Here is a 72,089-nt window from a genome sequence, read left to right on the forward strand (position 1 = left end):
GCCAGAAGAAGACAGAAAGTATCCCTGGCTGACCATAAGGAAACCAAGCCTTGCCAGAGAAAACGTACGTGTCAAGGAGACCGCCCGAAAGGTGAGTGCATGTGTGGAGGAATCCGGTGGCCACGGGTGTTTGTGGTGACAGCTGGTGTAAAGGAAAAAGTACTGATTTTCCAGTGGAAAAGGCGACGTCAGGATGAGTTACGTCAGAAGTCGGAAAAGCACGCTTTGTAGTGGAGAAGCCTAACAGGAACAGCCATGTATTTCTGTTTTTGCTTAATGCTTGACAGTAAAATCAGAAAAAATTGGTTTGGGAAGGAAAAGACAATTAGTATAACTGGGAACTAACACCTTAAAAGTCTGAAATAAATGGTAACCTCTGCAAAGGAAGGATCGGGTGGTGCACGGCAAGTTACAGATAGCAATACAGATGTTGGGTCCTTCTGAATTAAACATCTGTGTCGTATTTGGCTGTGATTACAGTGACCCAGGCTCGATGCCACCGGTGGAGCGCAGGACTGCGGGAGACCCACCCCCTGATGACAGCCAAGAAACGCAGCGGCTGGTAAATGACAAACATGGGTGAATAAAGGAGCTAACTTTGCTTTAGCATCGGTCTTCACTCAGGTATCACCGAGAGATCTGTGAGGATGCTGTATTACACTTTGGATAAAGTTTTACAGCCTACTCTGCCATTTCAAGTCAATTAACATTAATGAGAATTTTACATGGATTTTAGGGGGTGGCTCTTGCTTACCAGAGCGTAGGCTATGTTTATCTATCAAGACTATTATTTTACAGACTTTCAGATCCTCATTAGATATTAAAACCAGGAACCTGGAGGGAAAAAGCTCTTCATCACATTTATCCTAAGTCAGTGTTTGTGATGAGTAGGTTATGGTGCTCTCCTAATCGTTGCTAACTTTCATTACATTTGAGGTTTTTTTCTTACTAGAACAGAGTTGACCAGATGGGATTTACACTAGACTAGACATAAGAAAGAAATGTTTTACAGTGAGGGCGGTGAGGCACTGGAAGGGGTTGCCCAGAGAGGCGGTGGAGGCCCCATCCCCAGAACCATCCCAGGCCAGGCTGGACGGGGCTCTGAGCACCCTGGGCTGGTTAAAGCTGTCCCTGGCACTGCAGGGGCTGGGCTGGGGGGGCTCTGAAGGGCCCCTCCCACCCAAAGCACTCCATAATTCTATGATTCTATGATTTTGTTAGCGAGAACCTACACTTAATACCAAAAAATGGCACTGCAGCTGAAGGTGGAAGAGCTTAGAAACAAAAGCCGTGGAGGTTAGACTGTCAATATTTTGAACCTTCTTACAAATCTACAGACAGTTTCATTTCAAAAGGGCAGCAACAACAAATCTTCCAGAAAATTTGCTTTCATGTTTTCATGCCCATCGTCATTTCTTTGCTGTTTGTTTGTTTTAAAATGCTCTGCTCCACTGGTGGCCATGGGATGCTATGTTCCAGCACAGTGTTTCCAGACATGGAAGGATGTTTATAAATCTGTGGGGAAAGATTTAGCTATCTTTTAAAAATAACCTATTTATGTATCTGGGTGTAAAAGACTGATGTTCAGATCAGAGCCTCGTCCCATCAGCCTTCCCTCTGCTCTGGGTTACTGTGGTCATGTTTACAGGGTAGACCTGGAACTGTTTTTTTTTTATGGTTGCCCCTGTAGCTCTAAGACATGACCATGAACTTCACAGCCTTCGTAACAAGTAAACTCTTCACGTTGCCAATATCGCATAGAATAGTTGCAAGAGTTTGAAATAGGTCTGGATAAAATAGCTAAACAGAAAGAGGTTTTTAATAATTTTTTTTTTAGGTGAGATATTAAAATCAGTGCAGTGTAAGAGTTCTTACTTTGAACACAATCCATTGCACTTGTCATACAGATTGATCTTTCTTTTTTTTTTTTTTTTTGGCCATTCAACAGTGTATTTGCCTGATTCCACTTTACTGCACTTGCATAAAGAAGAAGTCATTCTGTGTAAGAGAAAAACTAGAGCATAACTGCTCCAGATGCCAGCCTGGGGACTCTGCAGAAAGCAGAAATTCTGAAAAGGAGCAGGACAAAGCTCACAAGCCAGTGCTCACCCCACGGGGAAAGGCTGCTGTACATTCACAGCACTGCTCCAGCGCTCCCTGACTGCATCCCCAGAGAAGTGCCATCCTTTCTGTCCTAGAGCAGGGAGCTGAAGTGGGAATGGATATCTAGCAGATCTGGCATTTGCACACAGGGAGATCTGGCAAGGGCCGTGCAATAAAAACAAACCTACAGGCACCTGGTTTGGGAAACAGGTCTTCTTCCAATTTAACTTTTGTGAGAGTGCTTGTAAGGTCATACAAGGACAGAAAGAAATTGGTCAGTTCATGATGTAGCACATCATTATCATCTATTATCATCCTCCTAAAAAAACGTGGACACCTACAAGTGTATTTTAGGATTTTTTTGTGTGGAAATGCAACTCATGTGGGGAACTAGCTCCTGAGTGCAGCCCAGGTTCATAGTGGAGACTCAAGTTCAGCCCAGCTTCATACTGGAGACTCAGCCCCGTCCTTTACATTTGCACAGTGCCAAGCACATCAAGGCTTGGCTGTGCCTGGCTCGCGATGGCCACGGTCGTCGCACGGTGAGATGTGTGTTCAGCAGATGATTGCTTTTGCAGGATGCAGTAGAAATGGCCAGTGCACGACGTATTTAGCAGGAAGCATTACTTTCGAGGACGGTAAAATCATGTCACACCTAAGGAAGAGGGACCGACAAGCCAGCCTGACCTGGGGGGTGGAGCACTCAAGGCGCTAAATATCAGGGCAGTTTCCCCGGTTGGGTCTGGCAGGGGAGCAGAGGATCAAGGCTCACTTCAAGCCATCTTTTGAGGTCTGCTGTGTTTGCTGGTTAAAGAAGCAGCAGAGAGCCCAAGCCCCTGGGCAGACATTTATTTGTGAACCCCGGGTCCCATCTGCTGGTGGGCGCGGGGAGCGCTGCCGGGCCGGGGCCGCAAACATCGCACCCGGCGGCAAGCAGAAGTTTAAGGAACATGATTTTATTGTCCAGCTGATACCATCGCATTGGTCATGCTCGTAAAATTGAAACTCCGCAGAAAAAGGAAAGCGGCGACTGAAAAGATCTCACCCCAGCTAGACATAAATGGATGGGCAAATTATTCGGCATCTTAAATTTGGGTAGATGCCACAGTTAAGAGATTTCGAGCCCGATTTTTGTCAAGTAACATCATACAAAGACACGTACAGTGATGTTATAGGCGAGTCAATGCATGCGAAATGATTTCCCCAAGAAATTCAGGGTGTCTAACAGCAGTTCGAAGGTTCCCGAGCCCGTCCCCAGTTTTGTCACCTTGAGACCTCCCACCCCAAGGAGCGTTCGCAGAGCTCAGCAGTGTCTGTACCTCACCTGGCCAGCGGCTACAGACGTAGCTGAGCAAACTCCACACTCCATGATGGACTGACACCCGCGATAGAGAGAGAAAAAAATACTTTTAAAGCTTTATATAAAAAGGAACGTTTTTATTTTGTAATCAGAAGTCAAGAGATGTTGAGTTAAAAAGGTAATTTTAATAGTTACATTGGAATGGGGTGAGGACTCTGGCTATTAACAGCTGTTTGCCAATAAAACATTCTTTGGCATTTTCTTTGAGGAAATCTCAAAAGATCTTTTCACGTTAACGGTTTCCAGAATGGGTGTTAAGCTTCCTATTATTGTAAGCAAAGCATGGGAAGCCTGATACCCTGCGTGGGAGCGAGATGCCAGGCCAAGCACGGGCAGAGGCTGAGGAACGGTTGAGAAGTGACCAAGCACTTCTGCCAGTTGGAAGAAAGAAGGATTTCCTGAGAAAAAGGAGTTTTCGAAAGGAATTTGAAGATGATTTGGGGTGGCAAGAGCATGAATAAATGATGGCCTGATTATTTTAGTATGTGGAGGAAAAAGAAAAGGGGAAAAAATGTTTTAGTGATTCTGAAGAGACCAACGGTAACGAAAGAGGAGCTGAGGAGAGGGAAGAGATGCAGCGCTCCAGAACATGCAGCTGCTAATGCCCTCCCTAATTCTAGGGAAAAGAAAGAAAGAGGGAAGAGAGGGTGTTTGAGAAGGTCTGAGCTGGAAGTGTGGTGCTTGTCTGAAGGGTTTCCAAATCCTCAGGTGAAAGGTGCTTTAGCTGTTGTATAACCTTGTCTCTAAAAAATAATACTACATTCCCAGGACCAAATATATGACCCCTTGTAAAAAAAATCTGTCAGATTTTGATATCATCAGAATTTATTTCCTCAATTTAATTTTCATCAGTATGAAAAGATAACACATATACTCCAGTTCTTCAGCCTGTTGGGTGGTATCAGTGGGAATCTATATTTGCACATATATTCCTTGCATTTATATATGTTCCTCCAGAAGGACTAATTGCTTTTTACTTGACTTGAGCATGAAGGCTCCTCTAATACTCCTAGTGTTTGGAGAACATCAGGCAGCTGTGAAGTAACTGAATGCACCAAAAAGAAGTGATTGCTGATGATCCTAATCAGTCAGCTCTCTATTGCTGTTTGAGATCTTGCTCCATCAAAGGAACAAATCATGAATGCGCAAATTAAGTGTGATTTAAGGACACAAATATTAACAGCATAGGACTGCACATGAAATTTTAGTGGCTTTGATTCTTAATTTTCAAAATTCCTGTCAATCATTGTCATTGCTGTCATTATTTTGGATGTGCAAAAATGAGGTTTCCAAACCAGACAGCTGAATAAATCAAATAAGGCAAATAGAGATCTATGAAAGCGAGACACTAATAATCTCTGTCTGTAAAAGAAGTTTACCTGGTTGCTGTTTGCCAAGAGGTTTTTGTACTCTGATAATTCAAGGAAAATACTAAAATTTTAAATATTTGTGCCTTATCTTCTAGTTTAAATACCAAACCAAGAGGAGTGACAGTCTCTTCTCCCAAGTAACAAATGATAGGATGAGAGGAAATGGCCTCAAGTTGCACCAGGGGAGGTTTAGATTGGATATTAGGAAAAATTTCTTCATGGAAGGAGTGGTCAAGCATTGGAACAGGCTGCCCGGGGAACTGGTGGAGTCCCCATCCCTGGAGGTATTTAAAGGACGTGTAGGTGTGGTGCTTAGGGCCATGGTTTAGTGGTGGACTTGGCAGTGTTAGGTTAATGGTTGGACTTGATGATCTTAAAGGTCTTTTCCAACCTAAACGATTCTATGATTCTATAATTCTATGACTTGTTTGATGCCTGTGATCAATATTTGTTTTCATGTGCTGCAGCAAGGTAATAGACAATAAGTTTTTTTGCCATTCTCTCACTCCAGAGATGCTGCGGGTGAGGCTCTCCTCAGTAGTGTAGAGTAAAAATGTGGTGTAGAGAAAAGGAGTGTAGTGTAAAATCTGGGCTATGGGTCAAAAATGCCATTCGGTCATCAAGGTCACTGCTGCGAGTAAACAGCAGTATGGAGGTGCTGGCACAATTCAAGTAGCAGCAGCCTAACATGCATCTTAGGGACAGCAATGTCTAAAAAGTATCATGTGCGTGATGGTGACCAAATTTGCAGCCTCCTGGCCGCATTTCACTTGGGAGAACTGTGTCAACGCAACTATTATATAAATACAGTTCATACTCGCTTGGATTTAGCGCGGTTATGTTGAAGAGTGCTCCCGGGAAGGAGGGTGCCCATACGAGTGCGATAGACACCTCCTTCCTCGACAGTAGCGCTGTAAAATGGCCTCACTGTTCTTCAGCCCAGCAAGAAATTTTGCAGATAGTCTAATGATAAGCTACGCAAAAATAGGCTCGTTCTCAGACTAATTCAGACATCACAATAAGCTGAAATTCTGAAGCTTTATCTGAATCTGATCACTGGATTCAGAGAGTGCTCAGGAGCGTTTCCACTGGTACCTTCACACTATAGATCAGCTCATCCCCTTCCTTGTAGCGAGTTATTTACTGTAGATCGAGAACATTTGACAATATGCAGATTTTCCTTCTGCTGTTGCTTATTATTGTTATTTTTTTAATTCAAAAATCTTTTAATTCAAAATTTTTTTTCAATTCAAAAGATCCCCAGCTCTCAGAAACAAGACGTTGCATGCCTGTTATTCAGGGCACGAGGTGCTGAGAGGAACACACACTGTGGCAGGGATTACTTTTCCTGCCTGGAATATAGTTTTGTAGCCTGCTTTCATTCGTCCCTAGCTTTACTGACATAAAAGATCTATACTATATCATCGCATATATAAAATGATATGCCTCAGCTATCTTGAGAGAACAGCTTGGCTGCAGAATTGGAGCTATTGCTAGGGAACCGGTCCAGCAAAAACTGTTTCACGGATGCTGAGCAGCAAATGAATGGCTAGCGCGGCTCCTGCTGCCTGCCAGCCCCGTCACAGTGATGGGTACATGAAAACTGGTTATTGCTGCCATCAGTGTCCCTCTGTGGAATTTTTTTGGTGTGTGCTGTTCCCTTGCCATCGATGAGATCATTTGACTTTTCAGGGGTTAACACGTTGCCTTGTGTACACTGCTATTTTTAAAAGCAATTAAAAAGCTGAGTGATATCATGCAGCAGGCTCCTGTGAGTCTCTAATGAAGGTGGTTACCTTCAGCTAGCTGTAGCATTTCTGATTCCACTGGGATATGCAATTCTAGTTCAAATAAGCGTATGTATTTGTCGTGGTTCAGCCCCAGCCCGCAGCTCAGCACCACGCAGCCGCTCGCTCGCTGCCCCTACCCCGATGGGATGGGGGAGAGAATCAGAGGAGTGAGAGTGAGAAACACTCCTGGGTTGAGATAAGAACAGTTTAATCATTGAAATAAAGTAAAATAGTAATGATAATAATAATAATATAATAATGATAATAATAATAATAATAATATACAAAGCAAGTGATGCCCAATGCAATTGCTCACCACCCGCCGACCGATGCCCAGCCAGTTCCCGAGCAGCGATCGCTGCTCCCCGGCCAACCCCCCCAGTTTCTATACTGCCCATGACGCCGTATGGTATGGAATAGCCCTTGGGGCAGTTTGGATCAACTGTTCTGGCTGTGCCCCCTCCCAGCTTCTTGTGCCCCTGGCAGAGCATGGGAAGCTGAAAAGTCCTTGACTGGCATAAGCAGCGCTGAGCAACAACTAAACCATCAGCGTGTTATCAGCATTATTCTCCTACTAAATCCAAAGCACAGCACTGTGCCTGCTACTAGGAAGAAAATTAACTCTATTCCAGCCAAAACCAGAACAGTATTGAACTATATTTGATGGTAAAAAAATACTACGAAGCAAATAGCTCTTCCTGAGAACTACCTCAATTCACCAGAGCAGCGTGGCTGAAAGCGGTTTCCATTTTGTCCTGTCTTGCAGCCCTGATGCTGATCTGCAAGGGCTGCAGCTTCTGTACCACCCCCCTCCTTCCCAGCCCTATTTCTCCTGGGTTTTATCACTGCCCAGTGTTGAGGATTAGCAAATCAAACATGCGGCTAACACTGCTGCTCCCATTTCACTTTCAGCACCAGAAGGACACGGAGCTGTTGGGGCTGGTCCGGAGGAGGCCACAGAAATGCCCCGAGGGCCGGAGCCCCTCTGCTGCGGGGCCAGGCTGGGGGGGCTGGGGGTGCTCAGCCTGGAGAGGAGGGGGCTGCGGGGAGGCCTGAGTGCGGCCTGGCAGTGCTGACAGGGGCTGCAGGAAGGGGGGGGCAAGCTTTTTAGCAAGGCCTGTTGCGACAGGACAGGGAGTGATGGGTTTAAACTACAGAAGAACAGATTTAGACTGGCTATAAGGAAGAAATGTTTTACAGTGAGGGCGGTGAGGCACTGGAAGGGGTTGCCCAGAGAGGCAGTGGAGGCCCCATCCCCAGAACCATCCCAGGCCAGGCTGGACGGGGCTCTGAGCACCCTGGGCTGGTTAAAGCTGTCCCTGGCACTGCAGGGGCTGGGCTGGGGGGGCTCTGAAGGGCCCTTCCCACCCAAAGCATTCTGTCATCCTGTGATTCTAAGATAACGCAGTACGGTGGGCAACAGCAGGGCTTTGCCACGACTTGCAGCCAATATCCAAGGTTCAAGACGCATTACAACTTGCCACAGCCAAACCTCTGCCAAAACCACGCCTGAATGGGCCTTCCCAGACCACGATGAGCTTTGTTAGACAAAACACATCATGATTCCTTTGTGTGGACATCTGTGTTCATCGTGCAAATAAAATAGTGTGGGAAAGCCTATGGAGGTATGGCTTTCATGGGTGGTCCTTCTCTCTCTGTCTTGTCGCAGCCCTGCTTTAGTCCCCCTTGAACTGCTTCAAGACATTAAGCTGCCAGACTTTTTTTCCACTTTGAGTGAGTTTTCGGATGTGTTATCGCCCTGCAGAAGAGCAGGAACGCAGCGGCGGCAGCAGCAGCAGGGGTGAGGTGGTGGCAGACGGAGGTTGCCAGCGGCCGGCCGTTGGGTCGCTTGCTCTGCAGTGTCCCGTGTTCCCCACCCATGCCTGTCGCTGCCCTAAGAAGCTGAGACTGAGATCAAGCTTTCAGGAGCACATCTACAAGCAATGCAAAAAGCTCCGACAGTTTCTGGATTTAATTAAATAGATCTCATGAGGATCCCACAGGAAGCCCAACGCTTCAAGAACACTTACAAAGAAGGAGGAAAAACTTGCATTAAAGTTCTGCTACTTGGATCAGGGAAAATAAAGTGCATTTTCCAAGGAACATCTGCTCTCAGGTCACTGTTTCTGACTTGGACCAGCACCTTCTGTGGTCTTCTGCGTGTGGGCAAAAAGAGCTCCTTTGGATGGGGTTCCTGGGTATATAACTTTAGAGAAGAAAAAAAGAGGTGGAAAACTTACTTAAATATTAAGAGTTTTCAGATCTGCAGAAGGACTTATGCGCCTGTTTCTTTTTCCAGTTTTCTCAGCCGGCCTCAGTAAAGACTCCCACCTCCCCCCAAAGCTTCCCTCACCTCTGCCTTTAGTTTGTCACCGCTGCAAGAGCATCATCCAAAGCTACATATATTTGTACCATTTTTTTTCTATTGTAAATTTCTATTGTTTCTATGTAATTTTTCTATTTTTACACAAATAGCAAACCCATAAGATGTGTTTGTGTTACCTGGCCAGCGTCCCGCCCTTTTTTGGAGGCCACGGTAGTAGGTATATCTGAGGAGCCCATCCCGTACGTCCCAGCCCAGACGCCAGAGCTGCTGTACCACCCGCAGACACGGTGTGCCCCAGCTGAGGGGCCGAAGACAAGTTTTCTCTTGACCGACTGGAAGTGCATCGATTAGGTGACACCCTAAGGAGTTTTTCTCGTAAATTCTGCAGCAAAGCAACGAAGGTGACTTTACCACAGAAAGAATAAAGAATGAGTGCACTGATGCTCAACAAAAACTCCATAAATGAGCCCCTGGTTTGGCACTGCAGCCTCCTTAGGCCTTTCATGCAGAACTAGCAGAGTCTAATCCAATTTAAAATGCATCCAAATTCCCAGCAGCAACCGTCAGGGAAGCGGGACAAAGCTGACATCCAGACGGCCAGCTCAGAGAGGGGACCTGGAGCTGAGACAGGGCTGAGACACCTGAGGGTCGGTGTCTGTCTGCAGGCACCTCGCTTCAACCAGGGCAAACTTCCAACGGCAGCAACATCCCTAAATCTTGTCCTAACTTCAGCCGTCGGCTCCAATCCCATTGCCTCTGCCTGACTGGGGCTTGTGGCCACCATGACTTCAGTTTCCCAGTTATAAAAATAACATGAATGAGAACGCTTCTGTAGTTGCTGGGCAAATCTAGTGCAAAACTGTTTAAGGGAAGAAAGAAAAAAAAGAAAAAGAGCGAGAGAACTATTTTAAGAACTATTTTAAGTGCTGCGGCTGACTCTGTATTTCTCAAGACCAAAGCAGCCCACAGGCCATCTGTCTCCTGGAGAACTGGTCTCTGAGACTGGGCACAGAACGATCCTCAAGCACACCATGACTTAGAAATCAGCTCCAAGATGGCGAGGACTGTTTTATTTGCTGGCTCGGAACACCCAGTCCATGGGCTGGTAATCCTCTCTTCATCCTCCTGATGAGAGCAAGCAGAAAGAGAGGTCACCAGGATTTGCCCCAAATAGCTCGGGTTTGCAGTGTGGTCTGGAGCCAAAGTTTGGATAAGCATAAAAAGCTTTGGATAAGCCATGTCAGAGTAAAGGTCAGATGAGATCACTAGACTGCTGATCATTCATGAGCAAGGCATTATTTTCGGTTTCCACAAGGGACCCTGGTTTTTGAGCAGGCAGAAGATGGCTTTTTCAGGGACTGCCTCTCTCTAAAGTGAACGGGAGGTGTCAAATCAAAGTTTTCTTTTTTTTCCCCCTACCTGTCATCATCCCCCGAAGAGTCCCATCGAGGCCAGCTCTGAAAGCCTTATTGGCTCGCACAGTTCCCAAAATATCACAGCTGAAATTGCCAGCAATTGGTGAAACCTGCTTGACTGCAAAACCGCCCTCATTTCAAGGGCACCGCACCCTGCATGCACACAGATTTTTTTCACACACACATATCCGTTTTGGGGCTGGGGTTTTGACCCCGCGGCTGTGCTGGGATTCAGAAGGAAGACCTAGTAAATCTAGAAAAAAATCGACAGAGCAGAGCTGAAGATGCTTTAGCAGAAGTTCCTCCCTATCTTTAACCTTGCGGAGAGCTGACCAAACCAACCTGGGGACAAACCATTCGTTTTCATCTGCGCACAAACATCACCAAATGCAAAGCAGCCTGGCAGATCTCTCCTCTCCACAAGCTCCTCCTGCACTTGATTACAGGAATAATCTAAATAATCTAAAAAAAAAAAAAGGTAATAAACCCACTGCCAATGCCCCACGGGTAACTTCCCGGTGAACATTTTTCCTGGCTCAGTTAACTGCCCCACTCATGGATTTGCTTCATGCTGGTAACTGATTTGTTCTTTCCAGAGTCATATTCATTGAAATTGAAGATTTAACAAAACCAGACATGTTTATCCAATATGAGGAGTCATGGCTGGCTGGGAGAATGTGGAAACTGAAGTGATGGAGACTGCCAAATACTCATAAGCACCGTCGACGGTACAGTGCAAAAGAAATGTCCAAAAAGATGGCTCCTGAAAATAAAGCTTAACCCTTAGAATGACTAAACGAGGGGAGAGATGAAGACAGGGATTGTCACCAACCACTCGTACCTGCCCCCGTACAGCTGGTGGTGGCAGCTTTCACAGATGCAGTGAAACAGAGGTGAGGCCAAAAAAAGCACCGAGGCCGTTTGATACGCGTGCTTATTTCTCTCCTGTGACAGCGGATGGCTTTACAAGTGTGTCTTAACCCCCGGCTCTGCAGCCCCAGCAAGGCTCAGTGCTCACAACGGAGTGATTTCAATGGATCCTGCTTTAAAGGCAGCTTCTGGGTTTCTGGCATGCCTGCCTGCTGGAGCGGCAGGAGTTTTTCTCCAGAGCTGGCTTATGTAGCCCTTAGCCATTAAGTCTTCATACACTCAGCATCAAATAAAACTGAGCGAAACCTGTCATGCTGATAAAGACTGAAACTAGTAATCATCATAGAGTTGGGAGACGCAATTTAGTGTTTATTATGCTATTAGAAATTTAATTCCATTGACACATATATGAGAACTTGCAATTAATAAATACACACTTTGGGATATTTTCTTTTCATATATAAAAGTCCTCCAAAAGCTGCAAAGGGCGGATAAGAACAAGTTGCTAAAGGGAGACAAAGAACATCCTCAAGATGGCAAAAGCTCTGTGAAGGCTGGGAGAGCACAGGAGCAAAACCATGCACCAAAAATTTGTCTTTGAGCAAGATCAGGCTCTGACCTGGCTGAAGAGGTGCCAGCCAGTCCATCCGAGACCCAGGCCAGTTCTGCAGACACTGACCTTTCTGCACTGAAAATCAGAAACTGTGGGCGACCGGTATTGCTCAAAATAAGATTACAGACGTCTCCAAAGAAGGCGGTAGGAATCAGTGACTGCATTTGAACACCAGCCTTAATTTTTTGGCCAAGTCTCTGCTGATGTTCAGACACCTCCCCCCTTAAGTGTTTAAAGCAAAAAATGAAAAACATTTTGGTGAGGATGAAGGGCAGGAAGTCTTCAGAAAAAGGAAACAACTGAAAGTAAGAAATTCCCCTTCACCTTTCAAATATCATCTCATAATTACAAACCTTTCGAGCTCGCAGCTAAAAGGGTAGTTTTTGAAAGAAATATTGCCTGCGGGGCTAAATCAGGTTGCTAGAAAATGTCTAACCAATTTTAGTAATAGCGTACTTCACAGATTACTGGCGCTAAGTGCGGAGCGAAGGAGTGTTGGCTGGCTACAAAATGCTCAGCATCTCCTCCCACTCTCACTCCTCTGCTTTAGTTTTGTTCCAGAAAAGTGCATTATCCGACTCCCTTGGAAACCTGTCCCTATGGCAACGTATAGGACTGTCTTGATGCAGACATGCTGGTACTTTGACAGCCCCTTTTTTTTTGTGACACTTCTTACGGTAACATCCTGAGATTGTCAGAAAGATGATGTGAGATCGCCTGCGTCCAAGATACCATTTGGATGATTTTCTCCCGAGAACTTGTTTTTGCAGTCTTTCACTCTTCTAGCTCTTGAACGCTCAGTCTGTATATCACGACTGCAATTTTAGCTGAAACGTGTTGCAAAATCTACGTATTTGCCTTTATCAGCAAAAATCCATAACCTCAAATGAGATGTTTTTGACAAGACCTACTTTCCATAAAGCCACGCTGCCAAGCATCACGCGCTGCTTCTGTGGCTCCTTCTGAACTGAATTGCACATTGGCTTTTCCTTTGTTTTGTTCCGATGCTAACAAAGTTTGCTTGTACCTACGCCACCAACGTGATGAATTTCTAGCTACACTCTTTATACACGCTGTTACTTGGATTAACACCGTTATCATTTTTTTCCACTCTGTTGTGAGTAAATATGCTACATCTAAGCACGTCATAAATTTACCGATTAAAAATACCTGGCTGCTGGCTTTGCATGATAAGAGGGAGCATACGTGTACGCAGGGTGATAACCTTGAGCTCCATGAATTGCAGTTGGGACTTCTGATTTCAAAAGCATAAAACTCCTGCCCAAGGGCAGTCACCAGCCACAGCCACCAGCTCCAGGCTACATCCTAAACATCCATAGGGTCCAGAAAGGTTGAGACCCTTTGGAGTGATGCTCACAATGAAATCTGTCGCAGTCGGGCTTTCGTTGCACACAAAGACACGATAGCACAAGGTACAAGGGTGTTCTTTGCTTTAATCCCTACTGGACAGAGGCACACGACTAACGTTTCACATAAAAAAAAGGTTAAAAAAAGAAACTGTGGTCTGTGACACCAAGATGTACGTAAAACTTCTTTCATTAAATAGCACAGCCGGTATTGAGGTAATCTTCTTTGCTCTAGATTTTAAAGCTCACAAGCTTCCAGAATTGCTTATTCCTTACCAAGAACAAGAGACAGCTCGGAACCTTGCTCTCACTGTGGGAAAATTCAGGTGTGGGTGAACAGTGACAAAAATTAAATCGTACATTTGCACGTACATTTGTATGCTCTTTGAGAAGGTGCAGGGGCACTTTGCTCACATGAGCCCTCCTGGTAGGTCCCAGCAGCTCTCGCTGCCTTTGAGAAGACTGGGAAAATAAGGAAATGCTGCCTGTACTGCCAAAAGCAAGAGGATATAAAGAAATCATGGAAATTATGATCTGGGGCTATCTGTAAGCCCTACAAGTTACCGTTACAATTGAGAGTTTCTCCCACTTGCAAATCAGAAATTATGAATCTCTTGCTTTGGAGATCCTTTCCTGAAGGTGAGAGGCTAGCATTAAACTCAAACCCAGTACTTCCCCAGCTGATCCACTACGTAGATCCAACCAACACAACAGACGCAAAAGCAGTCCTACCGTTTTTAGATGCAGCAGAAGGCATTTCATCACCAGTTTCTGCTCCGTTTGTCCCAACTGTCTGTCAACTTAAGGAAGACAGAAAGAGTATGCCACTGTGCCGGGAATGAATAGACTTCAGAACAACTAAACTAAAGACAATCACTTCCTATTTTACATATGACTGGGAATAGCTCTACACAGTTGTGGCAATGGAAACTTTAAAATATTTTCTGTATTTTTAATGGAGATTAAAAAATATTCCTTCTATTTTGTTCCATTTTTTCTGTGCTTGTCTTCCTGTTAATGTTTATGCCAAGAACCGTTGTGAAACCCCTCTGATACCATCAATCCCTAATGTAGTGTTTACCATTTCTAGATATATACATGCATGCACACTTCAGCTTCGTAATTAGGCAGGAAAAATGTCAGACCTGTAAAAAGCAAAATACAGCCCATTACGTGCTGGGTGGCGGAATCGAACGGCGGCGGTGGGAGGCTGGGAGCTGCCCGAAGATCTGAGTCCTGGCTGTAGTCAGGAATGACAGATGGTGTTTGTCAAGAGGATAGAGCCTTACCTTCTTATTTTGTCATGGAAATATCACAGTAAGAAAACTATCAACATTCACTATTTTATCTAACAGATTTAAGAAATACATCCCACAGAAAAAAAAGCCAGAATTCCTGCTGGAAAACAGATTGCCGGATGCAACTGGAAATCCCAGTTAAAAGATGCAGTTTTGTTTATCGAGAGACATTGGCAGCCATTGCATGTATTTTATTTTCTCATTAAGGAAATGCACGGAGCATATACAGAGATTACATTCAATACAGACTTATCATTACAGAACAATCAGAAAATAAAGATACAATCAATACATATTTCCCGAAAGGAGAACAGATTGAAGGAACTGACTCAAGCAGAGAATGAAATGAAAAATACTTAAACTGCCTTAAGTGATTTTTACACAGATGAGATATTTAAGTCTAAATTAACATTCCCAGCCAAGATCTGTTGCATTGTTGCAATCTTTATATTCAACAGCTTTATCAGACTTGGGCCTAGCAACTAAGCATAGACCAGAACCGCCTTGTCTGAGAGCCCATTCGAACAAAACCCCAGAAGAATAGTCCCGGTCTGAAGCCACAGTCTACATGAGATGATGAAAGGATCCACACAGCGGAAAGAGCACAATAAAACAAGGAGACAGCCTGGTCCATGTGACAGGCAACAGCTACAAGGCAGGCTAGGGTCATACTCTACATGGAGGTTTCACTGATTTCACCTGAAGAAGCTCTCTAGAGTTTGCAACCTTAATAAAATTTTTGTGAATGTGCAGAATTCTATGACATACTGCCTGGAATTGTTTTTTCAAAGAATTATACTAAAAAAAAGTCACAACACAAAGCTAGTGGAAAAACCACTTTGCCGCGTATTTTGTGAGTTCCATAAACTTGACGATCAAATCTTTTTCCAAATGGGCAACTAAAACTAGAATTTGAAAGACCACCTCTACTTCAATTACACCAGCTGGACTTAAGCCAGTCCTATGCACGTTGTGTGCCAGAGATTAGACCAGATCATCACAGTTGGACATTAAAATCTACAAATACCACTCATCTGCTTGCCTGTCCCTCCGAGTTTTGAATCAAAGGAGGCCCTTTTTGAATCATTGGAGGCCCTGCTCTCCAATGTCATAGACCCAAGACCCTGCTTAGTGCTATCACATTGTGCGTTACGTCACTTCTCGTCTTGCCTAGTTTCAACATAACCACTTCAAAGGACCGTCTGCCTACTAGCTAGTGATGCACAATGCCGCCTACGATGTGGCCCATTCCGGATCATTTACTTGGTAAGACTGCAATGAATAGGATTATTAAAAATGTTGATTTAATTCCTTAAATCTCTAAAGATCTCCAAGTAATTTCATTCACTTTGCAAAATGAAAAGGATAAATAAACCCCCACAGATCAACTCAATCATGTCATTGAAGGGGGAGATATATACTCTCAAAGAATGAAGGTTAGGACAGTGAAGAATTAACTACATAGCTGAAACCACAAGAAGAATTTGGATAAACAAAAATGTTATTATTCAAGTTATAATTTGCCTACAAGACAAGGATTAACCACTTGTTCTCAAAACCAGCAGTAGAGAGAGAATGAGCTGATCTTTGGAGGGAGCTTACCGGTTCAAAACACCCTCCAAGCTCTTTTTTTTTTTCATTCCTCTTCCAATTTGTGGCAAGATTCTCAAAGGATCAGAAAAGAGAAGACTGGAAGGGGTTTTTTTCCAGGAAATATACATAATATAATATACCTCCGTGCATTGTTCTCTTAATGACCTTCGCTTACCAGTTTGTATTCATACTAAATCATCTTTATTTCAAGTTTTCTGGCTTTGTCCAGTTCACAAATGTTTTCTGAAAGACTAATTTGCTTGCTAGAATTTTCAGTCACTTTGTGCTTGAAAATTTTAGCTTGCTTTTGAATGTCTGCCAACAGTAAACAGCATTTGGAAGATATTGGTCCTTCACCCTACCTACTGCAAGGCTACCTGCAGCTAAGATTTCTCCTCCTCATACATACTATCTAAATTGTAGGAAAATGTTACGTATTCGCACAATCACCCCCTTATGATAAACAAGAAGAGGACAGCGCTTCTTACATATAGGTCACGACAAATTTAGCAGATGGAACAATTTTTATCTGAACATCTGTCAGGTCTGCCTACTGCTTTTTGCCTACCGAGAAATACAGTACATGGAGTAACATGGAGGAATATAATCATGGAGGAAATATAACCATCCCTTTCTAAGAAGGCAAGCTTGTTGCTTCAGGATACTCTTTTCTTCCCCCCTCATGTCAGCGTCACCAGCGGGTGCCACAGCAATGTAAAGATGAGGAGAGAGAAGTAGCTCGCGGAGGTGGCGACTCTTGAAGCCAGGCTTTTTGCATTGCAGTTGTTTGAGTAGCAGCAGTGAACGCTCACTCCAGGCGCTCTGGATCCATCCCTCCTCGCCCGCTCGCAGAAGGACTTGAATGAACAGGACTTCATAACACCACCTAGAACAGAGCCGCACTCAACCCGAATGGGCCCGCACGTTCGGTCACCCGCTCCCGCCTGCATCCCCTCAGCATGAACCTGACCAATGCTGAGCAACGACAAGAGGTTTGGCCGTTCCTTACAAGCAAATGAATACAATTGCATCAGATTACAGCACACTAACAAGCTCCCACTTAAGTTAGTAATTGTAATTTATCTTAGATGCAACTGATGCAGCTTAAATATCTCTGAACGTGCTCAAGTGCCGTGCCTCGTTAGCTGCTTCTCCTTCCTAATTTCCCAGTAAGTCATTTAACTAAAAATGACAGATTTAAGAAAGAAGCAGGCAATACTTAAAATGCTTTTTCACAGCTTTCACGTAGAGTGGATACAGCTCATCACGGCATACCGACAAATCATACTCAGTGGGGTTTTGTATCAGATTGCTGCTAAACCAATAAAGTTAGGGATTGAGTTTTATTAATAGGGTTTATTTTGAGAGGAAACATTTACCTTTCTTTTTCTCCTTAGGTTACTATATATTCTGTTTTTCCAACGCCGGTTATTTACGTCTATCATTAAAAATTTAATGAGTATGAATTGGTTGTGACTACTTACTCGCTTGTCCTCTAATGACCGCGCATGCATCTGAATGCCCTGGACATTGCTGAGTTCCTTGTCTGTTACAGTCTTCATCACTAGAGCCTACGCAGGTGTAACACTGCAGTGCTTCGCCTGGCATTAAGGAAAAAAAGACCGCTTGTAGCAGTAGTGATTAGAGTTTACAAAAAATATTTTAAAAATCAGCTATGCACTCTTTCTAATTTTGTTTGAAGCACATGCAAAAATTGCAAAAAGGTTTAAAAAATATCTAGAGATTCCACAAATCCTATTCATTTTTTGTTTTTAGAAGTGGTCCAGATACTGATTTTAAAGGTATTTAAAAAAGCTATTTATTATTATGTTGTTACAATTTGCCTTTAAAATAATCCAAGAACATCTGATGTTCTCTAATTGCTTTCACACCGTCTTGTAACATTTTCAGAGCAGAGTCCACTGTTAACAGGTGGGAGTACCATTCATGGGTTTTTTTCCCCCTCCATCATAATCTTTGTTCCACAGTACCATGAAAAAATACATTGTAAACACATAAAATCTTACTATGATCCATATTCCATCTTCTCCTAAAGCATCAATTCAGCTGGAAGGCACAACAGTATATCTTAAGAGTTTTGCTTTTGTTCAAACATTACAACCATAACTCGATCCTTTTTCTTTTCCTTGGTTCAAACTACATAGTCTTTTCAAAGGCAAGCATGAATTTGAAATATATTTAAAATACCATACTTCAGACTTGCAGGGTAGAAGGCAAACTTGCTGTCCCCAGGGACACATGCATTTAAATTTGTTAGCATACGTATTTCTATTTACATTACGTAGCAGAGGTGAAATTCTGTGCTGCTAACACAAAATAAGCAGACAAACCCAGGAGAGAAGCCCAGAACAGCAAAGAGGCTCAGCCATGGCTGAAGTAGGAAAAGAAAAAGAAAGAAAAAAGGAAAGAAAAGGGAGTCGACTTACTTTTGAGTACAAAAATGGAGCTGACAAGAACCAGGCTGAAGACTGTCCACATCATGGAGATACAAGAGATGTACCATTAGCCCAAGAAAGCAGTTTGTTTGCTATTAGAACCTTAATGCTTATCTTACATACCTAATCCTCTGCAGAGGATAACTTAGAGGATAAAGAGGTGTGCGAGAATGCTACTTATCTAGCTTATTCTGGTTGTACTTCTAATCACACGTACTTCATCTCCACAAACCCTGCAGGCAAATTCTTCCAGTGGCAGGAAGAAGAAAATGTATTCACCTTTGAGTGATAGATATGCTCAAAACCCACCATCCCATCACCGCACATCACGGCCTCCAACTCATGCAAACAGTCTCGTTACATTTGCCTATGGGATTTCCTGGATCAGGGTCAGAGTATTAAACATTTTGGAGGATTAAGTCTATGCTTGGGACATGAACGGTCCCAATCTAGCATATATATATATATTTATAGAGAGAGCAAGATACAGACATAGATGGGTGCACAGAAGTAGCATATTGTGATCCACGGGGTGCTCCAAGCAGCGACCCATGAAGTGCTTTCTGTGGAGTTCGTTCCGTAACAAGAGGTGCTGTATCTGGCGCTGCACATGAAGTAAGCAAGTGAAGTACACAAAAGAGAGACATACTTATCTTCAACTTTCAACGAAAAAATTTATTTACAATAGAGAATTTCATTTAAGTGACATGCATTTTCTCTTTTTTTTTTCATTTTTAATTTTATTTTACAAATCAGCAAATGCAGATAAAGTTTACACTCTTAAGGCAAGAGTCCCCATGCAAGTAATACATGTTTATATTAAATCCAAAAGACATCCAACATGGGAACTCATGTACAAAGGGAAGGCTAGGATCAGCAATTTGTAATTTCTTAGAGAACTTGACAATCTCCCTGATACAGGAACTTTGAGATCAACTTGCTATGAATTATACTATGAAAATGCAAACAATAGCAAGAAATTCTGATAGTCATCTTAGTACTGCATACAATTAAATCAACTTTATTTAGAAAGAAAATACAGTAGTGCATACGAAAAAGTGAAAATATAACCTGTCCACATAAATGTATGGACATCAGTGTGCCAATGGTCATATTGCACTCAATATCGAAGTCCAGAAATTTGGTTAAAAGTTAGCTTTTCCCCATTTTGGCAATCAGTTCATCACAAATCTTTGTTAATTCTTCTATCTCTTTATTCTGGAAAATAAAAGGCAATATTAAGTGTTATGAAAAATATTGTTGCATTAAGATGAGGGGGTTTTTTTAATTATCCAACCTTTGGGAGAAGTGTGGGACAATTAAGTTTTCTCCAATACTGAGTACAGAATATCTACACGTATAGAGAGAAAGAGAGAGATATATATGCATACATAGCACAGCTACGTATAGTACATTCAAACAATACACTTACTTATTTCCACATACAGCTCCTCTGACTTCAATAAATACAATTTAGCACTAAAGCAGACAGCTTTACAGCAGTCATTCCTAGCACACGATAATAATACATAGTGTAAATTTGTTTTTAGGCTGCACTTTTATAGAATTATTTTCACCCTGTTTCCCATGGGCTCCAAGCAAGGACAAGCTGTACTATACTGAAAGCAAGCTCCTTTGCTGAGCTAGAGAATATTAAATATAATCAGGGATTTCCTACAGTCACTTTTGCCTTAAGCCGTACAGATCTGTATCTGATCATTTTGTCTGTGTTAACAGTGGAGGCACATAAGCTAGCATTGGAATCACGGCTGAAACTAAAAATGGAAAACAAAAAACGAAAGAAGAGCTTAAACAGAGAGATCTTAAACCTGAGAACCAAAGCAAACCAAGGGCCCTGCTTGGTACGCAGGTGCCCACTGAGCTTTGACCGAGTCTGAATCAGCCCCGAGTGCTGGCCGGTGGCCGAGATCAAAGCCTGGCAGATGGGTCCGTTTGCCCGAACCGCCCGGTGCACGCAGCTCATTTTGCTACAGGGTTTGGGCAACTCCCCTGGGGCTGGGGAGCTGCCGGGGCAGCTGGATGTGAGGAGCTGGAGAGGTCCTCGGGCAGACCTTGGCTGTGGTCTGAGCTCCAGAGGAGAGCTGCATGCAGCCACTCGGGGGAAGTTTCACTTAACTTTGGTCATCCCGTTGACTTCGGCATTAAAAGAGCTGAATTGCTATTTACCTTTTGTTCCAGTGTTCTTTCCAATGCGTCCACTTTCAGCTGCTCTTTACGAAGGCTGGCCTGATACGCTGCTTGCTCTTGCTGAGCCTTGCCTCTCACTTGTGCAATTTCAGCGTTGGCTCTAAAAAAACCACAGATTTTTGCCACGTCAGGTTCTCTGCAGGCAAGGACAGCAGGTACCGAAGGATGGACTGCATCTTAACAGATGGGCTACTTTTTGCATGTCTTTGAAAGTATTCTGAGACTTGTCCCCAGAGACTTTTCATGACTCCCTTTCTTGCTCGGCAGGGGCCGCAAAGTCTTTTCTTAATGTCTGTGTTGTTCCCTTCATGCTTCTCTCAGATGCTTGTACTGGGGACACAAATATCACTTAGGTAGAAGTGTTTTATGGCAGTTTCTAAACCTGATCTCCAGTTCTTAGAGACTAGACTCAACGCTGGGACAACAGCTGGAAAGCAAATCCAAGTCTTACTTTGGTTTAGGCACTGATCAATCCTAGTGACATTTTGGAAACATCTCTTGGGCCTAGGGGACTGTAATATGAGTCCTGAATGTAAACCCTAAAAATGCTTAATTGGTTGTTACACTGAAGCATAGGAAAAAAATTTTTAAAAAGTCAGCCAGAGCTGCCTCTCTTAAGCCACAATCTCATGTTTGCTCCTCAACAGTGGCTTAAGGAGTTACCACTATCCACGCACATCTGGCACAATCTTTTGTGCAACTATTCCTCGTCACCCTCAGCACAAGTTTGGCTGATCCAGCTTAGAAGCACTTACACGTTCTGTTCTGCCGATTGATGCAGGGGCAATAATGCAGCACAGGGGCAATAGCAAATCTCTGGGGGCAGGACTGGAGGTGCAAATATCTGAGCACAGCCCTCCAGAGCTGCATAAACCTAGCTAATGGCTTCCTTCTTGATCTTCCCTGGAAAATACATTAAAGAAACATGAAGACATTTGATAAAGATAGAAATTTAAGGTGTTCTACACGGTCAGGAGCTGGAAGAAACAACAGCACATTACAGAAATTCTCATTACAGCTTTGCATTCCGCCTCCATCACTGAGCAGCCTGTGCTCTGCATGTTGGAAGGAGCAGGTCTGGGATGCAAGGTCCACCCACAGGAACCCTCCTGCAGCATGGACTCCTGAAGAGATGTGTACCATCAATTACCTGTCCAGTTTTTCCTCAGCGTGAATTTTGAGTGCTTGATACCTCTGCTCTTCCTTCTTTACTCGTGATAAATATTCCTGCGCACATTTCTTCAACACTTCTTCATTCTTAAATGAGAAGATTACATTAAATTTAATCCAAGAGGTTGAAGCATAGGACAGGCATCTATTTGCGGGAGTCACATTCAGATGTTTTAAGGGCTGCGGTCTAACACTGACACCCCCTCACAGAGGCCATCTGAAGCAGTATCACACAAGGCAAAAAGCTTTACAATTCTTCCATTTGCATTTGATTCATCTGGGGATTACATTATGTCACACACTTTCGACATAACCTCTGCTGTGAGGAATTCACATCCTGGGCTTTAACAGAATGCTCAGTCCAGAAGCCAGCCCAGACATGTGCTCAAGTCCCGCAGTTATGTGACACCTATTGAAATCGCAGTGTCACAGATGGTAGCAAGTTACTCTTGTGCAAAATCTTCTTTTTAAAGCTATTCCAAAACGAAAGCTCAAATGAGCACTCATGTTGTCCCTCCCCCCAGCCCACTGCAGTCTAACGTAGTACATCAGATTTGACTGGAAGCAAAGACGTGCCTTCTGTTAAGCAGCACTGGTATGCGTGACAGCCTGCTCAGCTTTGCTCTTTAAAGGAGGGGACTTTAACACGACTCACCTTCCGAAACCCCTCCAATACTTCTTTCATTTTTTCGTATCTCCTGAAAAGATCTGCCAGGGATTTCTCCACTGAGTTCAGATCCGCCAAAGCTTGTTCCTTCTCCACTATCAGCTGCTGAACAGTGTGATGGGAGACAGACTTCTCTCTCTGTTCATCCTCTGTTGGAAAGAAGAGAGGGGGAGGGAAAAAAGCGATTTTCAGAAGGGTAACAGTAGTAAGAACATGGATTTCACTATCGTCTATAGTTTCTACTACACTGTGCTCTACGTTGTGTATTAGTAAGTTTGCGGGATCCAGAAAAGTCATTTTTATACAAAAACACAATCCTGTTTTGGAAAAAGGTTGCTAAATACAGTGATATTTAAATATTTTGATGTTGGGGAAAAATGTGACTATATCTCTGTACTGATGATTTATTTCTCCCTGAACTCAGCTGTTCCCATGAAAAAGGCAGGTGTTGGATTTCCCTTGTTTGCCTTAAGATGCACTAGCTGAAGGAAAGGACATTTATGCATATTACTAGCACTGGCAATAAATTATTTGCCATTGCTGATACATGCTTCCCTTGGAAAAACAGCGTTTTGCAAACTCTCATTCTTAGGATTACTGTAGCAAGTGCCAGAAAGGAAATCTAAGATTCGACTTTTCTAAGTTCTGGTCTGCAGGAAACATTCCAAGCTTTTCCTGTCTATAGTTAAATTTGAGACAGGGGTGGTGGGAAGAACACAACAGGAATCCGAATCCATGTGGAAGAGAACTTTTCAAAGGAATTGACCTAGTAATAAATTGGAATACCCACATAACACTGCAAAAAAAGGTCTGGTATTGCATTCCAAAATGCTTCATTGTTTGCTTCATATCCTAAAATACGATTCTTGTGTCCATGTTTTAAGGGCTACTCTGAATGATACTGAAATGAAAACCAACCCGCAAAACATAGCATATTATCATTTTCCTTTATCTATGATGGAAACTAAAATAAGGTAAGAAGTTCTCCCATGTAAAAAGCACAGGGCATTTCAGAATCTACAACTTTTCATTCAGGCCTTCATATTTTGAAATATAAAGAACTAAACAAGAGGGTTTTTGGTTTTTTTTTTTTTTTTTTTTTTTTGAGTAGAAGTCTTCATCTGAATTAAGTATTTCATAGTGCTGGTCAGCTCTGAAACGTCAAAGTTGATACTGTCAATTCCCTAACTGAGATGAATCTCTTCCTTTTGCTTATTCAATCCTTTTATACGCTTTTTTGCTAGCCTAACTAAGCCCAGAGCATCAACGATGCCACGCCGTGCATCAGCTCATGTTGGCAGAAGGTCATGAACCAGAGAAGCTCTCAGGACCCGCACTGAGTTTGCAGCCCTGGAAGTTGTAACACGGGTATTTTACTGGTGAACAAACACCTTCGATATGGCAGAACTGAGAAACCCAGAGCCCTGTAATGCCACATCAGTTTGGTAACATTTAATATTTCATAAAAAATAAACATTCTTTCCTATTTTCCCTTCTTAAAGACGCTCTATGATCATCTGTAATGTCAAAATGAAAATATTCTTAAGTAAAATGAGAAAACCATTTGTCATCCTTCATTTATTTTTCTAAATCTGAGAAATTGTCACCTTGTGTTCCAGCACAAGGTTTGTTTAATCACGCTGGAGATTACACACTGTCTAGCTTAATTCCAAAACACCTCCTGTCAGGATCCTGCTCTTTGGCAACACCTCTGTCGTCGCAACTCCACGCAGGGGAAGGGATCCGTTTGCATGATCACGTAATGTACTTAATAATGTCTTTAATGTCACAACTTTACTTTTCCTGAAACTGCTGTCTGCAGTATCAGCAACTTCCTTCTTACTTGTTTCTAGGGCAATCTAGAAAGTTAGTAATTCATGACTCACTCCCTCACAACTACCGAGCTCTTCTGCTCCTCCCAGCGCATCGCGGTGCCCTCCTCTCTCCTCAGCTGGACCAGCTCCTCAAACGCTCATCCCCGGCCCCACTTCACCTTGCACATGGGAATTAGGGGTAAGTGATACCTGACGCTCCCCTTCTCTCCCTTCCACTGCATGCTAGAGGTGTCCACGGAGCGGGGAGCGAGCTACGGCCTCATTAGGCTCCAAGGGGGAAACAGCAATTTATATTGGGAAAGGGAGTGGCATATAAATTGAAAAGAGGGGAAGTTTCCAGTGAGCTTTAGGAAAGGGGCATCTGATAATCTCAGATAACTGTTAAGATACATTTAAAACCAAAGTGCTTAAGTACTACAGAAAACAGAAACTGGCATCTGGCTGGAGGGGGACTGGAAGATCTATGTGATATTTTCTAAAACTGTGATTTAGCTTTAATGAAAAAGCTGCTTAGTGGAACTGCGCTGATAACAGTCTGCCAGACAAACCTTAGTTAAGCAGTTACAGATACTTATTTCTAAAGATATTTATGAGGTTATGCGATTAAAATATTTTAATTAAATGGCTTCCATGTCTGCAAAACACACTGTCCACGGCTCACCAACAATAACAACAATATGCTCAGGACTAACACTATCCAAATTGACAGAATCAGAGAACCACCACAGCAGATCCGCTTTCAGGCTCAGCTCAGTATTACTTGTATTACTTAATGGGAATGCAGCAAACAGAGAACAAAAGCAAAAGAAACTAAAAATGCAAAATGCTGGTGTGAAAGTTGGTGAAAAGCTTTACTTACCAGGCTTGCCTGTTTTGTTTTTGCAAGCAAATAGCAAGAAGCAACAAAAACGGAAGCAAAATAGAAAATCAGGAATTGTTAGGAAAGCAGAAAATAAGTAATGCAACAACCTGTAACGCACAAAGCATAACATGTTTGTTTTTCATAATGAGAATTTAATTACGTATTTAAACGTACAAGTATAAGGATACATTTTTAACACAAAAACCCTCCAATATTACAAATCCATCAATAAAAAGGAAATCCACGACAGGGATTTTGGAAGGGAACTGGGGATGGCTGCAATCAAGGTGTGTGTAGGGTGGGGTGCAGTGAACATCGGGGTTACGCGGGCTCCATTCCCTACGGCTGTCAGTGCCACGCAGTTGTGAGCTGCAAAACTTGGGCAACAGTCAGCAAAGCAGTAGCACAAGCAGCAGCTAGCCTGGAAAGCCTGTTCTTTATTCTCTCCCCTCCTCAATATAAACAAGAACGTGCTAGGGGCTCAGGCAAGTGTAAGAAAAAAGGAAAAAAAGTTGAAGCACCAGTAAAAAAATATGCCTGACATTGACAGGGATCTATACACTGACAGCTTGCAAGCTCTGGCTGTACAGAGTGTGGCATGAAACTAATTGCATAAGCGAAGTCGGGTAATACTGGGTTCTATATGCATATGACAGCAAATACTAGACATTCCACAGCCCTTGAAATCAAAGGCAATTACTGTTTGCAATGCATGTTTTCAGTGCCTTTATAGGCAACCACACACAATCATATATTGTTAATATGGAATATTTTCAATATTCATTATACATACACGTGACAACCTATCAAAAGCTGAGCAGGACCTATCCACCACACTGAATATTCATTCAGGGGATTTGTGAAATTGGTTCACTTGTCATGGCCTCCTAACAGGGCTGTATAAATAGCTCAGAAGGGTTATATCATAAATAGAAACAGCACGGGTATTTCTTTTGTTAAAACACATATTTTGCTTTAGCAGTAAGGCATTATTGTGATAACAGTTCAGTGAAGTATACACAAATAGCACACAGACAATCATTTGCCTCCACAACGTGGCATTTGAATGAGCAAACTCCTTTATCAGAAGGGACAGTAATTTACGACAAATGACAGGAGAAAGTGGGACAATTAGATAAAAAATTTAAATTAAATGCTGGGAGAGGAAGCCTTGCATTTAATGTATTACCATGCTGTAGAATTTGCATACTGCTCTAATTAACACATACTTTCTGTGTCACTGTTGTTGTTTCGGTTCCTTTGCAAATGGACAGCAAATGACATTATTTATAGCCATAGCTCTTAAAAGCTTGCCATAGAGCGTTTGAAAGACTCTGACTGATACTCTGAATTTGAAGTTTAAAGATCTTTCTATTTCCTCAGTGGTCAATGGCCCGATACTTTAATTATCCTTGATTTCTTTGCAATGAGAGGAAATAGCAATTGTAGAATTTACTGTGTACGCCATGGTTGTGTCTTTGCCTTAGGACCCCTATTCTATACCTTCTTGTTGCACTGCAGTCTCACAATCTGAATTTTTTTTAAAAAATCTGTTTCTCATAAACAGAATTTGAATTTGTTAATAAAAAGAAATTTCTGTTGCTAACTACATGCATATGCTTGGGAAAAAAAGGGCAGGTCCTGTGTTTGTCCATATGGATGGCCAGGTTCGGGGACGAAGCCATACCAGAGTATGTTTAGTGTAAGCCAAAATGAATTAAGTTCTTTGCATACTCTGGTCGCTCCTATTTTAACACTTGCATGATGAGAATGACAGACACTATGTCAGAAGGCAGGCAGATTTGCTCAGTTGTACATACAAAAGGCAACGGAGGCATAACACCATAGAGAATGAAGCCAGACATATTATTATTATATATTATTCATTATTATTATTATTATTACTATTATTAAGTTTGTTTGTTTAATTATTTATAGGCCCATTTTTCCCTTCACTTGAAAGCAGGCTGGGGTGTCTTCCAATGGCTGAGAAATGCAAGAAGGCAGCAAAAGCACCAGACATTGAACTACTTCCCCCCACTCTCTTTGGGTAAAAATAAGGACAAATGTATGTAAACACAACTCAAGCATTAATTAAAACAATTTAAAAGAAACCAAAAATTTGGGGTCACACAATAGTGACTGCAGAGATGGGGACTGCCAATTTTAAAAGGGGCAAAACGATGCGATATGTTGCTGGCTGTAATAAAAATCCTTCCCTGTTAAAAACCTGTCAGAAAGATGCAGGTATCCCCGTTGTGTTCCTGGCACACTGCACTCTCTGTGACAGTGCTCTCAGGGGGAGTACGAGGAATCTTTCTTTCTTTTTATTTTTCAATAAACACAGTGCAAACAGGCTGGAATCATAACACTCCCTGCTTGCAGATATTAGCTAGGCTAAGCCCTTCTGCATCTCACGGCCCAGATTTAACTCCAAGGCCACTCCTAATGGCTTTTAAAAATATTTCACAATTCTCTGCCGCTTTACTCAAGCTTGTCCAGATGAGCTTGGTCCTGCTTTTTCATCAGCCACTGCTTCTTTTCCTGCTCTTCCCAGCAATTTTGTCCATAGAGAACCCAGGACCCCGCTCAGCCGCTCTCCTTTCTGGGAGACAGCTCGAGCTGAAGCAGTACGCGGCAGCACAAGCCACTGGTGCTTTCTATAGCCAGGCTAAGAAAAAGAGCTTTGGAAATCTTATGAGGAGGCTTTAAAATCACATCCCAGGGGCCAGACCTCCCACGCCAAGGAAGCACATGATTCCTGCAACTTTTGGGTTTGAAATGCCACTGCACGTAGTGTTTTCCTTTCATTTTGGGGGCACGCTGTTAACAAAGAAGTTTTCTAATTATTGTGAGGCAAAACATGTCATAATTTAGACCTTAAAGGAGACCCCTATGTCAGTAAATAACTGGGGAGGTGGATTGGCCGTTCATAATCTCTCAGCTGGGATTGGAGTTAATCTAGGTTTTGGTCTGACCAAGGCACTTAGCACAGATAATCCCTGTTGCTGTGAAGAGCTAAGTTTGGTACCTCCCATTAAACAGTTGGGAGCGGATGACTGAAGGGTTTTTAGGTCATTGAAAGGAGATACCCATGAATTCTGGGCAAAGCATGTGAACATGTTTCCCATGGGACAGTTTGCTTTGATGCAGAAGAAAAAGCCCTGACTCTTCTGTATTACCTGGAGTGCCTTGCGGGCTACTTTCTGTAAAATGAAGCCCTAGTTTTTCATCACAACCTGGCAGCACACACTGGTGTCCTCAGATGCATTCACAATTCCCAGCAGCATCAGCAGATGTAGCTAGCATCAAAATGAAGCCCACAGACTTCAACCATGTTTCTAGGCTCTCTTCAGAAAATCAGAGTGGAGGATAGCATCTTTCAGAGTAGAAACACCTACCTATCATCTGAGCAATCGTCTTCTCATATTCTGAAACTATTTTCCTATAAGAGGGAAAAAAAAAGAGAAAAGCTTTTGGCAAACATCATAATGGCTAATGCTTACTTAGAAAATAACGCTACTTAATAACTGAACTATGGTATTTTAAAAGAGACACAGAACCCCTTCACACTTTTATATGCTCCTTATTGCCTGAGTAACAAATAAAACTGACAGTTTAAACACTGCACCTGATTTTTAATTCTCCGTGTAACACAATATAGGGGAGGGAAAAGGGATTGCTCTGAAACAAATTCTGTTACTTGAAACATGCCCAAAGTACGTTACCAATCATGATTCAAATATAAACATAATCACACCGGTCTAATTCAAGAGTTACAAAGAGTCTGATTTTTCCATTACTTTCTCCCCTCTTCTCCGTGTTTGTGGTTGCTTATTTTTAATGTAAACGTTAAGTAAAGTTACAATTGGTAGCAAGTAAACCTAACAGGAGTATAGTTGGCCCTCATCCAAAATATATCTAATCTTCCACTCTCCAAATGTGACTAAATGATCCATTAGCACTTAAGAGAACAAGACCAAAATATTCAATTACGCAGCACAAAATCCATCGTGTCCTATTTCCCAAATCTGTTTTTGAAACGGAGGTGGCAAAATGTTACTTTTAAGACTATTTTATTTCATATACTCACGGTAGGCTTTGAATTTCCTTCTTGAAAAGAGGTTAGCCAAAATAAGCAGATTAAATGCGATTTAGAAAGATGATCCATCCCTTCCCAGAGCCAAATAAAGCTAATGAAATGAGACTAGCTTGATCTGTGCTTTGATTCATGAGCCACATAGGACTGTCTATGAAAAACAGAATTACCCCACTCTTCATCTGAAGTGGATATTCAAAATAGCTCACTGGTATTTGAATACGTCTCTCGAAGTCTTAGCTCGCTTTCACTTGCTCTATTTTAGAGAAGTCTGCTGCAGTTAGCGAGGTTACAGAAAGGATGTGGGAAAATCCTGAGACAAAAGTCAGTAAGGAAAGAAGAAACTTGCGGAGCTCCCAAAAAACTAACGCGGTAACTCCAGTACGGCCTGCCTCAAATCTGAATGACAAAAGAGCCCAGAAGCCCCTGAGAAGGCCACCTGCCCCGAAGGTCAGCAGCGTCTCGCTTGCCCTGCTCTGCAGAGAACTCAGCAGAGCAGGGGGTCTACAGCTGCGCACCCCGCTGACCTCGCCCAGGCTTCAGGTAGAAAGAATTTTGGGTATTGGGGCCAGAGCCCGTCTCTGCACAGCTTGCCGTGCCTCCAGCCGCTGCCTCCACTGGGATCTGCTCGGGCGCTGCCTTCCCTGCTGTCAGTCCTGCTGTTTTAATTGGCTCTTTTCTTTTTCTTTTTTCACCCATAAAAGACACTTTTGAGAGCAAAGATAGCCGCAAGGATTTTCCCCTAAAAGCAAGGGATTGGTTTCATGTCCAAAGAAGATTACCCCAAAAGCCTGCTGTAAGCAGTAAGGATTTTAAAGCCGTGTCATATCCTTGTAACACCAGGCACCTTTAGGAAGTTTTATCATCCTAGAAAATGAAGCCAAGGACTTGGGGCAATGAACACGACATTAAACACTGTTATGACACTGCAGCACTTCCCAGGCTAGGCTGCACCATGGAAGTTGGCAGCAAAGTGAAATAACATTATCTATTCCTTATTTTTACAGCTTAGACTAGTTCAAGTAGGTACCACATTCTCTGCATTATCCAGCCTTACGAATCGTGTGGCAGCTGTTCAACAGAAGTGGATGCTGCAATGGCACATTGATTTTAATAATATTTGATTTGGAAAGCAAAGCAAAGTCTTGCTCCAGATTTATGTCAAAGGCCTCTTTCAGTCAAGCAGCCTAAATAATGGTCGTTATGGCTGGGGAAGCAAAGGATGCTGGCCACATCATTCCTCTCTGTGATGGCACATCTTAACCCTACCTTGACATGCTGCATAGGATTAATGTTTGGTATTTTAGACATTCGGTCTATTTATTGACTTCCTGCAATTTCGTGAGTCATAAAACCACCAAAATCCAGGGCTACAAAGGATCTCAGAGGTCACCTGCTTGACTTCCCTTACTGAGGCATAATCGATCAGACCTCCAGATAACCATATTGAAATATTTCTTGCCTGCCTCTGGTTGTACCCCTGGATTATTGTACAGCCCACTCTGGTTTAGCTCTTCAACAGTTATTACGTTCTTACAACTTCTCATCTTGGCTACTGTTCTCTGGGGTGGAATTCCCTCCAGTCTGACATTTTTCTGGAAACTTAGCTGACCTCAGGATATTCCAGGTAGAGTATGCAGGACTTGGGTAAAGGAGCATTGCTTCTCCTTCTGTGGAAAGTGAGGCTTTTGTGCCTGCAACTCTAGATAATCCCTTCACTCCTTGCTTATCATTCTGTCGTATCTGATTGCTGCATCTCTAATTTACCACACATGGACTGTTTCAACATTTGGTCTTCCAAAGGAAATCCTTCTTTGTGCACACACGCGTACTTTATCATTTTGTGACAATGTTAGATTTTATTTTTTATTTGTGTTCTAGGGATGTGCCTGTGGGAAATTTGGCTTAGACAGTGTTTTTTTTCAAATCAAATTTTATTGAGGGTGTAGACACACAAGCAAATTACTGTGAGGAAGACGAAGGTTCAGATCTACAGTGTGCCAGCTGCTCTGTGTCACCTCCTGCTCTCCTTTCATTAAGGAATAAGCAACCTCTGCCGGTGCCCATTTGCAGCCGGCGGGCGTGTGCACGCAGGCAGTTTCTAGGGAACAGACCAAGTACCGCACTTGAGCATGTGCTGAACGCTGAGACATTCCTTACACAATTCCTAATTTTGTTCATTCCTTGCTTTGCTTCCTTGGTTTGACTGCTTGCAGCAGCTCCTTTCTGTTCTGCCTCATTACGCATTTGAGGGCTATGCCAGGGTTTTGTTTCCTTTCCGCAGCAGAGTGCAAGAGAGGTGAGAGAACTCAGCTGGGCACTGGGAGATGGTTTTCTGAAAGAAATAAAGCGGCTGCCCCTGCCTTTTGCATATGCTTCTCTTAAGATGCTTTGGCTCAAAGCCCTGTGCTGCTGCTATTCAAATCTGCCATGTGCGACTCCTGGCATCCATGCTAGCGTTTGCAGAGTTCTTCACCGCAGTTCCCTTTTACCCTTACTCCCTAAGTACAGTTTTCCTGGATATATGCAGGTCATCACTTGATACAGCTCACTGACTTTAGCTTTAAACCATGGAGACATTTAATTCTGGGAAGAAACTGTTGCTAGAACAGAAGTGATTTTGAAGAAAATTCAGTTTCAGAAGCGACTGCAGAAATTATTACTTAAAAGAAGGAAGCTAAAATAATCTGACAGTTGCCTTTTACTTATGAGTTAAGGGGGGATGTCTTTTCTGTCTGTTTGAAGGTAGAAAATAATAGGCTTTAAAGACACCATGAAATATTTTTATGCATTCTCTTTTGCAATTGATGATTTTGAGATTCAGCTCCAGATTGATGAGCAGTCAAGCTCATTGGTATGCCGTTCTTACAGTATTAACACTGTAAAAAAAGAAAGGCTGAAACTTTTAACTGACTAAATGGGAAGCAATAGTGATTCTTTGAGCAACACTGCTCACCTCATCCACTACAGTGATGTTGTTGTCACCCTTGCAAGTGGTAGGACCTGAGCTGGGCAGGAAGGTCAAACCAGTTATGTTCCAGTATACAGATATTTAATGTAACAGAGGCAGGTTTGCAAGGAGAAATAGAATAGAACAGATACAACTAGAATAAACTGAAAAGCTCAGGGCCCTTCTGTTAGCTTTCGAACGGAGCAGCAGAATTAACTGTTGCTTAACTAAAATCAAGCTTAGTGTGTGCAGTAATTAAAAAATCAGCTCAGTTCAATGAAAAGGGTGTAGAATCAGAACACTCAAGAGGCCAGAGTGCTTCCTTTGCAAGAACGGTTTTCCTACTGGCAACTGGGTCTTTTTTTTTTCCTATTGTTAAAGAAACTTTTTACAAGAATGTCTTGGATGGAGCCTGTACTACTCATACCTATCTGCAAACCTTCACATTCTTTCTTCTGTTGGCAAAACTATTTGTGGAGAGTGAGTTTTAAATTAGCACGTGCATACCTCTGCCAGCTCTGCAGGCAGACTTGTTCAAGCAGGCAACAGAAACATCACTATGCGATCCACGTGAGAATTCACAGCACGATCTGGAGGAAATCCTTCCCTTACATTAACCTAGATTAAGACCTCTCTTACCTCAGTATTTTGAGGATGGAAATGAGATTAGCAACATAGACGTTTTCAATGATTACCCTGAACAGGGGTGCCCACCATGCAGAGCAAAGACAAAGTATCAGTTTACGATCAACACAAAGCCTGCCGTTAAAAATAATGAAAGAAATTCAGCTAACCAAACCAGCTGACAATCATGGTACTCTGCGTACTATCCACAGGCTGAGACAAGATTAGTGACAAGTTAATAACCCACCTCATTTCCATCACTTCCCTTCTGCTTTCTTCATATTTCTCCTTCCACTCAGAAACCTCTCTTTCCTTGGCCACAATCTGAAACAAAGAAAGCAAAGGGGAAAAAAAAAAAACCAACAGTAAAACCAAGTGATCCATTAAAAATGAAATTAAATAACTGTCCAATATTTGAGTTAATATCAAATCCTAATTAACAGAGGCATAGATTTCAAGTGCATAATGGGTTCAAATACAAGCATCACCAGTGATTTTTTTCTTTTTCAGACTGCAAGGTGCAATTAAAAAAGTTCAGATGTGAAATCATACTCAAGTTTTGAAAAACTATCTTAGGAAAGTAGATGCAATATTCTTGTTTCATGTTTCATTCCTGATTATAACAAGGACACTTTTCAAGAAATACTACATTACACTACACCATGTCTGATTTGACTTGGTGCCAAACCTGAAATACTTCTGTACATGGGTTTGGAACATGGTCCCCTGGTTTGTCATCTAAGGGGGTTCTACTGCTCCTGCATGCATATTTAGGACTGACTGTCCGTGAAATTTTATACCCAGAGGACTGCGTTCCTTTGTGCTCCTTTCATTCACATGATCTATCATAAAGTTTGGAATACTCTAACACTAGAGTGTACCCATTTTTTAATTGTTGTTATTAGCCAGACTAATCTTATATGTAGCTTTGTAAAATACGTCATTTTATTCCTATTTCTAGCATCTTACAGTTCTTATGTAATTATATAGCAATGTCAAGATGCACAGAGTACACTTGAGGTTAAAAACAATAAAGATTTATTTTCATATAATGGCTGCTTTTCATTTATGTCAAAAAAGTAAAACTTAGAGTGTAGCGCCTTTTGCTTCGGTAGCTTTGAGCGTGGCTTTAGCATGGCTGAGGATGGTTTCAAGAATAGAACAAGTGTTCGTAATATGAATCATTTGGGAGAAAACAGGAAACAAGGAAACCACAAGGAGCACACATTTCCTTTTCCAAATTCTGAAGAAAATTACCTCTGCTCTGGCGAGTCGTAGTGCAGAGTCTAAGTCTTGCTGGGGGTAGAGAAGACCTGTGGTGCTTTCTGCATCCGAGGTGCCGATCCGGGAGTACAGTGCACTTTTAGAGATGGAAACATCTGCTGGGATAGCAGGTTCTCTCTGTGTGTTTGTTTTTTTAAATACAAAGAAATGAACCATTAAATATGTGTTTAGCTCATATGTTTTCTGGGTGTAGTGCTAGGCACCAGGGTCCTGAGCCAGGACTATAATCCTGTGCACTACTAAATTATAACAGCGGCAACACTGACAAGGAACTTTGAATTTAGCGAGCATAAAATACATATTTAGGATCCACGGTAAGCACCAAGAGAGCCATATTACCCTTACAGAGAGAAAATAAAGACAGCACTTTGCCACCAATATTTTAAGGTCCTGTATTAGAAAATTTACTACTTTCTGATGCAGAAGTTTCATCAAAACATCCACAAGAAATGCATGTCAGCAGAGGAAATTAGAATTGGAGGCAGAGAGCTTGTTAAGGGGAATTCTGCTTCCATAAAAATAGATCAAGAAACCACAAGAGGATAGCTCACTTTCTTAGGTCTGACCTGCCAATACACTGTATCTATCATAAATGCTATTACATAAAAAGTGTGAATATAGAAGTGATGTTGCTGCCTCGCTGGTATTTAGCATGCGATTAGTAAGTTAAATGAGGTTTTATTTGCAGCTGCCAATTTTGCTCACGTTAGCGGCCCAGATTAACGCAAGAAGAGAGCAGCATGCGAAATGAGGAAGAGCGGAAAAAAGAGATACGGGACGCTGAGATGCACGAGATGTCTTGCAAACAACTCTAGACACAACCAACCCGAGTTACAGCACATTAAAACCAAGGAGATTGTAAAAGACAGTTAGGAAGATGCTAAACAAAAAAAAACCCCATGTTTTTAGACACCATCTGTGGCAACCCCCCGAGAGCAGACCCCTCTGCAGCAGATGCACCACCACAGCGTACGTCCCCGTGTCCCCTACCTACGCTTTGCGTCTCGCCATCAACCAGCTAACACACACGTGCCAGCTGCCTGGCTGGGCACCGCATCTGGTGGCCCGGGGAAACAAAATGTTCTTTCTCGCAGCTGCTGGTGGGCCACAAAATAATTCTGGGGGTGGAAGTGACCATATCGCCTATTGCTGGGGTTTAATGTTCCACCCCTCTGTTAAATATGTGTGAAACTGGCCAAAGGAATCAGGATTACTGGGGACGGGGAGGAGAGGGGCAGATGGTATAGACACCACGGCCATCACTGAAACACTGCTTCCTTACAACACTGGACTGAAACAGGCTGGAGTATCAAAATATGACAAAAAATTAAAATAAACTTTTTTTTATAAGGGGAAACCCTCATAGAAACCAAACAGGGTAGCAAGTTAACGGTAAGAGGCATCTCCATGAGCTCTGTTATGTTTCCAGACTCCAGAGCAAACAAAGGGGATCCCCTCTGCCCGCGCAATGCTGGGACCCCCACGACTGCACCGCGCAGGCGCAGGCTACGTCGTCCTCGGGATAATTCTGCGAGCCAGAGCCCCTCCACTTCATGGGCTGAGGACCCGCTCTGGTCCCCGCACTGCCCAGAGCAGTTCCAGGGCAGCTGCACCTCGGGGAGCACCATGGGGGATGAAGGGCTTAGCCCTGGCCAGGGATGTGCTCTCGCACTTATTATTTTCCTTTCTCTTTTTATATGAAATCCTTCCGCCAAAAGAAGTTTAAGGAGAAAGATCTTGTACCCGAGTATGGCTGAAATTCCTTGGATTTCTGTGACCTAGGAAGATGCTTCACGTGGTACGCAACATTCAAACAGACTGGTGTCAGCGGGGAGGACACAAGTGCCCAGAAATCCCTCTCGCGTTGTGTATGTATACATACATCGCTTGCTAAGCCAGTGTCAAAACTGCATTTTAAAAATATGGAATGATTTTTAATTTTTTTTTTTTTATTTAACCTGCAGATTCAGTAGCAGAATTTTTCAGTGGGCTCTCATGACAATTAAAATTGTCTCTATGACGATGCTACATGTAGTCACAGAGAGGGCTGGAATATGGCCCACGGTTTGTGCGGGTTGGGAGGGAAGTCAGGTAGATCAATGCCTTTTTCCATCCACTGATGGAAACGGATATCAACATACAGCTTTTCTTGTACAGCGCTTCCTTGCTGCTGAAAAGGGGATAATGTATTTTTCCAGTTTACTTGTTACCTTTGTGCATAAAGCAATATATTCTGTTCCTTCAAGTTCACTAATGCAGCAGCTTAGTCTTTAGCCTTTATCTGCAATAATTAAGAGTAGTAATCAAGATTTTTTTAATGAGGTTTTTTTATACAAAAGAGAGAAAAAGATTTTATTTTATTGTAAAAGAGGGTTTTTTTTAACTTGCTTTTGTTGGGTTTTTTTTAATAAAATAGCAAAGTCACATTCTACTGCGTGAAGCACAGGAATGTGAAAGTGAGTAGATAATGTCTGAATCAAGGTTCGGTTCTCCTCTCCACAGCACGCACACAAACAGACCTCATTAATTTCAACACCACATGCTCTTGTTTCAACACAGTTAAAGGAAATTTTGTCAGATGCTATTCCATAAATCATTCACTTGCTCACAGTTCTTCTCACATAGCCTAGAATAATAGAAAGGAGCTAAACCCGCTGTTAATTTTGTTGCAATCCCTTCTGAGTTCTCACATCGCTCCTTATTGAAGAACCTACATTAAAAATTACATACAATGCTCACTCGAGATAAACACAGGACTAGATGTTCTGGATATCTCATCTGTAGACAACATGAAGAAACCACACCAGCAACATTAAAAGACTAGGCAAGAAAATTTCATTAGAGCAAGGATAAGCTAAACAGTACTTACAAAACACCACACTGCATCTTTATTTATATAAGAGACTCTCACTAATTTGCTCTGTATTTTTTGTTAATTTTTAAACACGGGAGTCAACTGACTATTACTTCTAGCATTTATGGAGCAGGCCATCTCTTTTTTGCTACATTTAACTATGAACACACAAAATAATGACCAATTCCAACATAATTAGGAGGTGCAACCTCAAATCCAGTGTATTCTCCTACATGAGCAAAAAGCATCACAAGATCTATCAAAATTACATAGCCTGTATTCTTGAAAGTATCTCCCAATGTACAACAACTATGCAGGAAAAAACACATCTGGGACACAAGCTCAGACATCTATGTAAATGCATAAATACAAGACCACATGGTGCTGTCCACAGATCTCAGTAAAGGTAAACCAGCCAATAAATAAGATTACTGCTGGCTCAGCTCAGTATCCTAACTTCAAAAAAATGTACTTTAGTTCCTCCTCAAACACCAGGCAAGAAAAACCGAGAGATAAAAAAGAGCCATTAGATCATCAAAGCTGCCCTCAAGAGAAAGGCCATCCTGAAGATCAATCTGTTGAGCTCTATGTATCATATTTCAAAAGCCTCCTGCAGCTTAATTTGCTGGATCTCATAAAGAGATTGCTGGAAAATATTAATTGTGGCAAAAGAAACACAAATTTCCTCAAGCTCATATAAAAACGTGTCAAAGTAACTGCCAGGATGATGAAAAATTTTAAAGAAAAATGAACATTTAAAGCATTTAGTACATACTTATGCATATTTTTTTATATGGTGCTCAACACCTCACTAATATAGCTATGTTTTCTCTAGTTTTCTCTTGCATTTGAGTAAGTTGTACAAAAGAATAGTAATAATGACATGCAAACCAACTTAAAATTTCCCCAAACTGCTGTAAAAACTCTTGAAATTTAACCATTGAGCAGAAATGCTTGCGGTAGTGGTCCGACCGGCATTGTCCTAACTCTGGAAACACCTCACAGGAGTCACAACCGGGCTGCTGGGTTCTCTCTTTGGCAGGAGCAATCAGTAAAAGTCCTCGTTGTTTTATTTCAAAAAGCCAATTTTACACAGCTTCAAACTGATGTACAATTCAGTAACTGTTTTTTGCTGCCTCCAAATATTCCTATCCTGAGAAAATAATATAACAACAGGATGATGGTATTACCCAAAATAACTCTGTCAATGCTTTAAGTTCAACACCTAACTGTGGAGAAGGTAAACAGTTAATTGGGGTAATAATAAGCGTAGGGATTTATAAGTCACTGAACCTTGCACAGAAAGATTAGAGTCTGCAGGGGAATTACTGCTAAATGTAGGTCACTGCAATCTTAGTGTAAATATTTGAGAGCCCAACGCACTACTTCTCTTCCCAGCATCTTTCACAGAAACCAGATATCTGACCAGAAAGGGAATAAATGCACATTGATTAAACATCTGCAGTTATCTCACTTCAAGAAGGTCAAAGTGAAAGAAAATAGAGAAAGGCACTGCAAAGAAAATGGAGACTAGTTTTCATCATACTGTTTAGAGGAATATGTATTTAGCCCTGCTGAAAATTAGCTTGCCCTTTACAAGCATTCAAATACTGCTTGGGTGCGTATCAAATGATCTGGTCTTTTAACTAATTGATGTGTGTGCAGACAGGTCAATGGAGGCAAGACAAGACCTATTTGTGCTTGCAAATGTATTGAAAAGCAAGTCAAATCCAAGCATAAGTTCTCTGCTTGTAAAGTTTTACTAGAAAAAATGGTATCCCGATTTGAAGGAAGTACTCCTCCTTGACTACCGTGAGAGCCCCCCAAAGCCATGATGCGCTAATCCCATTTGTGCCGATGCCTCTCCTTTCAGTTTCTCTCCTTTCCTTGGATCCAATTTCAACACCCAACTCTACATCGCCTCAGCATCTGTAGGGTGGTGGACACAAACCCCATTGGCTTTCTGTTCAAGTTGTGCCTATAAAAAAATGGCCATGCGACACCCTAATGGAGACTGTTTAATAGAGAAGTGTTAATTCATCTCAATGCTGGAAGATAGAAATCTTTGGCAATGTAAAAATAGACGACTGGTCCTGTTGTTGTTGAAGTTTGTGACAAGAAGTTTGGGAGCGGCCAAATAACCTCCCCCTGTCTGAGAACAACAAACTGCACATCCTTATTCTCAGTCCTAGTACTAGCAGAAAATGCTTGTATTTAATCTTTATTTTAGGTGACCTAACTTGCCATAACAAGTGCTTGCGTCTTTATTTAGCATCCTGTTCTTGTTACCCCATCCTGTAATGGTTTAGCAAATGTTAAATGTAATTATACAACATTAAGAAAAGAACAGACGCCAGCCAACCAGAAGGGAATTCTGCCAGTTAGCATCCGAATTTAAGTCACTGCAGTCGTCTGGTGGATCCTATTATACTTAATCCAGGCCATCAGTCACTGTAGGTCACAAGGGTTGTCATCATAGGCTAATTTAACATTAGCAGCCTCCCACTGAAATAGTAAAGTTATGCAAGGACGAAAGTCCTTCCCAGCCTAACATGACACCCACAGCATTCAGCTAAAAGCATTCCCATGACTGGACCAACATGGGGTTTTGTGAATGTCAAAATGCTACTGATTCTCAGTCAGAGGGTGGAGTTTTGCTTCTTTTTCTCTCCTGACCTCTGCTTACCATTTTTGCTATCTTTGTTATACAGATTAATGGCATTTTCTAAAAATTCACATGAAATTCATTCCCCGTTTCTAAGTTCTATAGAGTTCATAAACTTGTTCTATATAAAAGAAAATGCCGTAATGATGTTAAAAAGCATTTTTAAAATATAACTCCACATAATCAAATACATACTGTAAGGTTTTTGCAGCTCAGAATCTTCCCTGGGTAACACACAAGAATTCACAAACATACGAACCTATTATCTTCAGTCTGAAATAGTACAGTTTGTGAGTTTCTGAACTGCTGGCCGGTAGCAAAAATGCAGATGTCTAACAGAAGTTTTTTGTACAGGCCGTAAAGAGCCTCTAGGTATTATTATGTGTTTCATCTCGAGTGTTTCCTGGTGGTGGAGAGCCTGACTGCTGCATGTTACAGCAAAGCGCTGGGAGGACAGGGAGGTAGGGAGAGAATAAGAGAGAGAATAAGGAGGCAAAGAGGATCTAGAGAGGATCCCACCTCACCCTCTTCTGACACCTGCCACTCAGGGCAACAGAGCAAGGGGACACAGGAAAATGGTATTTATTTTTTCACTTCTTCAATTAGAAGGTTAATCTTAGTTTCTAATCAAGACAAAGGCACGTTTTTCTTCATTAAAAGATTATAGCCACATACTTTAAAACACCCATAAATCTGCACAGAAGGAGTTTACTTGGTAAGTATATGTGTAATACATGTGCACATATATGGTAAATATAGGTAAATATGTGTGCACCATGGAAACAGCTGGCTTGTGGGCTATTTAAGGTAAGCAAAATAAATAAAATATGACCATTACCTTTTCATAAAAGTACAGTTAATCTAAAAAATCTTTACTTTTATGAACTAGCTACTTTATGACTGACCTTTAGAGCACCAAGAAATTCTACCCTATAACCAGCTCAAATGTTGTTCAGATGCAATGAATTCAAGATGATACAGAACCAGGCAAAAGACTTCCCACTGACTTACTCATGGACAGTATAAGAAGAGAAAGATCACTGGAGAAGAACGTCAGAAGCATATTCTCCTGATTTGGAATAAAATGTCTCACTGCAGCAAGACACTGACATCCCATCAGCATCCCATTCAGCTGATACCACCTCCCAGGAAAGCCACTAACATTTCTGGCTTGACTTTTTTGTTAAAAGCACCATGAAGGGCATCATAAACTGGCTGCACAACTGGCTAACCACCAAACCCAGTGCATCAGAGTGAGCTTTTCTGTCCCGTTCCAAACACAGCGAGGGCCACGTGCACCCCTAGAGTAGTGCAAAGCATCACTCTGAAGAGGCACTAGCCAGCACAACACAGAAGTAGCAATAAAAAAAAGCTTTAGATCTTCATGAATAAAGACACGTTGTGTTGAGGGGCCTTTTTTCCTTGGGAGCTCTACAGCCCTTCCAAGCCTGCTGTAGTCCCTTTCTTCAGAAGCCTGAAGGCAGGGTTGATTGAACTTCTCACTTCTGAACTTTGAGGGTCAAGGTGTCTGATTTCAAGCTGAAAATACCAACAAAAGCCAAGGTGCCCCTACAATCAAAATCTATAGCATCTTTATAAGTAGTAGGTTTGGTATTGTTTTGCCATCAAACATTTTAGGACAAATCTTGCTGTAGACAGAAGACAAATGGCCGCCTGATTGCAGAATCTGTCTCCTGCGAAAGGTATGGGCCTGCTTCTTGCCTTCAAATTTGCCTTTTGTTAATTTGAATGTAGCGGTACTCTGTAAGTGGAGCAGGCGGCAGCATTTCCGTGTGCATTACTGCTTTCAGCATGCTCTTCCGTGTCACACTGAGGTGCGCACAGCTTAGCACTGCACTCTGAGAGCCTTAGTTACCTTGTTAAAGAAAAAGCAGCACTCGGTTTCTTAGTCTGTGCACACTCACACACACATGGCAGGCACAAAACAGATACCTCGGAGCAGAAAGAAGAGAGGGTAATCTGCCTGGCTAACTTCAGTGCTTCTATCCTCATTGCAGCAAACTCTAACTCCTCCTGTCAAGTGTTTGGTTGTGAGCAATCCACAGAAAAAAATGTATTAAGAACATAGCAAAAATGTTTAACACATTCAAAAATGGTACGTTATATTTTAATGTATAATTCTGACAATGCCTGGGTGACAAACACATCGCATATTCCTTTCATGACTAGAACATTGGTACAAAACTCCAGTTTTTGGTTAGTTTTGAGGTAGCTGTATAGACAAACAATTGTTATTAGGGGGTAAGTATGAACAAAACTTTGGGTAAAATAAATGTTTTCCGAAGCTAAAGCTGTTTTTCACAGACTCCTCCTCCTTTTGTTTTCATTTTATGTGAATATATGTCAGCTGCCTCTCTCAATTCAACTTTTGCTGTTTTAAAGTTTCACTCTAAGTATTCTAGAAAATATGTCCTGACATACAGAACTGCTCTACAGGTAAATTTGCTTTTCCTAAAAGAAGCCATGCCAAATTCTGCATTAGATAGATTATAACAAAAACAAAGCCTTTTTTTCATTTCAGCAGAATTAGGGCCTAAATCTCTGAAAATGAATCTATGCATACAGACCTACTAAGACCAGGTATCAAGACAACTCTCCACACATCAAGTCCTGTGGTCAAGCTTAAAAGACTTGCTTTATAAAGACTTCTGCAAAATATATACATCAGTGGTATAGGATAGCTGAAAGTGGTGATGAAATTTAAGTTTAACGTCATGTATTAGATGAATTAAATTAAAATATCTCTGTTCCTTAAGTTCCTGAAAGGCCAAAGTTACTTTGGAAAGAATCAAATCATTATTTTGCTTCTTTCCCACCTCCCCTCCAAGCGTCTCCCCACCCCTTTCAGATGAGGCAAAGCATTCCTCTACCTGTGTATAGACAAACTCAAAGAAAAGTGACATTTATATTTCTGCTACAAACCTGAAGTTTCTGAGCAAATACTGGGGGGTTCTTTTCTGCTAAGTCAGGATCTAGATATTCAGGCTGATCACATATTGAGGTTTTCTTAGATATCCTATTGAGAAGAGCATCAGCAGAGACAAAGGAGTCTTCAGGAGATGTCTGAAGGGCAAGGAGGATATAGAATAAGCAACAGAGATTTTGCTCAAGTAGTTCAGGCCAAAAGCAACATACCTGTCTGCAAATCACAGAATCATAGAAAGGCCTGGGCTGGAAGCGACCTTAAAGACCATTTAGTTCCAACCCCCCCAGCACAGGCAGGGACGCCTTCCACTAGACCAGGTTGCTCAAAGCACCGTCCAACCTGGCCTTGAACACTTCCAGGGATGGGGCATCCACAACTTCTCTGGGCAACCTGTTCCCGTGCCTCACCACCCTCATCGTGGAGAATTTCTTCCTTACATCTAATCTAAATCTACCCTCTTTCAGTTTAAAGCCATTACCCCTTGCCTTTGATTCCTAGTAATTTCATGCCTAGTAATTTCATGAAGATTACATTTGAATACATGATTCATAGGTGTAACAGACAAACCTCAAGAACAATTCTTCCTAATTTAAAAGCTGAGTAAATTTTCCAACACTAACAGGAAGTAAGCAATATTAGGACCTCTAAAGCAATGGCTCTCAAACCATGGACGACAGTCCACTCTCAATACTTCTACAATAGTTTTCAAACAGTTACCATAGGTTTTGTTCGTATAATAGCTTATGTTCAGTTCAGGATCCCTAAGGAAGTCCAAAAGACCACCAAAACTGAGGGGAACCTCAGCAAGACTCTTTTTGCCGTCTTTACAAAGGCTTTTGCTGCTTACTGGGGATAAACTAAGTTACGTTCACAATTACAACATGATCAGGATTAATACACAGTATGAGGGTGGACAGAATTAGAATGACAAAAACAAGGCCTCTGGGATTTGAGGACCCAAGACTCCCTGCAGTGAGAAAAGTATTCAAGCTCATAAAAAATGTTTTCTGAGATGGTATCAACAGTATCATTAATACTAATTAAGCATAGTATTAAAGTGAGCTGCTTCTTATTTTGACTCCTCAGTAAATATACTGTCATATAGCTTAGCATGCCTAATGCTGTAGGCATTTGTGAAACAAGTTTGCCTGGAAAAGTGGAGGCCTTGAGAGAACCTTCATGAATTTGAGAACCAGTGCTCTAAAGTCTGTATGCAGCGCAGGTTGGAAGCAAGGAAGGGTTCAGCACTAATTCCAATCCAACCCAAAGAAGGCACTAAAAAAGTGATTTATCTGGAAGCTGGAATGAGCTCTAATGATCAAAAAAGTGAATTTTATATCATCAGTATCAGATGAGAATGACACAGTTAACAGTTTATAGAAAAATGTGAAAGGGCACCTGTTCTTTACCAACAAAATTTTGAAATTTCACAGCACATGCAACAGAACAAATCACATCTCTATGTTTATATAAACCCCCTTATTTTATATATAAAATATTTCTTTAAATATTGGGTTAAAGCACAGTCTAAAAAGGCCTGTGTGACAAAAAAAGCACTCAAAGCTCCAATTTGGAATAAGTTATCACAAGAACACGTTAAGCTACGGTAAGAATTCAGAAAATTCTTCTGAATTCCAACAGTTCCATCAACCCACATCCCTCATTTGGGTCCTACCACATGCTGCTACCAAGATCTTTAAGTATCAGGTTGAGTTTCACTCTATTTGAGATCCACCTTTGCTACCTATGCCATGAGAAATTTCTGCAAGAAAATGATTCCCAAACTCTTATCATAAATTACTTACTATTTCAATAGCCTCTGGAGTTGTTCCTAGGGTCATGGGCTCTAGGTCTTTCTGCTTTGACTTGTCAGGTGACTGTAAGTGTGCCTCTTGGCTGGCAGCTAGGACTCGGGAAGCTGGATGTTGTATTTTCATTCCAGAGGATTGCTGGACTTCAGGGTCTTCAAAACTTGACCTGGAAAAAGATTGTGTACATTCTTTCAGGGTGGAGCACAAGGCTCTTAGAATTCTGCCTCTGGTAACAGCTAAGGAAGTCCTCTTCATTATTTTCCATACATACACACACACACACACATTGTTTCAACTCAACTTTATATCATTATATCTCATAACACTTTGCAATATCCTTTCAAAGCAATGCAGCAGAGTCATCCAAATAAAGCCGGTTCTATCAAAAATGTTATGCATATTCCTTAAATATTTCTTACTTGCCTTTTTAACCCCTTTCTCATTCTGACCTACATCTCTCCCAACAAACAACTTTTACTAACAAGAACAGATGTCCCTAACAAGCAAAATTTTTGGAAGTAAATAAAACCCCCATATCCTGTTCTTATGAACTAGACTCCTTGTCAGAAAATATATCTAGGAAAGATCAAGTGAAAAGTTGCAATTAGGATATTTCTAGATTGACATGAAAATGACCTCAGTATCTGAGAAAAAAACTGTAAGTAGGAAGTCACAGTCTAGTGGAACAGTTGCCACTGTGACTATTTAGTAAGACTATGAAGGAGAAATATATGTTCTTACTCCTTCCCATTATGAAACTTCTGTATCTTTGCCCTCTCTTCTCTACCATATGCATACACAGATGGGAATCTATTTTTAAACAAACAACTCGGCAACACAGAGACAGAGAGAGCAAGAATTGCCTGTGTATGTGCTATGAAGGTAACCCATTTCCCTGACATCCTTTTCCGTTGCTGAATTTGCTTGCAGTGACATACCCTGAGCATGGTGTTGTGGAATCAGACAGTCTGATGGGAGGTGATTTGACTGGGCTCTCATGCTGTGCATCAAACATTAGGTATAAAGATTGTTTCTTCGGGGTGCTATCATCCTGCTGGCAACAGGAAAAGAAAGACTTGTTAAGCAACTCAACCATTCTCCATTAAAGCTAATTCACGTCACCAAGTTTTAAGTGACCAAATGACTTGACAGACGACTAATAACACAGGACTGTAATATAGTCCATGCTGATACTGAGATGATCCCTTTAAGGAAGAAACCATTAAAGAACAAAACCTAAACTGTTCACTCTTTGTAATGGCTCTTCTTCTTCCACTTCAGGGTTAATCAGATTTCTGGTCCTGTCAGGCAGCAGGCATCCCTTGACTGAAAGTGTTACTAAAATATCCATCGAAACCAATGTTAGTCTCATCAGTTTAAGCACCTGACATACACGCTTGATTTTTCTAACTTCCCCTGTGGATATACCCCCATTGGATCTAGTCACGCTATCAAATCCATGAATTACATAGAAGTAAGGCAAAACAACTGATACTGTATAGTACTGCATTCCATATTTCACATTCATTCTGTATTCTCTTCTGATTCCCTCAATCTTCTTAAAAGTTTCACTCTCAGTTTCTTAAAATAGTTCAATAGTTGATGTAGACAGCTTTGTACTCTACACTGCTGGAATACTGATTTGCTTTTAACGTCCAGAAAGAACTACTATAATGCTAGCTTTAAAAAAAAAAAAAAAAAAAAAAAAAAAAAAGGAACGAGCTCTACCAGATATAGGAAAACAAAGCACATGCAATTTACCCCAGTTATGCCAATTTAAAGGAACTGGTTTTGCAAATCTGCTGCAGGTACATTATAATTAATTGAAGGGGTGGTGAGGCTGATGGCATTATCAGGATAGTATATTATGACAAGGGAGTGCAAATGAATGGAAACAGAAGTGAGAACTTACAGGCACAGAGGAGCCTATTTTCTCCATATATTCTATTTCATATGAGTTGCCATATTCCAATTCTGCAACAGAAACAAAAAAGAGCCATTAAATACATGCCATGAAATGCTTTTTTGCATAAACAAATGAGATTCCTTCTCATTTACAAGGGCCACTCCCATTCTGCTCAATACTTTTCTATGAGGTATTAATACAATATACAGAGAGAAAGCAGAAGGTGCACTGACTTTCAACACTGAACCTATGCCACATTTCAGGCAAATTTGTTTGCCTGAAAAATTTCAGCTTGATCAATTTGCTGAAGATTCTGCCCCAGGGGCCAGAATATTAACAAAGTTTCAGAGCGCTTTCAGAGCACAGATAACTTTCCTCTATCACGTTATCTTATCACAGAAAACACATTTTTCACTCATTGGTAATGCTGATACCAGTTTCCTTTAACATATGCAAAAAGATTTTAAAAGCTGTTGAGAAATGAAGTAATTTCTATTTCTTAATATTTATCACACAGTTCTTCATTAAGAAGGACAACTGTGGTATCACTTAAGATCAAAAGATACATAAAATACCTATGTATGCTTATTGAACAAGGGGTGACACAACAGCCCAGCTTACTGGGCTGTTTTCACATTTTAGTTACAGAGGAAAAGCCCGAGGCGGGAAGATTTATGAAGAACCCTAAATCTAAACCCTAATCAAAATGCAAATCTTTACTGCTTCTCTACCTCTAATCTCCTAATTACACTGGAGGGAATAACCAGTATTTCTTTCCAATCCATGGTCACCCAGTAGTGAGCTGATAGAGGCAGGCAGATAAAACACAGCAAATTGGAGAAGAGAGCATACCTTCCTGCACCCAAATAAAAGCAAAGACTTTGTTCAATGACACCTTAACTTAAAAATAAAAAACATCATTAATGTGTCCTAATGCTGTATTTTACTCTGTTTCCATGAGTTAATTCAATATACCACTTGTATAATTTCATTTCCATTATAGGTAAGTTCTAACAAATTTCACACTAGCATTTACATTATGATAAAAATATGTGCTAAAATTCTTCCAGATTTGGGCAGCTTTTGAAAAGTAGGGCTTGTATCAGGAAGACTGTAACCATCATTAAAACATTTGTTCTTTAAAAATAAACCAACCCTAAAGATAATCTCTTACCTATTTTGTTACAAAAAAAAGTTTCAAAGGGTGCAATGTGAGTTTACAATGCTCAAAATTTTTTTATAATAAAAAACACCGTAGAGTATAAGCACTGTAATTCCACAAGTCTATGCATTTTGTCAGACAACCACTGAAGAGGAACAGCCACAAACTCTCAGTACCTGACATGTGGGAGATATTAACAGTAAAATATCTGAATGAAGAGAATGCTCTAATAGCAGGCTCCTCACATTTAAATTCCTAGCAGCATATGTTTTAATGGCAATGGGGAGCCAGGCAAGATGGACAACCTCCTGGTATCAGATACAAGCTTCTTCCTAGTGAAAGCAGAAACAAAACTGCAACGATGTGATTCAAACCACCTCCTGGATGCAGCATTGCAGGAAAAAGCACGAAATACCAGATAACAGCACGCAGTGTTTAGTAACTGCCTTTCTCCATTTCATTTATCTACACACAGCCCAGGGAGGTGCAGCACGAATGCCTACGGGCAGCTTTACGACCCCATAAGCAATCCGTGAGTGAGCGTACAAGCACGCTGACGGGCAGGAGACGCACCGGCACTGTCCTCTGCTGGCACAGCCGGCACTGATCTTCCGCCTGCCTTGCAGGGCTGGTAGCGGCTTTGACATTGCAATCCAAACTGACTTTTGGGACAACGCGAATTTAACTTTACTGATTTAAAAAAGGCAGAACGCAGATGGAAATACTGCAACTAGAAACAAAAGGCGTAACGTGGCTCGCTGAACGCAGTTTGTTTCCTCTCATTGCTCTCAGAAGTTTCCAGCATAATTAGACACTATCTCCTCTCCTAGGTATCTCCTCTAAGGCATCATCTCCCCTCCAAAATCTTAGGCTCTGGTTATGCCTATACATTCAAAATTACAGGATATCCCACAAAGTAAGGTAATTATCTTTTATAAATACATACAACAGACTTACTAAGTGATGTCCTCCAACTCCTCCTACAAATAGCTGCAAGATTACATCAGAATTTTCTGCTAATAATTACTGCTTATTTCTGGTCTGTGCAACACGAAAATGGCAGCAGTTATAAGCAGCGCACGCAACAGACGAGAGCTGGATGTATTGGCTGACTCAGTAGTTGGGCTGTATCCATACAAAAGCAGTGTTAGGTTACAGGATAACACTCATACTAGCATCTGGGAGGGGTAAAAATATTTGCACTGAGAAACAGCCTTGGAATTACTCAAAAATTTCTCAATGCCACAGGAGCAAGACTGTCAAGGGAAAAAAATCATTATTTTTAAGAGATCTGAAAAGCGGAAGCATTGTTGATTATAATTAGCATGTAATCTGAAACTCTGACTATACCATGCAGCACACATGAGACAAGACAATTAGCATCTAATTAGGAGCTTTGCTCACTTTCTTCTACCCGCTTTGATAGCTAAGATGATTGCCTTACAGTATCTCTCACTATTCTTTTGTTCCATTTCCTTCCGTATAATTTCCATTTTCCCAGATTTGGGGGCTTATTTTCTAAAAACTACTTCTTTAATTTTTTTTTTTTTCCATACAAATGAAGTGAAGCCGATGTCTAAAATTTATAACTTGACAATAAAGTCAACTTGATTTATCCAGACTGAAATACTTATCTGAATGAAAGACTCAACAGATTTCCAAAAAGCCCAGACCACGCAAATATATAAGCATGTGCATATGAACATGTGCAGTCCCGTTAAAACCACTGTGATTATTCATGCCTTTTAATGTCAAACATATTTGACCTAAAATCTTTGCAGTTCTTATTAGGGAAAAACTTCCCAGACCCAGTCTAAAATGGCATAAAGTAGCTTTAATGGTAGATCAGGACACGGGTTGAAATGTTAGGGGGAAAAAAAAAATTCTGATCAATAAGAAAAAGTTTAAGCCAAATTAAACTCATACATTCTTCCCATCCACAAAGCTGAAAATCTGCCCTTGGAGCAGATGTTGCAAAGCAGTATTCCCTCTGGTAACCCCAAGGAAGGCCACACACAAATTTTCTAAATTTTGTGTCTTCCACAGTTCACAGACCTGGAATGACAGTTCTCTTAAAACAAACTTCCAGCTTTAGCTCACAACTGCTTAAAGGTATGACAGGAAAAATCTTAATAAGCTTATCTAGAAGGAAATTTTATCTAGCACGTGAATGGTAACTATCTTAGGCAGGGAATATCTCGGACATTTGTATGCATAAAGATACCTGGATCCTAGGAACCTGGAGGAGAGGTGGCATGTTAAGGGCCTGAATGCAACACACAAACTTTGAGCAGAATTTTAAGCTAGGACCTTCTCTCATTCAGGTTAGAGGAACAGGCTCAGGCAAAATCCGTAGTTCAGTGACGATGGATCCAAGAGCACTAACCGAGAGCGGTATCAGACCCCAGTCTCCCGTGAAGACACAAAGAGAACAGGCAGCACGCACAGAAGAACAGAGCATGTCTACAATTAACCATACAAAGGAAGCAAAAGCCTTTCTCTGAAGTCCCCTTTCATTTTCCTTTAAGCTTCCTCTCTACTCTTGAAAACTCAAGGTGGGACTATGGGGGTCACACATTCAGCTCCCCGTAATTGCCAAGTTCCCCAGACTGGCCCAAAGAGCATCGTTTTTTAGGGTTCCTAAATAATACAGTCACATTCAGCAAAGTATATGCCAATATCCTCGAACGAACCAAACCCCCTCTCTCAATGAATATAATGTTAGCTGGATGCAGACAGCCCTTTATAAAGCATACCCTCTGTAGGAGAGCTGAATTTAGTCTCGTTAACAAATGTAGACAGATCAGACGGTTGTGGGTAATCCTGTTTATCCGTGTTCAGGTCCACAGTCATGCAGGTCCATTTCTGACTGGTCACCGAAGACGCCAGTTTCTCCTCATCTGTCGCATGAATCACCGTGGATATGACGGGCGGTGTTTCTGGAGTGGGCAGTGGAGTGGGATCCTGCAGAAAACAAGCGCCAATTAATTCTATTATCGTTCATTAACACGTTGAATAGTCAACTCCCTAAATTCCTCTGCACAACCACAGTCATCTTTTTCATTCCATACTCTTTAGTGCAGCTCTGTAGAAAAATCTTAATAAAAATATTAAAAGGACTTCATTTAGAGCTCTACTAGCAGAAAGTTTTCCCCGTATAACTGAACTCTTTGATGATAAACACTCGCATTGCAAAGCTGCCTTGATAACAAGGAAGAAAGAAAATCCAGAGCCATTTAAATCTGTTAGGCACTTGACATAAGTGGCACACATCACCCATGACTGAAGTCTTTGACTTCCAAAACTGACTTTTTAGGCTTCCCTCATGGGAGCAAGCCTTCATAGGTCTGCGAGGTCATGAACCCTTTCTTCACTTCCAGGCTGTCAAGCAGCATAAATAAAAGGGTAGGATGGATAACAGGAAGACGAACAGCAGCATGGAAGGAGCTGTGCCACATCAAAGCACTCAGGCCTTTGTAGGCAGAACAGCTTTTGTTAACTTCTCTTCCAAGAAAACCACCTGCCGGCAGTTTACAGCAAGGAATAAAACCATCCAAGCACATGTTCCTGGTAGATCAGCCCACTTGTTTTATCTCTATTTCCCTTCCAGCCCACCAGTTTGATGCATTTAGTTTCTTACTTTCTAATCTAAAAATTCCAGTGTGGGTAGTTACGTCTAGTTTTTCAGACAACTGATTGAAGATATGTATTCATATTGTTGCTCCATTGTAACACAGGACTTTCCAAAGTGCATGCACTAATAGTCTAACTGGAATTCCCAGAGCAAATACTAGATCTAATATACTTTGTATACACGCTTCTAGAGACCCAAAGTTTAATACCTTATGATTATAGCTCAGTGTGCTATACCTGAACACCAATATGCTTATATTCTGTGCAAAAACCTCTTGTATTATTAAATGTACAATTCTACAATTAAATAAACGAAATTTCCCTTTCCTGCCCCTACAAGAACACAAATTACATGCATCACAGTAAGGCAGTACTTTACCTGAGAAGGAGGATCAGAGAGTGGGGATCTTTTTGGCGATTTTTTCACCCTAAATGTATCACTGAAAATAAAGTTAACACAGTTAATATGGCAATACCAGCAAGAATCGCATCATTTCACACTTAGCAAGAGACAGCCACAGACAATGCAACCTCTGTAAGCCCTTCTGCTTGAAAATCCCATCCATTAGGCAGCAGCACCACAGACAAACATGCCATAGGTACGTATTCTTGTCATGCACTTGGAACAGGCCTCAATTCCCCAAAAGCTGAGAAAAGCAGGATTGCCATATTTTTCATGCCAACTACCGACACATTTACAGAATGGAGCTGCTGCTTGATTGCAATTCAAATCCCTGCTCCATCACAGACATCCTCGGTGGCCTCAAGCAAATTACTTAGCTTCTCTCTGCTTCAGTTTCCCATCTGAGAATTAGGTCTGAACCACATCTTTAAACGAGAATTAAAACTGTGATAAACTTGGGCAGTAAGCTCCAATGACCCCATAAAACATGAAGAAAAAACCCGGTATGCTTTGGATGAAGGACATAAAAACAGCTGAGGCAGATGCTGTTCCCAAGATGCCAGAACAAAGCTCTATCGTTAGAAATGTGCACCACGGACCCCCTCCCTCTTTAAAACAAATTCAACAGCAAATATGGCAATTCTGCTTCCAGTTCCCCTGACAGCTCACAGTGCAGACTGGGAGCACGGACACTGTAGCCCTTCAAAATCCCATAGGTTTCAACCAGGCAAAAGGAACGAAGAATAAACATTATGTCTTGGTGTATAATTATGAATGTTGCCTTTATGTTTCTTCACAATCGGTTAAAAATATTTTCTAACAAGGAAATAAACCAATTATCCACCTGTTCTCTTGGTGCATATTGCCAGAGCTATTCAAACACATTTTTGCTGTTAACTAGGAGAAAAATAGCAAACCAAACTCGCCAATAATGACTTAATGTTTGAACTGAGAGGCAGTAGCAAAAATTCCTGCCCACCAGCTCATCCCTGATCAATGAATGGCCAGATCAACACTAGAAATTATACTGGTGGGTTTCAATCGGTAGAGGGGAAAATCAATACCACATCTAGAGGGGAAAATAAATTGGACAGCTGAATATCAGTGTGTTCAATGCTACTAATTATCTAGATATGATGCTAGAAGTAATTAGGATAACTTATTCCTTTAAGAAGGAGAAACACTTTATGCAGTATTTATAAAAAACTGATTGTAAAATATTGTACCATGGTAGAAATCAAATGTTTGTATTTTAGCTCAAGGACACAAAATCTATATAGTTTTTAAAAGAGGATCTTCTCTGATAGGCAACAGATAGTGAGGCAATAGATTTCTCAAACTCATTCACAGCAAGGCATCTTACTTAAAATAGCTTTCATATATGCCAGTGAAGTGAATTAGTTAACACAAAAGCTTCATGCTGAATAATAACTGATCATGCTGCAAAATAAATGAGTAAAATTAAAAAGCCCATAAATCAAAGAGGAAATTTGAATTGTTAGCTTAGAATTACTTACAACAGAGAACATACAGACATCACATCTTCTACCATCCTAAGACAAATAAGACAAAGAAGAGAGACAGACAGAAGGAACTGACAAAAAAGATAAACCTACAAATACTCTAATGTTAATGTGTTAAGGCAATCAGATCATGCATATGTTCTACCTGTATAATCTTAACACCTACTTTTTATTGAGAAATACATGGGGAGAAAAAAAAATTCAAGTCCTTTAATGTTTTCAAATTCAATGTTATACTTCCGACATGCTTTCATCTTACAAAACACATTTTTCAAAGCTGAGGCCTCCAAGTTAAGTTCTATTAACATACTAAGCGTCCTTGCCTTCCCTGATGGTAGCCCCTGCTTTCTTTTAAAACACAGTATTTGTTATTATACGGGATATAAAACTGTTCTTGAATGGCAGCTAAGCTTAAGGGAAGAGCACAGTTACGCAAGGTTTTTTCATGCCTGCTGTTTTGTTAACGACAGTACAGAAAAAGCTACTTGACCATTTCAAATCATTTACCTAAGTCAAGAAAGAAAACGACATTTCTTCAAATCTCATCTATTTTGGCTCTTACTGAAACCTAACTTCGTGTTCCCATAGAACAAATTGATTCCCCCCAAACCAGAAGCAAACCTTGCCAAACAATTAAGGCTAAGAAAAGTTTTCATCTACTTGTAAGCTTGGCAGCTTCTGCCGGGCTCTTCTCACGTGCAATGCTCTTGACAGCTGGCACCTTGGCGTTTCTAAACACAGCCCCCAGTCACCGAACAGTTTCGAGAGCAATGCCTACAGAAGCCATCTATTTTTATTCATCGCTGTAAGCAGGCACTCGGGAGGCATCAACTGCTCTTTGTTCACTATCATCTGAGCAAGACGATCTATCTCAAAACAGCTCAGCACTTAGGAATACGACCGGAGAGTAATTTGCGTGGAGCCAACACCTCTTCTAAAAGTCTCACCTCTTCACATGGAGGTCAACGCTTAGACTGCTGCAGGTTTCATTCCAGAATAAAACCTGATTATTTTTATTGATTTAACCCAGGTAAGACCTAGCATATGGCACAAATCCAAAGCAGTACAGGCTTAGCAATGGCTTAAACTCATGCCTCTGGCTTCTTCAGCTCCCGCAGGTCTAATCTAGAAATTGCTGTCTTTCTGTATAAGGAACACATTTTCAAACTGGTCCATGCAGCTGTATTTCTGCACCCCTCAACAGCGCTAATAAAAACACCTGGCTTCGCAAAATTATCCATTATTTTGGATATATGAGTCCTGGCATATTACAGTATCATTTCCTAATTCCAACACCCTCCTTTCTACCCCTTGCAGCTGAAGCATCTTGCACTGGCTTCTCTCTCCCGTCCCATCAAGAGAGCAGCACCAAGAAGGGTCCTACACCCCATCTCCCTGCCTGGCCAGGGGTTCTCCTGCACCGGACCCCACGGAGGAGTCATGCCGAGGGCCCTTTTTGTGGAGAGGAGAGACCAGAGACAGGCAGAGACAAACAGAGCCACTGCTTCCCCTGGCATCCCCCAACAAGCCCTAGGCTAATTTTCTTCTAGAAAGTATTATGGCTCCAGGCTGCACTGGGTATTAATACGCAGATTCTCTTCTTTGTTAGAAACCGCTAGCAAAAGTAGGTTACGGGGCTGCAGCGAACAGACACGTAACACAAGGCAGTGAAAGCAGTCCCAGGCAAGGGCTGGGAATTCCTGCAAACCTCCTGACCTAAGAACCTGGAAACCCGGCTCTAGGGTAGTTTCACTTCTTCCACCACGATAACGCAGCAGTGAACTTTGTGACTGTAGGACAGGGCGGTCCCGTGATGGCTTTTCCCACAGATGGATGTGGTTTAGCAAACTCTTTGTAAACTCATGTTACCCCTAAATTAACAACTTTGGAATGGATTTTAATATTCACAGCAGATGGGTGGACCCAAGAGGTTTATACTGGGCGTCTGTCAACTCCACTGCAGCTACTGGAAGACAAAGGAGACTCTGGCTGGCTGCAAGTATCAGACTTAAGGATCCGGTGATATTAAAATTCCCCTCTCTCCCTCTGCAATTCCCCAGTAAGATTCAAATTGTTCCTCTCTCGCAGTCAGATTTTTAAGTCTTCTTCTTTTGGATAAAACCAGTTTGGACTGTAGGCTTGGAAAATGCGTCAGCTTAGCATGCATCTTAACTCTCACCTTAACTTCCCCAAAATTTCAGGCATACCTCAAAAAGAAGCAATATCAGAACAACTCACACCCAACTCAACTATACAGTGGTATGTAATCTTCTAAGTCAGAAATGCCCCTAAAATGAAAAAAAATAGCACAGGCTTCCTCAAATCTGGCAAGGGATGTGAATTAGATGTCTAGAGGGTAGCAGGCTGCTCAGAAAAAACTGAACGATCTCCACCTCGCTCCACAAAGGGGGTAATTTTTTGTACTGCTTTCCATCAACCATGTTATGTTCAAATTGTCAGGCTTTTGTAACTTTAAGTCACGTTTTTGTTAGTTAGCTGAAACATTTAAACCATAAAGGGACAGGCAGTGAGATACTTACAGATACACAGAGGATATCAGTTTCAGATAAACGGGATATAAACTTACTGATTACCAACTCAAAATAACCATGTCTGAATGGGGAAGATAACACGCACACCAGCAAGTTAACCATGGAATCAATGCAACCAGCCACTGAAATTATTAACCAAATATCTAAATACAACAAGCTAGAGAATTTATCCTGCTATTTGTCAACTGTGTCTCAAGGCTGGACATTTCCCTAACACGTAGCAGTCTAGGAGATTTTAACCCTTGTGCAGACCTGTAAGCTCCTTCACAGAAAGAAAATTCTTCACGTTTTTTAGTCTTGCATTTAAAAAGATAGATTTCAATACTGCACTCTTCTGTTTCAGGTTTTTTTCTTCTAAATACTGTAAGTCACTAGATAAAACCATCTTCCTGCTGTGTGCAATAGGAGATTTATCACTGCCTTACTATTTCGTGTCCCACTCTCAAAACTGGTGATTCACAAAATAGTTTTTACTGGTGTGAGTATTTCGATCAGCTTAAACAGCATCAAACTCCCAAGATGAGATCACAGAAAATGGCAAAATATTGATAAAATTTGGACTTGATCAGATTCAAAGCTACACTCAGCCCCAAAACTTCAAAAATCCAGTTGCCAGTCCAGTGGCCTAATCTGGCTTGATTTAGCCTTGGTTCTCCCTTTCAGCCTGGGAACACCAAGCAATTGAGGAAACAGGTTGAGGGAGAGCACGTACACACCCCCGGCACGAGTCCCGTTGTGTGGCTACCAACACTCGACAGCATCTTCCTTTCTCTATTCAAATATAAACCGGGTGTAACTGTGCTAAGGGGTAGGAATGTGCTTCTTCTAATCTAGAAACTTCTGTGCCCTTTAACTTACGTTTTTAGTGGCGTCTTCTTCTTTTTTGCAGGTTTATTCAAGTTGTCTCCTTCAGGTCCGTTTGTTTCATTGGCACTGGCTGGTATCTCAAAGGAAGCTGGAGATTTAGAGGGTGAGCTGGCTATCTTAGAAGAAGACTTGAAAGGGTCAATAGAGTCCTCACACATGTCTGGCTCAAAACTGTATGTTTGTTGAGGCAGTTTGGGCGATTCTTGCATTTTTGTACTAGACGAGAACGGGTTAAAATTGGGATCATCCCACTTGTCAATATCAAAAGTGTAAGAGCCTTTTGTGATAGGGATTTCGTTTGGATCAGTGGGTGACTTGGTCGGTGTGGTTGGAACATTGTCAAGCTTTTCCACTGACTTTTTAGTCTTTGGCCTCCGTAGTGGCATTTTAGCACCAGGCTTTTTACCTGCTTTTTTGGGAGGAGGAGTACTCTCCTGCTGGTCTTCACTCACCCCTTTTTCTTCAGAATAATCAAACTCCAGCCTCACCGCAATGCCTTTGACCGGAGGGTCGTCTTGTCCTCCAGTGTCAGGCGGAGTCACCTCCACAGCCTCTGGTGCCGTTGTAAGAGGTAGTGTTTTCTTATTGGCAGGGGGAGAGTTCTGTACTTTGCTGCCTCCAGTGCTAAATGCACAAATCCCTTCAAAACTGTCTGGATCCAAAGGGTAGGATCCTTCAGGCACAGGCGGGGCCTCCTGTTTCTCAGCAGAGATTTTAGAAGGTTCAGTACATTCGGGCTTTACCGAGTCAGCCTTTGCTTCAGATACTGCTTTATCCTCACCTGGGGCACAAGCTGCTTGGCCAAGGTCCGATGGTTCTTGGGGTGTTTCCTTCACCAGTGGAGCATCCAGAGATTTTTTTGCTGACTGCTTCTTTTTTACGGAAGCTGGTCTGGATTTCTTTGTTCTCTTAAGGGTACTAGAAGCACTGCTTGAACCAGTACCGTACACATCTGCTGCCGGTGCTAATGTCTCACTATTGCCAAGATAAGATGCTCCATCAAAATCACTTGCTTGCAAGCTAAGAGATCGAGACAATGTAGATTTGGAAACTGGGACTGAATCAGTAGATTTTCTTCGAACATTCGCTTTGGGATCACGATTCTTCGATTCTGGAGAGCTCGGTCCTAAGGCATGGAGAGAATCAACCAACTCAATGTTATCGAAGTCCAAGTTGTAAGTTCCACTGCTGGCTATTGGCTTGTCCTCATCGAAGACGGTGGAAAAAGAATGGGAAGGGGGACGGAAAGGGCTTTCTTCAACTGATTCACTGTGTGACACATCAGTTACGGGTACCGTTTCTGAACATAATCCTGTGGGAAAAACCAGAAAACTGTGAGTTTTAAACACATTTTTGAAACTGGAGCTCAATACACTTTACTACAATCTAATATTGCTACAAGTAAAAAAAAAAAAAAAAAGGGTTAAAATCATACAAATGGACTAAGCAATGACTAAAGGACATACAAATCAAAGTGACATTTCCAATATATGAACTAGATTAGGGGAAAAAAATAGTTCTCTTCTCCCCAGAAAAGGATTCAAGGCAAGTTTCATGAAAACACAAAATATGCAATAGCCTCTAGAGCATCCTAAACTAATTCTCACTTAGTTAAAGAGATGGATATTACCATAACATGCTAACTATGCCAAATAGCAGAAAAACTGAACATCGAGCACTTTATTACTCCGGTTTTCTACTGTTATAAAGAGTTCACAGAATTGTGTCAGAGGTCTTATGCAGTAAATTCCCTGTAAATTGACTGGTGCTTCAGCAATTACATGTTGATCTTAAGTTTTGTTTCCCATGTGCTATTTTTACCAGTTTCCCAGAGGAACATGGCTTCCTTTCCACAACCCATCAATGCTGCCCCTCTTTCTGCCCCAAGCAGTCAATACACTCCACTTTGACCTTGTAAATCCAAGTTTATAATGAGTCATGAATCACTGAGAATTTCATATGAAATAAATTATGGTAAAGGTAAGAAACTTAGTCAATTAGAGTACTGTACAAATATTCTCAGTTGAAAATCTTCTTTAAAACAGACCGCTAGAAATTCCCTACAAATTATTTAAGAGATTTCTCAAAGCGTAGTTCTAACTCATCGATGAAAACAAAATTTATAGAGAGAATTATATGCTAAGACTGCTAGACTGAGCAGCTTTTCACTGTAATTAAAGATTTGATTATCTAATTGAATCTAAATGAAATCCAAAAAGATTTCTAGAGGTCTCTTGACTTGGGATATAACAACTACATTGGACAAAGTAGAAAAATATACAGTGCATATAAAAAAAAATAGAAAATACATAGGTAGGAAAGGATTAAGATGATGGTCCTTTTTGCCTTGCAGTTCATCAAAGTTCATTACGAAAATGTTTTACAAATTCTGAACACGGTTTGTTCCTGCTGTCATTGTACTGCTCCCTATCTGAATGTAACAGAGTCACCGCTGCCTACGCGTGTGTGTCCCAGTCAGGGCATCGGAGACCGGGGAAATCCCTCGCCAGCTCACAGCTCAAGCTGGGGTAAACCAGCTGCCCTGAGCTCTCGCTGATATGCACTGGAGCAAAACGCCCCAGTGTTTCCTATTGAAACAACGCAGCATTCTTCATCTTGTCATTTTTTTTTTAAATTACGCAATTATAAAGAAAAACAGTCAAACAAAATGAACGCTTTGCTCATCCTTAAATGATTTCAGAGACATTTCTACACATCTTTTTCATTCCAATCCTGACATGTTTTGCAAAATAATTCCCATTTTGCCCAGCTACATTCATTAGTGTTGTTCATAAAAGAAATACAGACAATCAATAATTACTTTTAGTCAGAAGCTATGAATGGATTAAGAACAGAAAAAAATATTTTTCCTTTGTTTCAGAGGAAATTATGTGTCTACATAGAGATTACAAGAATTATTATTTATGGCTGTGGAGGACAGAAAGGATTTAAGGAAATTGGACACATTTCCCAAAGCAGGACCTTAGAGCGGCATCGCATATTTCCAGAGACTGTCAAAGGAGTGACAGCTACACAGTCTCTCTTTTAACACTGTGGAAATTTACTAAGTTCCATCAATTAAAATAGTATTTTAATGTGTTTTTCTACTAAGTCAATGCTAATAACATGGCAGTACTTCAGGACAGTTTATTTTTCTCCTTCATCTCCACTGGGCTGGGCTTGGTTTCAGCCTGGCTGAGAGGTCATTAATTAGACCTGATTTGCCAGCTGAGCTGGTGCTCACTTCACACACACATCACTTTCTGACACTGATGAGACTTCTGTTAAGGGGACTCAAAGAGTGCCATAAAACTCCAGCATTAGACTCATCTGTACCTTTTACACGGCAACGGGAATGGAAGACACTTAGTGGGAATACATTACAATAAACACTGGCGTAGCTCTAGTATGTCAGCAGAGTACCAATGTAGGTCAGCGTGAAATAAAAGGGGGATCTGAACAAGAAATCATCTGCAATTATGCGTCGTTTTCATGCCAGCATGCGCCAAAGGCCTCAACAGGATTGAGGCCCCTTGTTCAAAGTCAGTACAAACATGCATTTAAACAAAATAAAATAAACTAAACCAATGCCCTCCAGGACCCAGACTGTAAATAACAGGCACAGCAGAGCTGAGGTTAGGGATGCATCACAGCGGCAAAGGCTTTCCAGCTACTCAAAGCAAAACAGCTTTCAAATTTGGCGTGCTCCACATAGTGCAGAGCTTTAATCTTCTGTAATTGCTTATTTCACAACTTCCTCCTAATCAAATCCTTTACTTATAGATTTCTGCAGAGTGTCGCTCAACTCGCTACTGCGGTATTTTTATTGTTTCTTTATGAAACAAGCTGTGGAACTGTCTCCGAAAACATGGCTTTTGGTAGAAGCGAAACGCTGCTGTTGGACTCTTGTGGCATTGCAACAGAATTGGCTCAGTACTAGTGACAGCGGAAATGCGGGAGAGGAAGACACGAACGGTACTGACTATGGAAAACAGCACGGCTTTATTACTACGAAGAGATACGAAGACCATTCCTTCCTGACATTAACAGCCTATTCAGAGGCAGTGCCATTTGTCCTTTCACATCGCAGAATTAAGCAAATCAGTATTACTAAATACAGTATTTTATTAAAATGCAATTTGATTGCAAAGGCACATACTACAACACAAGCTACAGAAATTAAGGCAGGACTTGCTCTAGAGAGAGGCCAGCACAAGGATTTAAATAAGGTTTACGCCTTTTATTGGCGCTGACAGTCACCCACAATTTAGACTGGTAAGGACTGCCCACAGGTAGATATTAAGTTTTATAAAGCATTCCAAGAACATGAGCGATAGCAGGGAAACCTTCCTTGCCACAAAGAACAGACAATCTCCCCAAACCCCTTCCCATTTCATTCATTAAAAAAGAAGGTCCAAGTTCTGCTCCTTCCACAAGGAAATTTCTCTGATTTCAGAGAAATTTTGCCTGGATCAGGTATGAAAAAAAAAAACCAACAATCCCAAAACCAAAACCAACAACAAAAAACCCCAACTTGTTGTACCCAGGTGATGAGACCTCTAAATGAGAGTTCCATGACATGTTCAGTGCTTGGCATTTTCACCTGTCACCTACTATGGCAGAAGCAAAAGTTGCTAGAAAGGTGTTATAAGACTGCCTACATTAATAAACAAAATAAGTTTCTGTTGTTACAACAGAAAGGGATAAAAAAAAAAAAAAAAACCCACACTTCTAGCCAACTACAGAAATCTTTTTTTGTACATTACAAAACACTTCAGATGCTAGTAAAGCTTCAATGTCCCCCAAGAACAGCAAGGTAGACACATATCTCACTTAACTCAGCCTTCTTTAAATAAAGGTCCATGAATGGTCTGGACAGTAACAAATCCCATGCATGTGCTCTGAACTGTCCACCGCTGAGGACGTAAAATTTTTACTACATTGCTACCACTGCTTTATATTGACTATCAAAAGGATAGGAGGCATTTGTAGGTTTAGAGCAAGACTGGTGCTAGGATTTACATCTGACGGCCTATTTATTCACAGCCTTAGGAAAGAAATGCGGAAACTCAGCGGCAGTAGTTGCACAAGGAGCTACAGAAGTGGCCAAAGCAAGGGCAGACTTATTTCATTTTGCTGCAGTACCCCTGTTCTCCTCCTCACTTGCGGGGCAGGCAGCCCCTACCACAGCGCAGGTACCGCGCTTTCCTGGGATGTGTTCACAAAAAGAAACATTTCCAAAAACTTTGGAACTTCAAATTTGTTTTAAAGCTATGTTAAAGAAGAAAATGGAATATCTGCACCAGCTGTGAGCCTATTGAATCTAAATCTGAACTGTTTCTTTATGAATAATTAAAATATATTAAGGAGTTAGAACACAGAAAGTACTTCTAGGTATTTTTAAATATTTTTCCCTTTAAATTACAACAAATTCTTCTAGAGGGGGACCTGCACTGTGCACTAGGACAGCTGAGCCTTTTTTCTTTGTTGACGTATCTCTAAAATAGCGGGAAACCCAACAAGCCTGAAAATAGAAGGCCTTAACACTGCTGAGCTGGAAACAAATGAAACACTATTTTGAAAGGCTTAGAAACGAAACTTAACCAGTTCTAATAAAGCAAATACGGAAGAAATTAAATTCTAGTTGTGTTTTCTAGAGAAAAAACAAAGAGAAACCCTTGGAAAATACATACAGCATGTACCCACATACTCCATTATAATGAAATAACTCAGGAGACAAGTACACTTCACCTACAGCATATAGGAATTGGAATTACCTTACCAGAAATTCTGAAACACAGTTTATTTCAAGTTCCTGCTTGTTATGAGAAGCCTTTGAAGTTATGAAATCAGTTAGTAACGCTATTTTAAAAATTACTGTTAAAATACTTTTTCCATTTATTCTGACAGAAAACTTTGGATATAAAGTTTATTTTCAATTTTTCTGTGTTAGGCTTCAAGAGGAGAAACACTGAAGAAGAATGTTTTCTACCCCAAAAATTCAGTTCTTTTTTGTCTGTGTCATCATCTCTCTACTGGAAAGGCTGACTTCAATTCCCCTGACACAAGAAGGACCTGAATATAGGTTTCCCATATCCTGATCAATGGGCTGTAATGCATAGAGGGGACTCCAGCTCTTACATGTCCCCTGTGTCTGTAATCTGAATTCATTAATTAGTTGGGGAAGGTGGCAGGGGGACAGAAGAAATGCCCCTGCCTAGGCAGGAGTTCTTGCCAGAAGCAGGATGTACTTGGGAGAAAGGGCTTGGGCACTTTCTGGTGCTCAGTTGGCTGGAACAAGGGACAAGAGGACACTGCTATGAGAAGCTGATGAGACAGGCAACAATAATTGAAAATACTATCAAAATAATAAAAAATAAATAAACAAAAAGCACCCTCAAAGTCATTTGCCTCGTGAGTATAACCCACAGTCCCCACAACAAGCAAAGTATTTACAGAGGACTGGAAGGGCTCATTAGTGACACTTTCTGGGGTTCAGAGGTAGTTTCCATACGTGCTGTCACTCCTCTGCCCCTCCAGACTCGCCTGCAGACTGACTCCCCCTTTCTGCTCCGCTGCTGATGGACCAGAGCCATGCAGCAGGTTTTACCCCACCAGGAGCTGGCACAAACCCAGGACAAGTCTAGCTATATTTCACTTTCATCATATTTATTAAGCTAGCGTTGAAGTCAACCTAATTAAAAACTCTCCTCTTGGCTTTCCAGCAGTGGGGTCCAGCTGTTGCGCTAATGCTATCACGCAGCATAACTGCAACCGTCTGCTTAAGTAATTATTGTCAGATATAGATGAAATAATCTTTTAAAAAACTTACTATGCTTCCTCCTTCCACCCAAGCACACGCTCCATCACCAAGCTCATGTGGAAGACAAAGCCATGCAGCTGGTGAAGCAGAAACCCAGCTGGACATCGCTGCCTCTCCCTGTGTGCGTGCCAGGCTCTCCGCTTGCCTGTACTCCTTACTCCTCTTTTATTGAAACCTGTTTATTTAGCTGTATGGTACCAATGAGGACTTTAACTGCCCATAACCCCCAAGGAAGGGACTCATTCTCTTTGTCTGCACCCATGTGCATAACCTATGAGGTAAGTAAACTACAAGATAACTGTTACTCAAATAGTTTATAAAGTACAAAATGTTTAACTGTTCGCTTTTCTGAAGAAGCACGCAAACACCTAAGCTATGGTCCTAGTATTATTAATTTCTTCTAAAGATTTCCAGAACAAAGGAATGCTTTGTGTTGCCCTCCTACTTGAATTTTTTCTGCATTACACATCTTCCTTCCCTCACAGAAATTACCCTGTTGTATAACTTCATTTTGCATAATTTTGGAATGCTGTACATAGCTCTGTTGGTTTGTGGTAACTTGCCTCCCATGGACAAATCTTATTTGCAAATGAAATGTTTTTATCTCTGCCATCCAATGGCCTTCAATATAGTTCACACTGGCTGTGAATGGATATATTCAGTTTCCTAGCTTTCTTCAGAAATATCTGAAAAAAAGGAGGGGAAGATCTGGGATGTAGGGAGGAAAGAATCACATGTGCCAGGGAAGCACATGTGTAATCAAGGGTTTGAAGATCATCTACTGCGGTAATTAAAAACACACTCCAATCCTGTTTAGCATATGTGTTCTTTTGTTCTCTGAGCACTTGTTTTGTAACCATTAGATTACAAAAGATTAGAAAAAGGAAAGAAGATGGACAACGAGTAATGTTGTTTGCTACAATGAAGAGGGAACTGTAACAGCAGAAAAGAAAAAGCGTCAGGATGTCTCAGTGTTTCATTTTTATTTTGTGGAATCAGTTTATTGAACGTCTTTCTAGCTTCTTATAAACTCGTATAATAAATCATGATCTTAAAGAGCATTCCTTAATGCATAACTCCCAGAAATGCGTTAGGTGGCTCAAGACGTTTGCAAGACTTACCTGTCACTTTCCTGAAGGTTTAAATCAAAACTGGACAGCCTTTATAGTACACACACCAGCCACGGGCAGCGCTTTGCCCACTGCTAAACACAGCCACTTCTACAGTGGAAATGGAAGCTTTAGAACACTGTCTGGCAATGCTGTACATCTTTCCAAATGAAATACAAGCGACCTTTAGTCTGCTTAGAGTAAAATTACCTTTATACAAGTTAGCCAGGTGATCAAGATGACTTGACTTTCAGATGGGAAAGACGACAGCATAATGGGGAATTCAATCTTAAACTGCTGAGCTGTCATCTGACAGCCCAAACAATGCTATTTTGGGCTAATAGAGTGCTTTCTACTCCCTCATATTCCATTACTCAATTTGGAGAACAAAGAACACATTTTCTGTGGAAAGGGTTTCTTTGGTTTTTTAAACAGAATATTCCCTTTTTAAAGGTTACTTTGCCAGTATATACCAATTTTTATGTATGTATATTATACATACATTCACACATACTCCCATGTTCCTCCTATACTGTACCACAGAGTAATACTGTACCACAGAGCTAATAAAAATATTTCTGTTGTTCTATGAGCTTTATGTTTACATTCTGTTTCAGCTGATAATATATTTGAAAATAACATTTAGTGAACTGTCACTATTAATGGTACTCACCCAGGTACCTGCATCTGTATCTCATACTTCATTTTTTTTACTCATCTGACTCTGTAAAAATCCTACAATTCTGAGAGGAGGGAATGAAGTTTGATTCAAAAGGAAGAAACTTTTTTCCAGAAAACTCCTCTTTTCTTTATTATTTGTCAAATGTTATAAACAGTTTCTCTAATACTTTATTCCAGGAGGTGACAGGGTTTTTCCTCTCAGCATGGATAAGGCCCCGCTTACACTAACTAATCTTCCAGGAAACATTTTATTAGCACCAATTCCTTGCCCGTGTTAACACACACACCTCCCTGCAGCTTCACCTTCCTCAGTACCTTGTCCCACACGTTACACACTCATTACCTGTGTCTTCCAAGGGCAGCTGGGGTTTTAGTTCTTGTTCTGCTATGTCTGCTACAACTGCTGCTGCTGCCGCCGCTTCGGGGGGGGGCTGCGGAGGTGAAGGTGGTGCCTTTACCGGTGTAGTGGACTCCGGGGTCTCAAATGCTTCTTCAGAGTCAGAGCTCCTGGTGAAAATCAAACGAGAGAGACTAGTGAGCAGAGTGAAGATTCATGTTTGCAGGTCATACTTGGAAATGCAGGGCTTTCTGAACTGATGGCATAGACCTCATCTGTCAGGCTACCTCTGCATTTCCCAAAGGAGATTTTACATTGCAGTATGGTTTCCAGAGCAAGTACTTATGTCACTTAAGACTTCTTTGTGTTACAAAAGTGAACACACATTTGGAAATAAATCCGTCCTGCAAAGCCTGCTTTCCAGTGTGAAGGTGGCTCAACCACACAGACTACACCACTGACACCCCGTCTTAGTTTCTAAAACTCTCCTTGGCACAAGTGTACCTAAATCAACAAAAAAAAAGGATCTTATCAAGAGATGTCATAGCTTCATCAAAAAACCCATCTGAAATAGCATGAAATTTCTGTGTGTGCTCCTACAGGTGAGAAAGCAGACATGGAGATACCTGCGGTGCAGCAAACCCTTGTGCATCCTGCTCCCATGGAAATACTAAATTCTATTTTTAGCAGAATTTTACTGTAGCCCTTTTCAAACAGTAAGTGTATGGTTTTGTTACACAAGGTAAGACAATCTGTAAAATGAACAGAGTCCTGGTATTATCAATAATCCTTTTCTCGCACTGTACTCACACAGACACAAAAGCCCAGCAAGAAAACAGCAGCACCCAAAATGGAGCCAATCAAATGAAGCACAAGCTTGAAAGGCAGCAACTGTACAAAATCATGGGTAACTTCAACATTAAGTGAAGATCTAAACCACACAAGGATGCACAATCTGCTCTTATAGCAGTACAGCCTCAGGAAGCTGTCAAGTCAGTATTTCCTGTCCCTCTGTACACCAAAATTAGCTCTCACCTAGGCCACAGAAAGCTCCTACCCTTCGGTGCCATCCTGCTCTGTTACTGCTCCTCCACTGGTGTCTGTACTTTCAGGCTGTGAAAAACCAAAGCCAGACTGAGCTCATGGACGAGAAAGCCATGTCCCAGACCAGGAAAGGCCACAAGACCATGTGTGTGGTGCTCAGCCACAGGAACCTGCACACCGTGCGGGCTGTATGGAGCACTGGTGACATCAAGGCAAGGAGAATAGATTTAGACTGGACATAAGGAAGAAATATTTTACAGTGAGGGCGGTGAGGCACTGGAAGGGGTTGCCCAGAGAGGCGGTGGAGGCCCCATCCCCAGAACCATCCCAGGCCAGGCTGGACGGGGCTCTGAGCACCCTGGGCTGGTTAAAGCTGTCCCTGCTCACTGCAGGGGCTGGGCTGGGGGGGCTCTGAAGGGCCCTTCCAACCCAAGGCATTCTATCATTCTAGATCTAAAAACTACAGATTTTATTTGTTCTTAAACCAAACTGAGACCAAATTTTGGCTTTTAAACATTTCTTCTTGAAGCCTTTATTTGGGAGTAGAGAACACAGTAACAGTGCGTGTCATATTCAACATGCACTGAACATATGTTCAATATACGTTCAATAAGCATTTCTGTTGGTCAGATGCAGATTTTTACTGCTGGTCTGTAATAAAGTGAATTGAATATGACAGTTTCTTAAAACACAGGACTGATTTGCCTATTCCCAGCAATTCTTTGCATGGCTGCGGTCTCCACCGCTCCTCAAGGCTGTCCGCACCCCGCACGCCAGTGCAACGGAGACAAAATTTGCCATGAAATGAAAAGCCATTTCAACCCCCAGAAGCACTCTACAAGCTGTCCTGAATCAAAGACTCTTCTCATTTTGTTCAAGTTAAAAGATAACTCTGAGCTGCCAGATTCTGTCTGGTTTCTCAAAGCTCATAATTATTTTAAGCAGCTCGATGTCAGGAGAAGTACAAGATTTGCATTTGATTACATTTGCCTAAATCTATCGCAGCATGAAGCCTTCGGCGAGCTGGGGAAGAAAAGACCCCGATGTCACCCCTGACAGCTTGAGGAGCAGAGCGGACCCGATTCTCCCCGGCTGTCTCTGCAGAATCCCAATGAGAGCTCCCACCTCCTCGCACGCCGTCAGGGCGCACGCCACGGCCCGGCACCAACCCGCCTGCCTTGTCTGATCGCCTCTGCTCCTGTGAAAGCAAAAGGATTTCTCCTAGCTAATAGCTTTGGATGGTTGCATTACTCAGGGATTTTTGGAGATCTTTTTTCTCCCCAAACTTGTGTCACTGCCTGGGGAACTGCTCAAAAATAGCATGCCTGGCTTCTGATTGTATCTGTTGCTGCAGCTCCTCAAAATACCTTTTTTGTGTCATTGCTTAAACCATATTCATTCACCAGGCCACAGAACAGACAAATCGGAAGAGGTAGGCTGCAGCATTTTAAATTATATCCCTTCAAAGATGCACCATGTTTTAAGTTCAAAATATTTTAAGCTTAAGAACAGCTGCAAACAAAGAGCTTCTGTAAATAAAGTTGCACAATAGGTATTCAAGAAAGTAACGCTTTCTCTTCTTTCCACAGAGTGGTTCAGGAAACTTTTAAGTTGAAGAATCAAAGAGAAAGAGTTGTGTGATATTTTCCCAGTAGAGAAATGTTTCTTGTGTCATAAAAATAAACCTAGAAAGTTATAATCTAAACCAACAAAATGAAAGGTAATTCCTATCTCTCAGGCTTTCACATAGTTCTGCATTGCACTGTATTTAATTAATGCTTTACTCTCTTCATTTCGAACCCAAAGTGTTGCTCTGCTCTGAAACAACAACAGTTGCACATGTTTAGACCTCTTTTTTCCAAACGCTCTGTATAGCGCAGGTAACATACGCAGTAAATCTATAGACATATGTAATATAACTGAAACTGTAAAAAGTCTCTGTTTTCATGTCCTACTCATATTTGTAACTGCTTTGTTAAAACTGGCTTGATGGCGCAGTTCTGCGTCCTCCTTTACTGAAATGACTGACAGACTCTGTGCACGTTTATCTCCCTTTTAAATGAGCTACCTGTGTTTACTTGGTCTCTTCCTTGGATGAGGTGGGCAAAAGCATGCTGCAGTAAAGAGAAATGTCTGTCCTTTTTTGTTCACTGTATGAGCTACCACACTGGAGACTCCCGAGTCTGTGGACAGTCAGTTGTGGTGCCTGAGCTCCAGCACAAGGCTTTGTTTTGCTGATATTTAACAATCCCCAAAAGATCTTGAGGCAATACTCCTAATTTTCAGCTGCACCCCTCCATAAGCAGCAGTGTAATCAAGTAAGAACTGTCTTAACCATAATCCAAATGCTGCTGTTTGTTATGAAAAGCAATCGTGCTGGCAAAATACCGTGTTTAACAAAGAAGTATGAAGGGAAGCTGAATACCAGAAAAACGTTCTTTGTCATAGCCTGGGATCTGTGAGAGAGCATATAGCCTGGAAGCACATACCAGGGCTACGCTCCGAGGTCTACATTACATATATCCGGGAAAAATTAGATCCTGTGTTCAGCTTTCCTTAGTGAAAATACGGATGGTCTCTCTTGCATAGGGTATTTTTAAGACTGTAGTTCTACTTTCAAACTGTAAGAAAAGATTTTCCCAGAACAACAGGATTTCCTGTGGAAAGGAAATGACATATTTCAGCCAGTTCTATTCATATTGTCTTTTCTCTGAGAAATACATGGAATACACAGAAAGAAAATAATGCTGCCGTGAAGTTCATGGTGTAAAACAGATTGCCAAATCGTGATATGCCGTGAGAATCTGCACCAATTCAAAGCTGTGCAAGGAGCAGCCGCCACGGATCCAGCTGTGGGCACGCTCTCACGAAAGGAAGAGCCCTTGTATCACCTCCAAGATTATTCTGAAACTCCAGCCAAGGATGAAGCATGGTGAGATGGGACGCGTGGGTTTTAGAGATGGAGAACTCATCTGCTGGCCCCAGCTCATAACGTTGTGGAGATGGGGTGTGCAAGTGCAGAGTCTAAGTCTGCAGGACTAGATTGTGGGGCAGCGATGAAGTAAAAGCTACAGGAAGGAACATACATTCACGCGTCCTTTTAGCCAGCTTGGGAAATCAGTGGGACCTTGCCTTGATAGCATGTGTCAGGTATTTCCATCTGTATCCTTTGGGTTTTGTACATAACTGGCAAAAAAGTACAGACTGTAGAAGCTACAAAATGATTAGATGATAGTAACAGAATACAAAATGACCAGAAATATTCTTCTAGTCCATCCTTTTCACCTCCCTTCTTGACAGATACCAGTAAACAGTAAATGTAGTGCTTAGAGAATGGGGGAGAGAGATGGGGGAAACAGAAATGCAAGAATCATACAAGACCAACAGAACTCCAGCAACACCACATCGACTTGTGGAGCAGGAGCACTCCCACGCTCATCTGGAAACTTTGAGGTCTTGCCCAGCCTGTTACATAAATCTCCGGAGGAAATACTGAAGGGAGTCACCAGGGTTGACTTTTCTTCACCTTTGGCCTTGCAGAAATCCAGCCTCATAAGCTGCATTACCTTTTTTTGTAAACCACAGATGCTTATAATTTTAAGTCCTCCTCTGTTTCAGAATGAAATGTTGCCTTTTTGTCACTGTAGCTGGAAAGCACTCAGTAAGTAGAGAATGAGATTTCTTCGTTCCACTGCCTCTCCTCACTGTTTGCCCTCTTCAGGCACGACCGCCGCTGAAGTGAGGTCATCCTAGTTGTCACTTGGAAACTCAATTCATTAAAAAGTAGTTTGCAACTGAGCTGTGGCCTGCAGCCACATCGGGAACCCTGCCCTCTGTCTCAGGTTCTTCTAATATTTACAGTGCAGCAGGACCACCAGTGTTTTATTTCACAGGAATGAAAGGGATGCCTGATATATAAAAGAAACTTAAAAGCAGGGCTTTGACACAAGGACTGAGGTCAGCAGCATCACTTCCTTTGGAGGGGCACAAGGGAGCAAATCTGGAACCAGTATGTGCCGAGGGAGCTCCATGGACTTTTGTAGAGTTACTTCACTGAAAATCAAATCTATATAGAATTTTTATTTAGCATATAGCCTGTTTCAGGAAAAAAAACCCCATGCCTAACTACTTCATGGAGCACTGATCTATTGGTGCGCAATACGCACAGCCTGAAGAGGAATGGGGGTGTGATATTTTGCAATTTTGAAGCCAGGAGCTAGAGTTACATTGTCGAAAAGCGCTGCCTGTGCTGGGAGCAGGGAGAGGGGGATGGAGCCAAAGGACCTGCTCTCTACCAACCGGGGCGTGGAATCACAACTAACAACATCAAGACCAGCCCCAGGGGGATCTGCTCCATCAGAGCTAAGGTGAACAGCCTCTGTTCACCTGTATTTTAAATTTGGACATTTTCTTCCAAACTTTGCACTTTGGAAAAAGTATGTTAAATTTGCCTTATTACTGGAATGTCTCCCAGATTAATTGAGGTCTCTCATACCTGTCAGCGATATCACTGATGCCCAGCTAGTGCTCCACAAACTCATCCTTCTCGCTGCCACTCAAAAAACTCTATCTGCTAATTGTTTTGCTTCTATACACCTGTGTTTTAGTGACATCAAACCAGAGGCGACGATTCCATTCTCATGGTGTATTTGGAAATACGATGTATTGGGAGGAAAGAAATCAGGTAATCTTACAACAGGCACACAAAACCAACAAAACCAAACTGTACTCCATTACCACCCAAGAGTACTTGGAGGGTAATGAAACAAAAACAAGGACTCCCAAGCTTTATTGGAGAGCTGTTGTTTACAGATTGCCCTCTAATTGCAGTGTGCAGGATGTTTGGAAACGTACAGATAAATTGAGGACTGTCTCAGACGATGAGCAATTCCTACCTGACCAGTTTTAACTGTCAATAACTTCTAAAGTCTTTTCCTGAGATACAGCTGTACTCCCTGAGGGGGAGGAGACAGAAATGGATATTTTGCCTTTTTTTCCATCTCATCTTTAGATCCACATGTTCTTTACAACTGGCTAGAGCTGCAGTTCAAGGGGAAAATGGCTGCCCAAGTACATCCATCACCTCTAGGCCACGTAAAACCACACCAGAGTTATCGCAGATCTGTTTCCCTGGGCCTTAAGAATCAACTGACAAAGAGCACACAAGGCATGTGCATCTGTTACCAGAAGGACACCAGGCAACGCTCGATTCCCGTACTGACATTTCTGTGCACCAGAGGGACTAGCAGGGCTCCAAGAGGAACAGGGAGTCCAACGCCACGCGATGGAAGGACCCAAATGCGCAAACACTGCAGTGCCGATGCATAAGCACTACCTGTGGCAAGATTCCATCAAACATGGCCCTCCAAAGCATCTGTAGCTGTTACGGTGTCAAGTTAGGGTATAAATGTCACGTGAGTATTAACAATTTATCACACACCGTGAGAGGAATCTTAAATCAGAAAAAAAAAAAAAGGCAACTTCTTACAATGTTCAGTTTAGTACTGAAGAT

At 41.6% G+C, this 72,089-nt stretch overlaps 1 protein-coding gene across 1 annotated transcript; it reads right to left on the minus strand.

Moving 5' to 3' along the window:
- Positions 1-19,713: 19,713 nt before the first annotated feature.
- TACC2 (transforming acidic coiled-coil containing protein 2) lies at positions 19,714-56,969 on the minus strand. Its single transcript, XM_075718058.1, has 13 exons — positions 56,575-56,969; positions 51,618-51,678; positions 50,362-50,569; positions 46,450-46,511; positions 45,476-45,591; positions 44,532-44,703; positions 34,234-34,377; positions 33,224-33,300; positions 28,705-28,748; positions 22,595-22,755; positions 21,920-22,026; positions 20,749-20,869; positions 19,714-19,779 (listed from the first exon to the last, which is right to left on the minus strand). Exons 1-13 carry the CDS (start codon positions 56,967-56,969, stop codon positions 19,714-19,716), a joined length of 1,734 nt encoding a protein of 577 aa, XP_075574173.1.
- Between the last annotated feature and the right edge of the window lie 15,120 nt (positions 56,970-72,089).

Source organism: Pelecanus crispus, chromosome 10 (genome assembly GCF_030463565.1).
Source record: "Pelecanus crispus isolate bPelCri1 chromosome 10, bPelCri1.pri, whole genome shotgun sequence".
In the NCBI taxonomy this organism is placed as follows: domain Eukaryota; kingdom Metazoa; phylum Chordata; class Aves; order Pelecaniformes; family Pelecanidae; genus Pelecanus; species Pelecanus crispus.

What these genes read in the sequence shown, in the direction of transcription:
- TACC2 (XM_075718058.1), bottom strand. Translation starts at nt 56,969, where the DNA reads ATGCCACTACGGAGGCCAAAGACTAAAAAGTCAGTGGAAAAGCTTGAC. An exon ending in AAGAAGACGCCACTAAAAAC is followed by an intron (nt 51,679 to 56,574) that starts GTAAGTTAAAGG and finishes CTTTATTTTCAG; the next exon opens with TGATACATTTAGGGTGAAAA. An exon ending in GCTGAGGAAAAACTGGACAG is followed by an intron (nt 20,870 to 21,919) that starts GTAATTGATGGT and finishes TGGTTTTTTTAG; the next exon opens with AGCCAACGCTGAAATTGCAC.